At 42.4% G+C, this 71065-nt stretch overlaps 3 protein-coding genes across 11 annotated transcripts; 1 reads left to right on the top strand and 2 right to left on the bottom strand.

Moving 5' to 3' along the window:
- Window positions 1-14767: 14767 nt before the first annotated feature.
- On the bottom strand, window positions 14768-33392 carry DDX25 (DEAD-box helicase 25). 2 transcript variants are annotated; one of them, XR_003972457.1, is made up of 13 exons: window positions 33315-33392; window positions 32604-32670; window positions 32307-32348; window positions 31677-31812; window positions 29960-30052; window positions 29769-29871; window positions 28158-28272; window positions 27126-27303; window positions 19954-20191; window positions 18697-18859; window positions 16462-16650; window positions 15634-15886; window positions 14935-14998 (listed from the first exon to the last, which is right to left on the bottom strand). XR_003972457.1 is itself a non-coding variant. In XM_030333131.1 (12 exons), exons 1-12 carry the CDS (start codon window positions 33375-33377, stop codon window positions 14937-14939), a joined length of 1449 nt encoding a protein of 482 aa, XP_030188991.1. In that variant the 5' UTR covers window positions 33378-33392; the 3' UTR covers window positions 14768-14936. The 2 variants fall into 2 exon arrangements, 1 of the variants encoding a protein (XP_030188991.1); XM_030333131.1 differs by lacking the exon at window positions 15634-15886 and having other exon boundaries at window positions 14768-14998.
- A 1246-nt stretch (window positions 33393-34638) lies between these two features.
- On the top strand, window positions 34639-44105 carry PUS3 (pseudouridine synthase 3). 4 transcript variants are annotated; one of them, XM_030332407.1, is made up of 5 exons: window positions 34639-34691; window positions 41125-41551; window positions 41660-42225; window positions 43132-43322; window positions 43464-44105. In XM_030332407.1, the coding sequence occupies exons 2-5, from the start codon at window positions 41177-41179 to the stop codon at window positions 43772-43774; spliced, it is 1443 nt and encodes a 480-aa protein (XP_030188267.1). In that variant the 5' UTR covers window positions 34639-34691; window positions 41125-41176; the 3' UTR covers window positions 43775-44105. The 4 variants fall into 4 exon arrangements, with proteins under 4 accessions (XP_030188267.1, XP_030188268.1, XP_030188265.1 ...); XM_030332408.1 differs by lacking the exon at window positions 34639-34691 and adding an exon at window positions 36038-36054; XM_030332405.1 differs by lacking the exon at window positions 34639-34691 and adding an exon at window positions 37434-37520.
- Window positions 36806-48876, bottom strand: HYLS1 (HYLS1 centriolar and ciliogenesis associated). Of its 5 annotated transcripts, none has more exons than XM_030332411.1 (4): window positions 48761-48876; window positions 45384-45427; window positions 40483-40601; window positions 36806-38097 (listed from the first exon to the last, which is right to left on the bottom strand). In XM_030332411.1, exons 3-4 carry the CDS (start codon window positions 40494-40496, stop codon window positions 37176-37178), a joined length of 936 nt encoding a protein of 311 aa, XP_030188271.1. In that variant the 5' UTR covers window positions 40497-40601; window positions 45384-45427; window positions 48761-48876; the 3' UTR covers window positions 36806-37175. The 5 variants fall into 5 exon arrangements, with proteins under 5 accessions (XP_030188271.1, XP_030188269.1, XP_030188270.1 ...); XM_030332409.1 differs by having other exon boundaries at window positions 36806-38100; window positions 48761-48875; XM_030332410.1 differs by lacking the exon at window positions 48761-48876 and adding an exon at window positions 48597-48727 and having other exon boundaries at window positions 36806-38100.
- Window positions 48877-71065: the final 22189 nt, after the last annotated feature.

Below are 71065 nucleotides of genomic sequence, written 5' to 3'. Positions count from 1 at the left end.
AAACAAACATTAAAAAAAATTTTTTTAAATAGGCATCTCTTTGACCCAGTTATGGGTTATTTCATATGTCATGACATGTCATTTCTGGTCATTTATCCTACAGAAAATGAATGAAGAAAAGGAAGGAAGAAAGGAGGGAGCGAGGGAAGAAAGAAAGAAAGAAAGAAAGAAATGAAGGGAGGAAAGAAGGAAAGAAGGAAGGAAAGAAGGAAAGAAGGAAGGAAGGGAAGAAACAAGAAAGAGAAAGGCAGCAAACTCCAGCATTCAAGGATATGCATTAAAAAATTTCAAGGGGCGCCTGGGTGGCGCAGTCGGTTAAGCGTCCGACTTCAGCCAGGTCACGATCTCACGGTCCGTGAGTTCAAGCCCCGCGTCAGGCTCTGGGCTGATGGCTCGGAGCCTGGAGCCTGTTTCCAATTCTGTGTCTCCCTCTGTCTCTGCCCCTCCCCCGTTCATGCTCTGTCTCTCTCTGTCCCAAAAATAAATAAAAACGTTGAAAAAAAATTAAAAAAAAAAAATTTCAAAGCTTTTTTTTTTTTGCAGTGACAGAAGTACAGTACTGGTAATCGTTGAATGATACACATAGGTCCATATACCGTAATGTTCTGCAACTATTAAAAAGAGTAAATTACAAAAAGACAAATGCTGTATGATTCTACTTTCCATACCCCTAACGTAGTCAGACTCGGCGAAACGGAAAGAAAAGTGGTCACCAGGAGCTCGGGTGAGGGGGGAATGGGGAGTTGGTGTTTCATGGGCACAGAGTTTCAATTTTGCAAGGTGAAAAATTTGTGGAGGCTGGCTGCACGACAGTGTGAATATCCTTAGCATCAGTGAACTGTACCCTTAAAAATGATTAAGGTGGTACATTTTATATCTTTACCACAATTTAAGAAAAAGAATACATTTAGAGGGATTTTTGCGATGTTAGGTGAGAAAAGCAGCTTGCGGAGAAATCTATGTAGAATTTGTAAAATAAACGACATATTTACATAAATGTAAGTAAAGACCTCCAGGGTAATCCAGACCTGCCTGGCTATGACCTCAGTCCTCTGATTCCAGAGGGCTCTCCACGCTCCACAAAGCCTGGGATTCCAGCAGGAGCTGGCAATTGAACTAGGCTCACTGGCTTTCTCCGCCTTTGGGTGGCAAAGCACCCTTTCAACTCCCGCCCCTATGTTTCCCGATTTCAACCCTCCTCCCACAAACACCAGGCCCCCACGGGCTCTGGCACCACCAGCCAAGGCCCACAGCTGTTTCCAATATTCTGCACAAACTTTATTGAAATGAGAAGCCCTGTTTATCATCCCTCAGGCCCCAGCTCCTCCTGATTAGGTACATATGACTTGACCTGTCAGCAGGGCCTGAGCCAGCAATCAAAGAGGAGATTGTTCTGAGCCAGGAGGTAAGGGGGCAGGTGCCTGGGGAGCTGAAAAGGGCCCAGAGGAGTCTCTGACCAACCAGGGGTGGACGGGGGATATTCTCAGGCTGACAGCAGAAGGGGAGGGCAGAGCTGGGTAAATTCTTTAAGGGTCACCGGTCTGCTTGTCTTCTCTGGCCATATCTTCTCTCTCTCTCTCTCTCTCTCTCTCTCTTGCATCCAAGCCTCTTCCAAAAGACATTTCCTATAGCAAGAATATCTCCCCATCCCCAAGCTCCAAACTCAGTCCCAATTCCTCTTGCCTTTGATCTCTGAGCTGTGCCAGGAAACCCCTCCAGACATAATAAAAAAGAAAAGGCACCTCTTCACAATTCCACTCCTCCTAGAGCTGCAGAATCATTAGCACTCAAATATTGAAAATACCTTAGAGATCATCTAAGTGTCAACTCCCTCTCAATGTAGAAAAATCCCTCTACCTGGTCCTGCTCGTTGATGCTTGAACATTCTGAGCTCTGTGGTCCAATATGATAGTCCCTAGCCACATGTGGCTATTTAAAAATAAACCTCACATCTGGATACATATCCAAAGAAAGTGAAATCAGTATCTTGGCGATATATCTGCATCCTCATGTTTATTGCAGCATTATTCACAATCACTGAGATATGGGAACATCCTAAGTGTCTACCATATACGATGGAGGGGCTCCTGGGTGGCTCGGTCCATTAAGTGTCTGACTTGATTTCGGCTCAGGTCATGATCTCACAGTTCATGAACTCATTTATTCAGTTCATGAGATGGAGCCCCGCGTCGGGCTCTGCGCTGACAGCGCGGATCCTGCTTTGGATTCTCTCTCTCCCTCTCTCTGTGCCCCTCCCCCCACACACACTCTCTCCCTCAAAAATAAATAAATAAACTTCTACAAAATATATCCATTGGAATATGTCTCAACCCTAAAAAAGTAAATCCAGCCATTTATGACAACATGGATGAACCTAGAGGACATTATGCTAAATGAAATAAGCCAGAGGACGACGTATTCCATATGGCATACATGGAATCTTATATGTGGAATCTAAAAAAAGGGGAAAAAAGTCAAACTCACAGAAACATAGTAGAATGGTAGTTGCCAGGGGCTGGAAGGTGAGGGAAATGGGGAGATGTTGATCAAAGTGTTCAAACTTTTGGTTACAAGATGAATATGTTCTGAGGATCTCATGTACAACATGCTGACTATGGTTAATAATACTGTACTATGTGCTTGAAATTTGCTGAGAGTAATTCTTAAGAGTTCTAACCAAAAAAAGAAAAAAGCTAACTATGTGAGATGATGGATATGTAAATAAATTGGATTGTGGTAATCATCTCACAATGTATACTTGTATCAGATCATTACATTGTGCACTGTGAATATATACAATTTTATTTGTCAATTATACTTCACTAAAACTAGGGAAAATTTGTTTAAACTAAAAATGCAGTTTCTTAGTCATACTAGCCACATTTCAAGTGCTCAATAGCCACATGTTTTGGACAATACGTTGAGGAACGTGAAGAATCTCATATTTTCCTCTAGTTGCAAGCTAACAAATTAATCTGCTAGTTTCACGAATGCTAGCAGAAGACATGAGACTCCCGGGTCTGAGACAACGGACTTTATTATTTATAGCAATATCGGTAGCCAGAGTATCAGCATTTTCTTGCTCCAGTTTCCTGAGCTCCAATACTCAAAGAGTAACATGAGGAGGGCCAGATGATTCCTATACATGCAGTGGGTTCCAATACAAGAGAGGAAACCCCAATTTAGGGAACCTGAATCTTTTATAATGGGCAGGAAGCAGGCTGTGTTTTTTGGCTCTGGAGGAAGACATTGTCTCTGCCTTCCAAGACTATTGGCTACACAAATGTCCTTGAAAATTGTCCAGAAAAAGGTAGTCAGTGTCTCTCCTTGAAAGATGTGCATAAATGCAAAAGACCCCTGGAGGATTGTCTCCCAGCACAATGTAGATATTGAACATGTCCATCATTGCAGAAAGTTCTGTTGGACAGGGCTGCTCTAAACAATGGGGAGCTAGCTGCTTTCCTAGGTTCTCCTCATCAGTCCTGAATTCTGACTAAAGGATTCAGAGAGAAATGATCCAGCATTGGTTCTCTGCACTCTTACATGTAAGTTTCAAGGTGTCTTCCTCGGTGCAAATGTTCTTTCACATCACATTTCTTGTCTTTCTCAACTAAGCTGCGAAAGGCTGGGTGTGAATTAACATTTACATGGTACTTCACCCAGGGCTTTCATGTGCTGTGTTCATGAGGACACCGAGTCCAGGAGGGGCAGAGGAGACACAACCAGGAGGTACTCCTCAGTGGTCCGACTCTCCAGGGCAGTGGTTACCAAACTTCAGCAAGTGTGGGAATCATCTGGAAGGTTTGAGAAAAGAGCCTGTTGAGCCCCATTCCCAGAGCTTCTGATTCAGGAGGTCTATGGTAGAGCCTGAGAATTTGCATTTCTGAGGCTTTCTCAGGTGATGCTGATGCTGCCAGCCTGGGGACCACACTGTGACAGCCACTGCCCTTGTGGGATGGGAGCACTTGGGGCAACATCCAAGGTGATACACAGATGACAATTTTTATCTTATCTATATTTGTGCTTTAAGGCATGTTGAAAAAATATAACCAGTGCACATCGAACTAGTTACATTAAAAAAATTTTTTTTTCTGTCTATTTATTCTTGAGAGCAAGAGAGATAGAGTGTGAGTGGGGGTGGTGCAGAAAGAGAGGGAGAATCTGAAGCAGGCTCCAGGCTCGGAGCTGTCAGCACAGAGCCTGATGCGGGGCTCGAACTCATGAGCCACAAGATCATGGCCTGAGCTGAAGTCGGATGCTTAACCAACTGTGCTGCCCAGGCGCCCCCAAACTAGTTACATTTTAAACAAAAATAGATAGAAGGATGTATTTACATATATAAACACAATCTCTCAGCTTCCACATTTATAAAAGGGCATTAAGTTCTTACGAGAGTTTCCCAGGCCTTGTGAGGGTCTACTTCCTCCCTCCCTCTCTCCCTTCCTCCACCTCTCTACCTCTCTTCCTTTGGGAGAAGGCACAATCCCCACCCTTAGGCTGCTTACAGTCTAGGGGACACACTCTGTCACCTTTAAATGCTAAGAAATTGTCCAAAACAGTCCCAAGTCCCCCACCCTAAGACAAAAGCCACCCTTCCCTCTGGCTGAAGCCCGAGGACTCCGGAAGGAGGAACAAATCCTAGCCGAGGGTAGCGTCGTGCAGCCGCTTTCCAGATGGGTGAGCCTGGGCCCTCCAGCTCACCAGCTACCTTCTGCTCGGGACTTAGCAGTGCTATCTTTCCCTTCCGGGGCAGCTACCTTGAATTAAAAAGCATCCTGAGCCCCAACCCATGTATAGGGATGGAACTGAGGAGGCCCAGACAATCCATCCAGGACAGAATCCAAGATCCTTTCCTAGAGCAATAAGGCCTTGTCTCAATGGGCCCAGTCTTAATGGTAGGAGGGCCATAGGAATGACAAAATAGGGCTTAACGAGAAAGGGAGACAAATAGTCTTGTGACCATCAGCATGAAGAAACTTCTCTGCAGGAGCCCCTTCAAGGAGCTCAGGTCAAACCAACTGTCCGAAGGGCTGCTAACTGGTAGAGGGGCAGCCTTTTAAGTGAACCTCTAAATGCAGACTTAGGGCTGAGCCCTGTAGGCTTCAAGTGGTGTTTCCATCACACCATTCATTCCATGGGGCTTTCTGCTCCTTGCCCTCCTCGTTTTAATGATCTCAGACAGACATAAAAACGGCTGAGCTCAGCACAAGTGACTGAGACATGAACGTTGCCTCAGGGTCCCTGTGGACCCCAGCTGGGTACCATGCCGCCCTCGGTTCCATTTTGACAGGATAAAGTGAACTCATTTATTCAGTTGTTTTAAGTGAGCTCACACTAGGCGGTGCCAGAGAACGGAGACATAAATCTTTCCCAGCACACGGAGTCATTGCCAAACACCTTGGATAAAACTTTCTGCTTGTTCAAGATAGTTTTTCCTCCCCTCCAAAACCGAGGAGGGGAAAAGTGCTAAAAATTGAAGGGAATGGAGGGAGGGTGTTAGCAGATTCTGGGAAGGACAAAGTTGTCAACGCTTTGGCCTAATAAAAATTCTTCCAGTAAGAAAGGCAAACTTTTAACTCAGAGATTTTCCTTCATACTCTGGGTGGGTGCAGAGCAGAGGGCGTCCCTGGTGGTTTGGTCCGGCTGCGGGTTAACCCTAGATGAGGAGCAAGGAACTTTCTTACATCTCTAAGGGCTGCATCTGTACCAGAGGTGGGTCAGCCGGTCACACTTCACCCTTTGGGCAGTGGGTACAGCCTCGGGCGCTTCTAGACAGAGCAAACCCAAGCAGGCTGTTAGAAAACATCTTGAAAACTGTCCCAACTGGAGAGAAGGCTTACCTCGGGAGTACAGAGCCACTCAGAGAAGGGACAGTGAGTGATGTGGCCCTTTGTGGCTGCGGGATGAACCGCTTTTGTTTTTCCGGTTCATGAAGAGATTCCTTAACAGTTTTTATTCTTTGCCAACACGTGAAAGCAACAAACAGGTAGAAGAAAGTCTATAACCTTACTATCGTAACCTGAGCTGTGAACTTACTATCCCGACAAGGTATCAGATGACTTGATGTTTCTCGTCTATTCTATACATATACTTTTAAAAGGATAATGGTCATAATGGTCACAGAAGTCTAACCACCTAGCCACCCCTGCCTCCTCACTTTTTAAAACAAATTTTTTTTTACGCTTGTTTATTTTTGAGAGACAGAGAAAGACAGAGCACAAGTGGGGGAGGGGCAGAGAGAGAATGAGACACGAAATCTGAAGCAGGCTCCAGACTCCCAGCGGTCAGCGCAGAGCCTGACGCGGGGCCCGAACTCACAAACCATGAGATCATGACCTGAGCCGAAGTCGGACGCATAACCGACTGAGCCAACCAGGCGCCCCCACCCCACCCCTACCCCCACCCTTTTTTTTTCAGCCAAGAATTCCACATACATCTGTGTTCTACAACTTTGCTAGTCAAGGTGTGGTCTGCACACGAACAGCACGGGCACCACCCAGGCGTCCCCTCAGTGAGCTGCACAATCGCACTCTCCCAGGCTGATTTCTGTTTAGGTCGCAGCCTGAGACCGGGCGCGCTGAAACATGTGAGCCGGGACAAAGCTCTTGTCTACACCGGAGCTGCACACTTTCTCCCTCCGCCCCTCTTCCTGCGGGCATGGAACACCTGTGAGGGCTCGGCACCGGGCCGGGTGCTGGGACCTGGAGGACCCAGCAGAAGGGTCTCTGCCTCCCGCCCCGCCCCGCTTCGCGGTCTAGCAGAGGTGAAGCAGGGACAGCACTGCGGGGTCCTCCGCCACGTGGAGCAGAGGTGAAGAGGTTTTAGAGCTGGAAGGATCCTTGGGGGACAAGGCCATGGCAGATGAAGTGGCTTCACCCTGGCACAGAAGGGACTAACACCACTCCAGGTGGGGCTAGAACTGGGTCTCCTGACCTCTGCAGTATAACCAGTCTCCGTCATCTGGACTCCCTCTCGGGCAGACATGTGGGCACGTGGCCCAGCCCGGGTACAGCCAGCTGAGTCTCTCCAACACCCCTACCCCCAGTAATACCAGCCTCCTGGCCCACGCCAGGCCCGTTCCCTCCGTCTTTGCTCCTAGCATGTCTCCGGACACGGGGACAGAAAAGACCACCATGAAATTAAATACTGCACAAATTAATGTATGGACCGAATAATTATAACTGCCAAATGGATGCAGTCAAATAAAAATCCAGAGTTTTTTGGGAGTTGACAAAATGGATCTAAAACTAATTTCAAAGAGTAAAACTAGTAGTGATATTTTTTAAAAATGAGAGGGAATTCGGGCGCCTGGCTGGCTCAGTCGGTTAGACATCCGACTTTGGCTCAGGTCACGATCTCATCATTTGTGAGTTCTAGCCCCGCATCGGGCTCTGTGCCGACAGCTCAGAGCCTGGAGCCCGCGTCAGATTCTGTGTCTCCCTCTCTCTCGGCCCCTCCCCTGCTCATGCTCTGTCTCTCTCTCAAAAATAAATAAACATAAAAAAGATAAAAAATGAGAGGGAACTGCAATAGCCAAGAGGAGGACCAAGCCCTTAGATTAAAACAATTATGTAACAATACTTAAAACTGTGGTACTGGCACAATAAACTGGAATCAAGTAGATAGAATCCTATCATATGTGCACGGATGTGTAGAAATGTAATATGATAAAGGAGAAATCCAAAGAAAATGGAAAAAGGAAAGGATCTCTCAATAAATGGAGTTGGAATCATTAACATTTTTTTAAATGTTTAATTATTTTTGAGAGATAGAGTGCAAACAGGGGAGGGGCAGAGAGAGAGAGGAGACACAGAATCAGAAGCAGGCTCTGACCTGTCAGCACAGGGCCCGACGCAGGGTTCGAACTCACAAGTGGTGAGATCGTGACCTGAGCCAAAGTCGAACGCTTAACCAACTGAGTCACCCAGCCATCCCAGAATTATTAACATTTAAAAAAAGATTTTTTTTAAAAGTTTATTTATTTTTGAGGGACAGAGGGTGGGCAGGGGAGGAGCAGAGAGAACGAGGGAGACACAGAATCCAAAGCAGGCTCCAGGCTCTGAGCTGTCAGCACAGAGCCTGACACGGGCCTCAAACCCACGAACGTGAGATCATGACCCGAGCCGAAGTGGGACACCTAACTGACTGAGCCATCCAGGTGCCCCTTAACATTTTTTAAAAAGAGGGGTGCCTCGGTGGTTCAATTGGTTGAGCGTCCAACTCTTGATCTCGGCTCGGGTCATGATCTCAGAGTTTGTGGAATAGAGCCCCGTATTGGGCTCTGTGCTGACAGCATGGAACCTGCTTGGGATTCTCTCTCCCTTTCTCTCTGTCCCCTCCCTCACTCATGCTCTCCAGAGCTCTTTCTCTCAAAATAAACAAACTTAAAAAAAAAAAAAGAGGGGCGCCTGGGTGGCGCAGTCGGTTAAGCGTCCGACTTCAGCCAGGTCACGATCTCGCGGTCCGTGAGTTCGAGCCCCGCGTCAGGCTCTGGGCTGATGGCTCGGAGCCTGGAGCCTGTTTCCGATTCTGTGTCTCCCTCTCTCTCTGCCCCTCCCCCGTTCATGCTCTGTCTCTCTCTGTCCCAAAAATAAATAAATAAATAAAAAAAAAGAAAAAAAAATGTGATCAATTTGATATACTGCCCACCAGAATAAATTTCAGATGGATTAAAGTCAAATATCTTTATTTTTAAATGTTTTATTTTGAGAGAGAGTACAAGCAGGGGAGGGGCAGAGAGAGAGGGAGACACAGAATCCAAAGGGGACTCCAGGCTCTGAGCTGTCAGCACAGAGCCCGAGGCGGGGCTCAAACCCATGACCCATGAGATCATGACCTGAGCTGAAGTCGGATGCTTAACTGACTGGGCCACCCAGGTGCCCCTCAAATATCTTTTCTAAAGATAAAATTACAATAATAACTGAGAACGAAACTGGATATTTTCTAGAGCAGTGCTAACATTCTAGAACCAGAAAGTCAAAACTCACAAAACTATTGATATATTTTACTATAAAAATTAGACAATTTTGTATGTAAGCCATGATATAAATTAAAAAGGCAAACTGGGAAGACACGTTTTAGGAAAAATGGTTAATATCTTTATTTTATTTGGAAAAATCAGCTCACACATGTATTTCACGTAACTCGATAAGGACATTAAGATCTCATAAGTTAAATGGGCAAAGGACACCACAGATGTTTTTCAAACAATGAACCATATTTAAAAAAGTTCCAATCTCGTTTGTATTAGAAGAAATGTAAGCCAGAAAAAGTTACCAAGCAATTTGAAAATGAAAATACCCCTTGCTGGTAAGGCGGGGTGAAATCAGAGGGGCGGTATAAACGGGTGTGGTTATGGCCCTCTGGAAGCAATTTGGCACAATCTATCAAAAACCATAAAAATGCTCTTTTTTTACCTAACACTCAAACTTAAATGTCTCTCATCCCAAGAAATAACTCAAAATAATGGGCAAGAAGATTTGCTCCATTACTTATAATCCTGTAATTTTGAAAAACTGGACAGCACATAAGTGTTCAGCAAAGCTGAACTGTGAACAGCTGAATGCACTGTGTTATATTCACCTGATAGGAGAGTCCAGCCAATTATTATTTTTAGTAATTCCAAAGGCTACTCAGCACCGTGAAAAAAACACTTGAAGGTTTCAAATAAAGAGGCATCACGTATATGCACTAGGACTAACTACCAATAGTCATACCAAGAGGGAAAGGATGGCATCGAGATAATAATTGTTATGAAGTAATGGGATATTTTATAATGTTCCCCTTGCTACTTTTATTTGCTGTTTTATTGCCTTTAGAATATAAATATTAAGTGAAAAATAATCCACATTCTGCATGAGTTGATGAAGATAGGTATAAAGAGATGGTCACATGGGGAAGAAACCGGTGAATCTGAAAGTTGAGACAGGGTGTAATTAGAACTTAATCACTCCGTTTTCTTTTCCTTTGTGGAAGACAATCTTCCTCTGTGCAAAGCTTCTAGGGCTCATGTTCTTCTGTTTGTGTAGCTCTGCTGTGCGGAGTCATGGACACATGGTATCTTGGAATGGACAGTCTCCGAGATCATTGTATTCCAAACTCCCAGTTAATGCAAGAACCACAAGTACACAATATCCATTGCAAGTGACCAGAATGGATGCTTCTGATGGACTGAAGAGTCCCATGGATGGGGAGCTCACTACCTCACAAAGCAGCCTGTTCAGACTCTGCCTTCTAAATCATGCCTGAGGCTGTTATACTTGACCATGTCTCTAAACCTCACAAAAAAACGGGCTTCCTGGTCAATCATTTCCTTCCAACTGGGATTCCAAGCCACAAATCACAAACTAAGGGACTGGAGTAAAACCGCATCATTCTTCCTAACACAAGAAAAATATCAAGCTCAAAATAAGACATTATCCCCACTCATGAAAATGTATTCTAGAAATGGGAATACAGAAACCCACAACCATTCTACTGAAGAGAAGAAACTCACAGGCACAGATAAATTCCCAAAGAAGAGTGTGAGATAGTTTGCCCTCATTTCTCTCTAAAGACTAAGGACTTCAGGAGATTCTCATTTAGAAAATTCTTTCATTTTTTCTGGAATACAAGAGAGGGACAGCCATCTTTTCAGTGCTCATCTTTCTTAATATATTAGAGCTTCTGGTTGTCTCTAATCAGAGTAGAAGTTGAAGCTGATGAACTGGGGAAGGAGGGTGGGAAGTTCAACATGGGCAGTGGGTCTCCATAGCTTTTCAGGACACACTGTTACTTCTCTTAACCCAGAATCACCCCATTTCAGGTGTGTTTCCTGTATTTCATTAGAAGTTGCCTGAAAGTTGCCTGTTTGATGGTGAGGTGGAAAACCACATTATAAAACGATAATGGTGCTTCAACCCCACCCAAATTTTTAAATGATAGTTTATGGAATGTTATGGATAGTTTTAAAATAATGGGCTGCGAAGTGTTATTTGGCAGGTGGGACACAATGTTTCTTCCCTGCCCCCCCCCTCAAATTCATATGTTGAAGCCCCAACCTCAATGTGATGGTATTTGGAAGTGAGGATTTGGGAAGGTAATTAGGTCATGAGGGTGGGGCCCTCATGACGGGATTATGGGATTAGCACGAGCTAGCTCTCTCTCTCTCCCTGCCACGTGGGGATGTAGTGCGAGGGCAGAAGAGAGTCCTTTCCAGAAACTGAACACTGCTGGACCGTGATCTTGGACATTCCAGCCTCCAGAATCGTAAGAAAAGAAATTTCTGTTGTTTAAACCACCTGGTCTGTGATATTTTGTTACGGCGCCCCAGCTGACTGAGACACAAAGCAATAAGGAAAATTAAGGGAAGAGGGCAGCATCTCCAGATGATGGCTCTGACAGCCTGCCTCTGAGGGGCACCAGGCAGCACAGCGGGGGTGGGAGGGAGGGGTGGGAGAAGGTTAGAGCCTGGCTGGCCCACCCCTCCTTAGACAGCAGGCAGCACAGCAGAGCCAAGAACATGGGAAAATGCAGGACCTAGAACCAAAAACATTAGCCAGGGAACGGGGTCAGCAGACAGAAGGCTACGGGTAAAAAAAAATAAAATAAAAGGATACAAAATTCTGGGGCAAGTTCTTTTCGGATTCTTCCAAAAACAGAAAGTTGGTATTCCTTGAAGCATAGCCTGAGATATTTCACAGTGTGTGGGTTACAATGTTATGAGTGTCTTTAATACACATGATGATTCCCTACAAGTGGTGGGGGGTAGGAGCGAGGGGGTAGGATTTAAGAGGACCCAACTCTCGCGTTAGTCCTGTAGTAAAGCTAACATATGCCCAGCTGCTGGGCCCCTCGTGCCCTCTGGACCAGCATGCGCGGGTTCTCCGTTCAACAGCAGGAAAGAACAGAGCAAGGCCCTTGGGTTCAGAGGGTGAAAAAGTGCAGGCCCACAGAGAGGTCCTTGCTCTGAAGTCCCATTTCACCTTCTATCCCAACAGCTGTGTCGTCTCTGCTCGGAGCCTTTCTGTTGGGGTCCCCACTTGAATAAAAGGAAGGAGACAGAGCCTCTCAGGGGACCAAGCGCAGAAGCGAGGCTGGACACAAGCAGCCTCTCTCCCCAGGGCTGGAAAGGCACTGCCATCTCCCCCAGCCAACCATCCTCTAAGACTTTCCACCGTTGATCACAAGTGCAGAGACCGCCAGCCGCTTCTACGGGGACCAGGCTTTGCTGGGGAGGATCAACACTTGCTCATGACCAAGAGCAATAATGTCTCTTGAGAAGGGCTGTCAGACATCCTACCAGACTGTGACCAACACCTCCGCCTTTCCTATTATTCATAGTTGCCTTAGATCCAGCACCCAACATCCAGAGAGCTGTGCCCCAGGAGGGGTGTTCACTCACAACTCCCGCTGGGAATCACAGCCCTGCTCTATGTAATCGTGTATTTCAATATGCTAACAGTAGTAAGCTGGCCAAGATAAACGGAATGGAGTTGGTTTAGTATTTAATGCCAAGTAATACACAGCTGATTAATCCAGCCCACAGATGCACTGAAATCATCTGGTTATTCCTTGCTTCTCCATTGACTCCTTCCTCAGGCAGGCATCAACTGAGAGATGACCTTGGCCGGGCCACGCACGGTGTGATGTGAAAATTGCTTGCAGTTCCCAGCAAGGAGCTGCACCCTGCAAAACAGCCTTTGGATTGTTGACTCACCAAACCGGACAGCCAGCGTTAAGACAGCTGTGAGGCACACAGAACACAGGACGGCTCTGCCGCCTCCTAGGTGGCGAGACAAAAGAATGTGAGGAGAGGGGCAAAGGGGAAGGCCGAAGAATGCCACTATTTGCAGACCCTGTGGGAACAGTTGCCAAATGGAAATTCCTGAAGACATTTGTGAGGGTAGCTGGTAGATATCCCATCAGAGGTCTAACTGGAAGGGGAAATGGTGAAGTTTTATTTAGAACACCGCAATGCAGAGAGGAGTATGATGCAAAGTCCCACTCGATTCTCAAATAGTAAGAGAGAGCAGAACACCTTGACATCCTCCCTATCCTCAGTCATCCTATGCCGTATGACTGGTGTTCAAAACTAGGATGGAAAACGTCAGGGAAGAATGTTAGTGAATGAAGAAATGGCAAAGGGATATTTACTGGGCAAGTATTTACTGAGCATCTGTTATGCACCGGTCACTGTGTTGGGGGCTAGGTACGGACGGAGTGGACAGCAAGACGGACCACAAACCGATGGCAGTCCAGACAGGAAGGCAGACACAGTGCGAGGAAAACCCGAGTGGGATCAGAGGTGGGAGTTCAGCTTCCTACAAATTCTGTCACTGGAGGCTCTTCTTTGTGTCGGTCTCCTCCTGAGACGGAGCTCTTTGTTAACTGCTACTTTGCCTGTGCCTTCAGCTCCCCTCCACTGTACTTCTGGGCTCTGCCTTCCCAGGGTCTGGCTTTTTTTTCCACACGGGGCTAGTCATGGTGATGAGCAGGGCCTGGGAGGCTGCCCCAGCGGACCCGTGTTAGGAAAGCATAGGGTGGTACCAAGTACATGACGAGTGGCACCATTCAATACGTATTTCTCGTAAAAGGAGCCGCACAGTGTCTTCTCTGGGAAGCCAGCCCACATGGCGCTGGGGGTCCCTCCTCTGTGCTGCACCAACAGCCCGCACACCCCTCTGTCCTTCGGCATGGTCTGAGGCTGCTGTTATTCTGAATTCTGAGGTGACCCTAACATCTTTTCCATCTCCCTCTCGCTGGTGTTTGGTGTCAAGGACGCACAGGAAACGTCTGCCATGGGGTGAGGATGCCGGACGGTTTCCACGTATTTCTGAGCCCTGCTCATGGGGACAACACACAGGCAGGGGGCTATGCACGTGGAACACCAGAAGAGAAAGGCCAGAAACACCCTTCCAGGCCAGGCCAACGGGAGCACTAACTGCGGCTGCTGGTGGCAGTCTGGTGGGACAGAGCCGGGGCCTGGACAAGCTGCAGGCTGCAGACCGGCTCGCGCTTTCTGGGAGGGTATCGATTTCCCCTGTTTCTGCAAGCCCACTGTTTCACTGGTTAGCGGCAAATGTGAGAAATGAAAAGCATTTCAATGGGACTTACAGGAAAACGTCTGGGATTCTTAGATACACCTTTAAGTTTTTAAAAGCAAAACGTTTCGGCTCCCTTGAAATGTTACTTCTTTAATAAGGAGAGTGGGTTCCACCCCCCCCCACCCCCGACTGGCTGTTTTGAAGAAAAGCCTGTAATAAAGCCACGTTTCCAGAGCCTATTAGATAGCAAATGATCCTCTAATTTGAAGACATTAAGAAGCCAGAGAAAATATTTTCACAATGTGTATGTCACATGAAACAGTAAAAAAGCAAAATGTTCTCTTTCAAATTGTTTTACTTTTTGAAGGTTTCACCCTGAGCTCCAACCTAAGGGGTGTGTGTGCACGCGTGTGCGCGGGCACTCCCAAGCATGCCTGCACGAGGAGGGGGAGCAGATGTGTGAGGGAGAAGGACACTAGTGGCTCTAAAGGGCCGCCCAGGGAGTGAGGCCTGGAGCTGTCGGGCTTCTTCCTGGCCCGCAGCTCAGATCCCAGAACTGGTGAAGTTCTACTGCCATCTCGTGGCACCGTGACACGTTCACAAGAGGCACACTCTGCTCAGACCCTACAGACGAAGTTCCCCAAACACCCCAGTGGCCCACACAAAGATGTTTACCTGCAAAAAGGTTAGAATAAGAAATAATCTTGCTTTTTTATTCAAAAAGATCAGTGCTTCACACCAACTTGGTTTCAAAAAGACCTCATGTCTTAAGACTAAGGCTACCATGACATTTATTTTGCCATATTTAACAGTTTCACTCTGAAAAAGCCCCAATGGAAAAAATTACCTTCAAAACCCATTGGGACATTCTCACATAAACTAGGACATTTCACAAACAACACAGTTCTGTCTTCAATATTCAATCTTTTCAATCTCATCCATGTCTTCAGGGTCGAGCTGCTTGATACTGCTATCTAAGAGAAGGGAAGAGAACAGAAGCAGTCTTAGCCTGGGGCATACACAGAATTTCATTCCACTCAGCTCTGAATTTCTGAAGATAGTGACACCTTCACAAATACGTGTTCCTGTCATCCCCTGTATGGAAAGCCCTGAGAGAGAACATTCTCTAGATTAGATAAGGAAGAGATAGGATTAAAATAACCAATTAAAACTAACTAAAAGAGCATCAAATGTACCAAACAATAGAATAGCTGTGTCTAGATACGTTGGGGCAGAAAAAAAGGCCACAGTGGAGGTGAGGGGAGCCTGGGAAGGGGCGTGGCCCTACTAGGAGGAATGAATGGGCATGTGTGGGGTGGGGTGAGGGATGGCAACAGGGAGGGAAGCTAAGGTGCCTCTGCTGAGGTCACTTCCCAGGATTTGGTCATAAGGAGCTTACCATAGCAGGCGTGGATGGATGGTAAGGGTTCTTTCTGCCTGCCATCCCTCCTTGCCTCTCCTAACAGAGAGGTGCTTAATCAACTTCCCTGAAGCGTCCATGGATGTGCCACAGTCTAGACTTTCCCAAATCGTATTCCAAACTGCATAGGTGTGCCTCTATGCATTTCCCCAGGGACAGTGTCCATTGCTTCCCACAAAAGTTAAGTACCGTTTTCCCAAAAGGTGAAGATATATTCGGGGTCATTCGCGTGTACCTCTCCCCCTGCTCCCCAGTCATGTCCGTGGGCCTTGGGGCCAGGGGTAACTGAGAAGTGGATGCCTCAGGTTACCATCAGAACTTCCATCAGAGCTTCCATCAGAGTGCAAGCTGCTGGTCCAAGAGCCCAGAAGGTTACCAGAGTCTGCCTTGTTTGGATGTGGGGTGGGAAGAAGGGCAGCAGATCTCAGAATTTAGGACTATCCTAGTTGGTAGGGTGGGGCCAGAGGAAGAGAAAAATGTAAATGAGAGGGGAAGCTGGGGACAGAATATAATTTTTTTTAAGTTTATTTGAGAGAGCGTGTGGGTGTGAGTGGGGGAGGGGCAGAAAGAGAGTCCCAAGCAGGCTGACTTGGGGCTCGAACCTACAAACCATGAGATCATGACCTGAGCTGGAACCAAGAGTCGGACGCTTAACCAACTGAGCCACCAAGCACTCCAGGAACAAAATATAATCCTAAAGGACTTTATTACTTTGTTTTGGATGGTGCGTTATAGGACATGAAAAGCTGCCCCGGGTCCCATAATGGGCAATAACATAAACCTGAGCTCATATTAATTCCACTTGATTTTCAAGTTGTTCTTCAGCTACCATATATGGATGATTTACTCAACGGCCTCACATTAGGAGCTCTAGCACTCACTGTGGATTAGGAGCTTCCCACTCCCTGGCTCCTGTCCCCAAAGACCCTAAACCTCTGGGTACTAGGTCCGTGACAGACACCATCACTGTCACCATCAGCAGGATGCACAGTTCCCACTGTGACAGGTGCTACTTACTAAAGTGATCCTGGATCTTCATAAGCAGGGGTAGCTTATCCACCTCAATCATGTTGAAGGCCAGGCCTTTCTTCCCGAAGCGCCCCGTCCGCCCTATGCGGTGAAGGTAGGTCTCATAGTCTGGCTCCTCAGCTTGGTTTACAGGGAGATCAAAGTTCACAACAATTGTGACCTGCTTCACATCAATCCCTGGAAGAGGAAAGACACTGTGGGGTCCTGCGACTGTCTCCTTAGGACACAGCTATTCATGAGCCCCATCTGCCAGGGAAACTCTCTCTTAACAGCCGTCATTTACAAACAACAGCTGGTTTTATGTCACTGAAGTGGATACTTTGGTCAAGCAGTTTGCTGGCCCAGGGCACCTAGGATGCTAGATTTAAGAGTGTCAGTAGAAGCTAATTCTACAGAAGTTTCAGTGTGTACAAAGAGCGTGTGTTGTGGACAGGGCTCTCGCCAAGCCCACAGAGCCTCCTCTCCGTTCCTACTCTGCTAAGTCCCCGGCAGGACCCCCTGTCTCACGTGCCCTACCCTTCACTGGACCCCACGCCACTCCATGCCGCAGTCATGGTTCCAGCCAGGACTTTTTTTTATCCCTTGCCTCACTGTTGTAACAACCTCCAGACAAGTTCCCCCTCTTCTCTCCTCCTCCAGTCTCTCTGACCACGGTCACCATGGCAACGTCCTGGATACCTAAGTTCAGGGCTGACTGCCCAAACTGCACAGGATGAAACACAAACAATTCCAGATTTCCAAACCACCTGAAGTCTCATCTCTTCCTCTCCTGACTCAAATCCAACACTGTAGTCACACGGCCTTGCCATTTCCCAAGCAAACTGTAAATTCTTATCAAATTAGATTCTACCCTTTCTTCAAAACCTTTCACGTCTAATGTTCCCGGAAGAATTCTATGATCCCCCAGTGCCTCTGTCTCCCAGCACTAGAAAGCTGTTTCGGTCACAATCCTTCTCCTCCTTGGAGCTCCTGGTGCCCTCTTTCCTCCAAGGTCTAGAGGTGTGCCATCCAATATGGCCCTCTAACTTTAAATTAATTCAAATTACAAGTTCCTCAGTCACACTAGCCACATTTCAAGTGCCCAGCAGCCCTATATGGCCACTGGCTACCAACTGGACAGCACAGAACAGAACATTTACTTCAATGTAGAAAGTTCTACTGGATGGCACTGGTCTAGATAGTCAAGTGCCTAGACGCTGAGCTCCTGAGGGGCTGGGACCTCATCTTTTTTCAGGCTCCTCTTCCACAGTGCTGAGCTCCACCTGCATAGCAGGTCTTCATTTCTATCTGAATGAATTAGGAAACATGGTTTGAGTATGGGGTGTAGGCAAGGGTATGGGAAGAATGAATAATGTAGGAAGGCCTGTCTCCTGAAAAAAACAAAGAATTTTCCCCAAAGTAGTCAATAGTTTTAAAGTTAAAAACACCTCAGAGATGATCAATGTTAGTCATTAGGGAGCATGAGTCAAAAACACAATGAGATACCACACACATCTACTAGAATGGCTAAAATGAAAAAGAGTGGCAGTATTAATTGCTGGCAAGGATGTAGAGCAATTGGAACTCTCCTACATTGCTGGTGGGAATAAAAAATGGTACAGTCACTTTGGAAGACAGTTTCAGTTTCCTATGAAGCTAAACATACATCTACCATATGACCCCCAAATCCTACTTTATTTATCCAAGAGAAATGAAAACATGTCTACACAAGACCTACATATGAATGTTTATTACAGATTTATTCAAAATAGCTCCAAACTGTGAATAATTCAAATGTCCTTCAACTCGTGAATGAACTAATTGTGGTATATCCATTCAAGGGAATATGACTCAGCAATAAAAAGGACCTAACTACTAATATATGTCACAACACTGATGAATTCAAAAGCATTATATCAAGTAGGATAAGTCAGACACAATGGCTACCTATATATGATTTAATTTATATAGCATTCTGGAAGAGACAAAAAAGTAGACAGAAATCTGATCAGTAGTTGCCAGGGGTCAGATGATATGAAGAAGAGGCTAGCAGCAAAGGAGCACAAGGAAGTTCTGGAGGGAGAGGGAAGTGTTCTATACTTTGATTATAGTGATGACTACATGACCCTATATGCTTGTCAAAAATCTCACTGTATGCTTAAAATCCATGAGTTTTATCATACGTAAATTATATACTTCAATAAACTTGACTTTAAGTGTGTACACACACAAACACACACACACCTCGAGCACAGACATTGGTTGTTATAAGAACTTTCTCTTTCCCATCCCGAAACCTCTGAATGATGGAGGCTCGCTGATCCACGGTCAGCTCTCCGCTTAACAAAGACACTTGGTGGCCATCCTGCATCATCTCCACAGTCAACCACTTGGCATTTCGACGAGTCTACATGAAAACACAAAACCCAGCACAGCACTCCAAGTCAAAGCAGACCTGCTGTGTTTGCAATGCTCACTTACGCATGATGGGGAAGCCAGAAATGGCTGCACAGGGATTTTGCTTTACCTCTCCCTCAAGTCCTAGAGAAATCTTAGAATAGGCATGGAATTTGTCCACCCCCTGTACTTCCTAGGGTCACATCCTCTCAACCTTTAGGAGCTTTGACTTCTCAGCCATTAAGGAGAGATAAAATGCTCGCCTACCTCATGTGGTAGTGTGATGACAAAATGGGATAATGCAGTAATGACACCCTTAGTCCCTTTAAGAAGAGTGCTTCATGTCTGCCAGGAATCTCGCTCAAATCTTTACATGCATTACAGTCATTTGCTCTCACAACAACCTGATGACATAGCTACCTAAATTAAAAAAACCCAAAAACCCAAAGCTTAAAAACATGAAGTCACTTGCCCAAGGTTTCATGGCTAGTCCGTGGCAGAAGCGAGCTTTCTTTTATTCTACAAGTATGTGTTCAGTGCTGTCCCTGTGCCAGGCAGGAGCCATTCTAGTGGGCTACAAAAGTAAGACAGATGAGGTCCTGCACTCATGGAGCTTATAGTGTTCGTGGGGTAGAGAGAAAATAAAACCAATGCGTGAACATGAAACACGTCCGATGGAAAAAGTAAATATGAAAATAAAACCAGGGTAATATTAACAGTGAGAGACGGAGTGGCTACTTTGCTCATAGTAAGTTAGGAATTAGATGAGAACATTCTTAATCTGATGAAGGGTGATCTGTAAAAACCCAACAGTAAACATCAACCTAAATGGGGAACTGTTAGAAGCAATCCCCCTAAAATAATGATGCCCTCTATTTAACATCATATTGAGGTCCTATTCCATTGCTTAATATTTCTAAGTTTCACCCACAAAATACAGATTAATTTCTATCTCAAGCTGTTCTGAAGATTACACTAAATACCCTCTGGTACAAAAAGTGCTTGCGATGGCACCTGGCTCTATGGCACTTGTTAGTATTACCATCCCCTCGCCTCCACATGCAGGGAAGTCTGGGCATGACGCAGACAGATCTCAGCAGTTACCTGGCAGAAGATGATGGCCTGACCAATGGTGATGCCACCATAGATGTTGCACAGAGCTTGGTATTTGTCTTTCCTATTCTCACACAGCACGTAATACTGTCGGATGTTGTTCAGGGTCAGCTCCTCTTTTCGTAACTTGATAACATTAGGGTCAGGAATGATTCGCTCTGCAAACTGCCACACAGAGTCCTCAAAGGTTGCTGAGAAGAGGAGCATCTGGCACTCAGAAGGTAAAGCTCTGTAAGAGAGAAGGGGAAGACGGCCGGGCCGTCAGCCGCTGCCATCCCTGGTGCTCTCCTTGGAGGCATCTTCAAGCACATCACACCCACTGCCATGAGGGCTCAGTGGGTGAAGTGCTGCCCATAAGCTCCACCTCTGTGCAAAGGGCCACGTGTCCTGCCTTTTCTTGCCAACCAGAATTTGGAAAAACACAGGAACTGAATGTAGAACTCAAGGGCAAAATTTAGATATGTATTTTGGAGGGTATGGGGTGTCACTTGACAACTGTCTTCTTTTACTTTATTAAAAAAATTTTTTTAACATTTATTTATTCTTGAGAAAAGAAAGACAGAGCATGAGTGGGGGAGGAGAAAGAAAGAGGGAGACACAGAATCTGAAACAGGCTCCAGGCTCTGAGCTGTCAGCACAGAGCCCGACGTGGGGCTCGAACTACAGACGGCGAGATCATGACCTGAGCCGAAGTCGGATGCTCAACCGACTGAGCCACCTAGGCGCCCTGACAATTGTCTTCTTAAAAGAGGCAAAATCATGGAGACAAGAGTGTGGTCTAGATAGTCTTCATGGTACCATTTCACACAAAGTTAAATGTGGGGAAGGAAACAGGCTAGTCATCCAATGGCAGGTGTTATAGTTCTTGGGAGGAAAAGAACAGCAGCCACAGCTAACTTTATTTGGAGTGGGAAGAACCTGGATATACACAAAAGGGGAACAAAAGATAAAAATGCTACTGCATGCAAAATATGAGCTGAACCCCTAATGAATAGAGGGCCAAATTACATAAAGTTCAACAATGAGTAAAATGAATCTATGGAACTAGCAGTCAAAACAGAGGTTAATCCTGAAGAAAGGGGGCTAGCGATTCAGGGACCCCTGGAGAGTTGGGGTTCTATTTCTTGGTCTGGGCCATTGTTACATGAACACGGCCTCTTTGTGATAATTCACTCAATCGTACACTTGTGATTCATGTATTTCTCTGAACACATTTTATACATCAATAAATTTTAAGTTAATCTGATTTCACTGGAGAGAAATCATTGCTTTTGAGGGGAAGACAGAGCACCTAGAAGATAAGGCATTAGTGCTACAAGAGAGCAGGAAAGATCATGGAGTCCAGCGAGTCCCAAGTACTCTGTCAAGTCTGGGGTCTGAATCATCTGGGCAGCTTTCCAAAGTAACGATCTGATAGACTTCTTGGCAACTGTGGTAGACTGCCTACATGCGTACCTCCTTAGCTTCCCACATACCACTAGTATGATCAAGAAGAGATAAAAAGATATGAATCTACAACAACATGGAGACAGAAAAGGAGACACTGGTGGATGAGAAATTTCAATACGTTTCTGGAAGATGGGAAACTCTGGTTAACAAGAAAACATGAGCGCTACAGATGGAAATGGTGATGACAAGGGTGGTTGAGCTGCAAAGGCAGTGGCTCTCTCAGAACCCCTGAGAGCTCTCAGAGCTGTGGGCACCAGAGGCCAGAGTAAGTGGGGGCGGTGTGCCAGAAGATATGAAGGATACTGTGCATTAACTTGCTTGGGGGGGTCAGTGGGGTCAGTGGGGGAGACTCTTGGCCATCTGCTACATCACAGTTCTCCATCTGGAGAAAGATGGTACCGGGACTTGCACCCCAAGGCCTGTGCCATCTCATTCCAATGAATGATTCATTCCATGTACATTCATGATGTTCATTCCATGTACACAGACTACACAAGGAAAGGAAACACGGGCTGTTCTGCAATCCACCCTGGATTTTGAAGACTTTGTAGGAGAAACAGAATTTCAACTATTTCATTAATAATTTTCATATTGATTAAATTGACTCCTTGTTGATATGCTACTTTTGATTCTGATATATATAAAATATAACATGAACTTCACCAGTTTTTTCTTATGTGGCTATTAGAAAATTTAAAGTTACACATGTGGTTTGCATTATCTTTCTATTGGACAATACTGCGATTTAATCTTTTTTAAGCAAAAGGAAGAAAATCAACAATGGAAGGGTGAACAACCAACATAAACATTCTAATTATTACTTAATATTCTCTTGAGTAGGCAGCCCTTTTCAGCTACCGAACCTTTCGTTCTCAGTTATATATAAACACACCAACTTAGCGTAAAGGATGGCCAAAAGGGAGTCTCCCTTGATCTTTGGCCAAAATTATTTTAAATAGGAAGGCTGGCTGAAAATGTGTGTGAGGAGCAACTGGACCCCACCTCATTTCAGGCAGCTGAACATGTGCAAGTAGAAGTCTACTGTCTGTGCAGAAATCCCAGACTTGGGGATACCAGCCTCAGTAGAAGGTAAGGGTAAAGCGGAGAGCTGAAAATAAGGAACGAGGGGAAATATGCACATGAGAAAACACAGCCCACTCCCTGGCCCTCCCAGAAGGCCAGCAACCAAGTGCATGTCTCCTGGGGAGCTGTCAATAAGCTTCTTGGTTCCTACTTTTAGATTTTGAAAGGCTGGCCATTGTGCCACCAGATTCGAGGGGGGAAAGGTCTACCACAAAAGACACAGACTGTAGCAAAAAACAAAACAAAACAAAACAAGAAACTTAGGTAATTCAGAGCCAATGTTGAGAATAGAAAAAAAAATTTAAATACTATAATTAACATCCTCAGAGAGACAACAGCAGCATATTGCATCCATGACAAGAAAAGGAAGTTATGGAAAAGAAACAGGGAATGCCAGGACGATCCAGATAAGACAGAAAAAGGCAGCTAAGTGACTGTGTTATTTTAATGACAGATGGAAAGACACATTCAACTGGGTTAAAGAGGTAAATACCAAAAACAAAGCAACTGCACCACATGAAGGGAAGAACAGGGGGAAAGCATGGTGGAGAAGGAGATGTGAAAAGCATATATGGAGACCAAGCATCACAAGTTCAGGATGAGATGGGCACCATTTCTAAATTCAAAGCTGTTTTGCCTTTTTAAAACACACCAGTGCTCAGCTGGAAACAGTGGATGCTGAATTAGTTTGGCCGTACCATACAAATGGATATGCATTATTGTATCCCTCCCTTGATATCTCTCTGAAACTGAGGAAATTTACATTTCCTGTTTAGAGGTTGCAAGTAAAATGTCCTGTGGGTGAACAAATGGAGAACATTTTGACCACAGATGTCTTACCACTTTCAGTGTACAGCTAATTCTATAAGATTTTACCAATGATCATCCTGTCTACACTATACCAGATGATATATCAAATCACAGCAACAATAAATATATTCCTCCTCTTAGATACTTTGACTTGAAAAATGGGAGTTCAAAACATCTCCTTGACTTCTATAAAGTTTTAATAAATCACGGAAAATCTAAAACTGAAGACTGTTGATATCCTATCCAAATACAAACTAGCTTTTGTTCAACCGTCTGCATATGCTGCAGACAATGCAAATATAAATTCTGACAGATTCCATTCAGTCTATAAACTTATCAAAGAAAACAAAAGGATCTTGCTAGCTAAATATCCTGCATACTTTGTAGACCACACTTATAAAAGGCATATAATTTGCTTAACTGTGATGTTGAGCTTCCATTACCAAAGTTTTTGGTGACTTTTTAGTTTCCTTAAAAATTGCAGAAGCATCTAGTACATTTTTTACTGTATGTTAATGGAAGAAGAGAGTCACCTTTGACATATGCCTGTAAGATGCCTATCATTGCTGCTGGCCATGAAAAAGAGTTAAAATGTTAGTCATAAAATCATATCTTCCAAGTGTGAGACAAAAAGAACATCTTTCTCCAACTTGAAAATGTGCTGAATATAGGAATGGAAAAAAGAATTACGGTAAAACAGAAATGATATGCTGTGTGATGCCCTGAAGCAAAAAAAAGAAAAAAAATACTCATTTTAAAGGAAGTAAGACTTCTGCAGAACTCAAGACTATCAGCAGAAAAGGGGAGTTAAGTTGAACAAGACTTTCTTGTTCCTTTGCTAAAAACTGTAACTTACTCGGAATCCATCTTGGATTTCACAGACTTAAATCCCCTCGGTGCTTCACAACCATTTCCCTGAGAATTACAATGCTATCTAATGGACTTCAGAGTGTTTAAAAATGATGGACATTTTAGACCCGGGTAACCTAAGTGGTGGATTTTATAGGTGTGAAGGATCTGAATGACAAATAGCTTGTCTACAAAACAAGCCTGCAGACATAGTAGATGTGGATGTTTCTAGAAAGCTAGACATGAATTCTTGCGTGTTTAAAAAACTACTGTTGCTAGACAGTAAACTCTTAAATAGTTCATGTTTAAACATTTTATTATTAATGTTTCTATTTATTTTTGAAAGAGAGAGCACAAGCAGGGGAGGGGCGAGAGAGAGGGAGATACAGAATCAGAAGCAGGCTCCAGGCTCTTAGCTGTCAGTACAGAGCCTGACGCAGGGCTTGAACTCATGGATCATGAGATCATGACCTGAGTTGAAGTCGGATGCTTAACCGACTAAGCCACCCAGGCGCCCCCCTTAAACACTTTTGTTAAGAGGACATCACACTGGACTAATACCAAGAATTGGTGTAAGCTTGATAAGAGCAAAGCTTCAAGTCAAAATGAATTTTACATTTGACTGTATTCAGTTTTACCACCACATACAAGGGAAGAAGGCTGCAGGCAGTTCAGAGAAGTATTACTGGAGGAGGAAAGAGAAGGAGTAGAAACAGCCTACTGCACTAGGAGACAAAAAGAAATAGGTCATTGCTGATTTTGTCCTTAAACACAGGTAACAGCTGTTTAATTAGTCCTATTGTGTTGACATTCTCCTTGTAAAAAGTCTTCTATTTAAGTATCTTAAGAACATACAACAGCACAGCTGACAACATTTAAGCATGCAATAAAGAATTTAAAAAAATTAAATTATGTCAAAAATGACATAAACTACTGTTATATCTTTCTCATACATACTATTCATTTAATTAGTTCTATTGATAATTATGACTAATAGCCACTTAACTAGTTCTACTGTTGTTTTGCTTAAATTGTAGGATTTATGTAACAGAAAATATAGAATATACAATTTTAAAGAAATATACCATTTATCACATTTTTATGTTAACACACATGTATGACTATTTCTTCTACATTATATTCATTCATATATATATATATATATATATATATATATATACACATATATATATGTATACATATATATACTTTTTTTTTTTTTTTTTGGTCTGGCATGGCTGTGTCCTGCTCCCTAGAAAGTTAGTCACTGCAGGGAAAAAAATAACCTAAGAAATTTTCCCAGATCTGGCAGGCACAAGTTTTAAAAATGAACAGGGTGAGTGTACTATGTGTCTAGAACAATGAATGAGGGAAAAAGAACCCAAACAAACACATATCACTGTCAAGTTTCAGAATACTATGGAGAAAGAAGATTCTAAAAGCTTCTACAGAGAAAAAACAGGTCACGTACAAAAGTTTGGCTATCAGAACGACTTTAAATGTCAGCAACCACACTGGAACTGAGGGAATTATAGTATTTAAAAAATTTTTGTTTTCAACATTGACTCTGAATTTATAGGGAGAATTCTTTTCAACTTGGACTCCACATCCAAGCAAGCTATCAATCAAAAGACCAGATTTACAGGTACAATAAAGATATTTTCAGACATGTGGGAGATGGAAAGTAAACTTCCTGACATTGTTTTTTAGGAAGCCATTAGAGAATATACTCCAGCGTACTGAGTAAATTGACAGTAAACCAAGAAAAGGGACCCAGAAAACAGGAGATTCCAAACTGTAAATGAGGGCCAGGAAGACCTAGAGAGACAGCTATACAATGAAGTCCAGACTAAAACCGTAGAGAGTGTGCTCGGGAGAGTTTCAGGGAAAAAAAGACATTGATGGAATTTTTAAGTGTATTTGCCTTTCTGGAGATAGCATTTTCGTATGACACATGATGAAATAGGCAGAGAAAACTTAAAGATCCCCACACAGTGATACTAACCAAAGGAAGGAAAACAGACAGTTATTAAATTCTGGGGGTAGCAGTTGTACAAGAAAATACATAATTATAGTAATACCCTGTGCAACAGCAAACAGTTATCTGTATGTCCTAATGATATCACTATTAACGTAACCAACTCTTACGATGTAACTAACCACAGAGAGGGGACAGAGGGGACAGGAGGATGGGGGAGGGTAGTGGTACAAAAGAGCAGAATTCCCACCTCCTCTACAAGGTAGTCAGCAGATGACGACACATTAAGAAAAAGGCACATGAGCATATTATTTAAATATATGAAGGTTAATACCAGAACCCAGATGTATTCTCTACAGGATAGGGCAGGAGGTCACTGTTTTTCATGATGGGTCTTTCAGTACCATTTGAGTTTAATACTGAGTGCATAAATGCTTTCTTTAAAAACAAGTGATATAGATTCCTAAAGCCCACTCCCAGAAATTCTGAACCAGTGAGTCGCAGGTTAGGCCTGGTGATCTGTGATTTTAGGGCCCTTGGGTTATCCTGAGAGAAAGGCCTAGGAAAACAACAGGACAAATGAGAGGCAAAGTCAGGACTAGACCACGTGGTTCCCAATTCCAGATTACTGTGTTCTCTACCCCCCGGCGGTTATCCTCACCACAGCCTTATCAAGTTTTAACAAATTCTCTTTGGACTTTTGCTCTAATAGAGAACTTAGGGACACAATTTGGTGCCAACTCACCACATGGGTTCCACATGTAGGCCAGTGGAGAAAACAAGAGCAGTCAGGCAAGATTACAAACTGAAGAAACCAGCAAATGACAGCAGTCTAAAGGCCTGCTGAACTGGTGAAAATATTGAACCCCAAATTTGTCTCAAAAGCAAAAGAAGTAAGGAATTAAGTAGTGAAGGCAACTAGGAGCAGCAGACAAATCAAACTCCCCCTCCAGACAGAAGATTCAGGAAGAACAAGGATGGATGTGAAACTTACCTCTGAATACGAATGCTTTGGTCTGAGAATCCTTGTGTGTCAATCATCACGTCTGCTTCATCCAGGACAAATACACGGATCTTAGTCAGATCAATTAATTTTCGCTTGAAACACCAATCTAGGACAGTCCCAGGAGTGCCGATTATAATCTGTTTGGTGACATCGGTTCCTCTGGGAACTAGGGAGAAAGGGATTGAAGGACTCCTTCAGATGCGACGCAAATGACCCTAAGAATCCACACATCAGGGTGATGCGACACAGGACTCTTCAAAGTACATTTGGTGATGATTTTGCAAATGCAAACCCTGAGGGCCTTCTCAGATTTTGATTTTGCAGAGCTTTAGGACAGATTCCTCAGTTCCTAGGATTTAGTAATAACAGTCTTGACTATTTGATTCTGTCCACGATCGGTTAAGAAGCCACCCTGCAGCAATAGCACTGGCACAGTGGTGGAAACCCTACAAACTGTCCCCAGACAGTGTCCCCATGTTAAGTTCGTAGACACTAAGAAAATAGTGCTCCCATTTTCACACTCTACAAAAACAAATACATACATGTACATCCATATGTTAATGAACTGAAAAAGAAAGCAAACAACAGAGGTCGGTGAACAAAACTAGTTATCCTTGGAAATAGGTCTTTGGAGGACAAGAAAGAGAAACTTTCACTTTTACCTTCTGACCTGTGTTTTAAAGATCTTTTTCTGCCATGCACATGAAATACTCTAATGAAAAAGTTAAACGCCACAAGCTGTCTGCACAAAATGCCTGAGCCTCAAAAAAAGAAATATATGTAAGCACCATCTTGCAGGATGTGGAAATGAAGTAGCTAACATTTACTGGGTCCTTCTTATGCTCCAGGCTTGCACACGGAGCGTCATCTGCACCGCTTCATTTAATTCTAGTAACAACCCTTTGGTACAGGTGCTGTCATAGCCCCCGCTTTAGAGACAAAAAAGCCAAGAAGGGATGTAACATGCTTGCCGGAGTGAGGATTTAAAAGGTCAGCCAGGACCGGCTTTCTGGTACATACTGTGATTCCCTCGAATGGCGTACATCACTTGAACATCCACACAGAATTTTCCCATCCGTTCGACCACACGACCAGTCTGCAGAGCCAGTTCGTAAGTAGGAGCTAGACAGAGGCACTGTGAGAGAGAAAGGGTAAGTTGAAAGGCTCATGCAAGCCATCGTGCAAATCTGACATACAATTAAAGTCTGTTCAGGAAGAGGCACACATGCAAAACTGGAGATTTTGGTTGACTAAAATATCTTCAATTGAACACAATTTAGCAGCTGACAGATCTGAGGTGAACACTGAATATGGGTGGGGGAGAGAAGGGGCTGAAGGTGGAGAAACACCTTTTACATATTCCTCTCTAAAGAGTTATAGAGAGCCACAGGTTATGCTTTTTTTGTGGGGGACAGTGAGGTGTAGGGAGGCTGGGAATCCAGAAGAAAGATAATGCAAGACAAATCACAGCTTGAGCATGACCCTCATAACTTCTTGCCTGCTATTAAGTTTGCCTACTTCCAGAACACTCCCTGCTTGATCCACCGTATACAATGCTGGCAGAATATTCCCTAAAATTTTCCTGCTACTTCCACCCCTCTATACCTGGTTGATGAATGAAGAAGCTGATGCAAGAAACTGGTGATGTTTAATGCATTTAAGATCAGTTAAGAATCTGAGATACAGAGAAGAGGAAAACATAGCTACAGTGCTAAAAATTGTTTCCACACACATTTCTCAATGTGTGTTCATGCAGTCTTTCCTGAAGAGTTTTTATTCATCATATCAAACCCTCCCTGAATATTTATTTCAGTGAACTTTTCTAAAAAAGCACAAAATTTCAAATGCTGGGCATTAGTCATCCATCTCCACAGCTTATCCTGCTGATCAAACTGTAAACTTACCAAAAGAAGCCTTGTTTTCCCCACGGCATAGAGTGCACTCAGTACTCAGGTACTCAGCTTGTCAAACGAGTTGATGAGTACAGGTTAGAGAAACAGGGAAAGAATACCACTTTCCATGAGTGGAAGCCAGACTGAGCACATGGCAAGATCCATTCCTGTCCCTGCTCAGTCACTCTTGACATCTGTGACCTTATGTGAGACACTTCCCTCCCCAAGCCCCAGTTTCCTCCTCTGCTAAAGGGGGAGGTGGACCAGGTGATCCTCTAGTCCTACAGTCATCACCAGTGAATGCTCACTTTAGGCCTAGCACAGCGCTAAAGAGGTACATTACTTAATCTGCACGACAATCCTATGAGGCATTCATTCATTCATGAATTCATACATTCATGCATGCATTCAATGCTTAATGAGCGGTTTCTACACTGTGCTCAGAGTCAGGAATGATCCACGCCTTTATAGATGTTATCTTTACAGACACGGAAACAAACATGGAAAGATCTACTAACTCACCTAAGACATTCTACTAGTAAGCAGAGAGGCTGGGATTGGAACCAAACAATGAAGACTGTGTTCCCAATCACTGTCCCCTACTGCTGCCCAATGCTCTGTGATTTTATGAAAGAATGTCTATTCTAAATGCCAGCACATCATTGAAGTAATATGACCCATTACTACAATATCATTGGCATCTTCAAGCATTCCCATCTCTCCCTCAGCCTTTCCTTACCTGTGGGAACAATTCCAAGGTATTAACTCGGCTTAGCATTGCCAACACAAAAGCAGCTGTTTTTCCTGTTCCAGATTGGCTCTGGGCTATGAGGTTCTGAGGTCTGGAGAAAAGAGGAGATGCCTGGGTATAAACTGCATACAGGAGACTAAAAATAATGAAGTTGGGATAGCACTGCCCTGGAAACTCACGGGTGTGCCAGCATCATAGGGAGAGCCATCTCTTGGATTTTGGATGGTCTATTAAAGCCCATTGCGTAGATCCCTTTTAATAACTCTTCCTTCCTGTCAAAAGAAAAAAAAAAAAAGCAAACAAAGCCTATGACTGGTCAGCAGCCTCTGAAATACAAACTCCAAAGGTGCATTTTTAAATTAAGCCACTTTGCAACTGAGATTCAAAAGTAGTATTTAGAAATATACAATTTATACCTCGAATTCCAAACATATACAATCATGCTTGTACAGTTTTACCATTAAAATAATAAGCTACGCTACAAGCCCAGGCTGAGGACAGTAATAAGAGCCTAACAATGAACTTTCAGTTGAACCCAGCAAAAAAGGAAAAACCTGTCTGATAAAAGTGTATTAACTTGCCAGGAGAGTCTTATTTTCCACACAAGCAGAAAACAGATTTACTGTTTAATTCTTTTCTTTCCTTTTGTTTTTTTTGTTTTTTGTTTTTAAGTAGGCTCCACATCCAACATGGAGACCAACATGGAGCTTAAACACACAATCCTGAGATCAAGACCTGAGCTGAGATCAAGAATCTAACACTTAACCAACTGAGCCACCCAGGCACCCCTCTGTTTAATTCTTTTTAATGAATGACAAACTTTGATGCTTTAACAGCAATTTTCAGAGAAGACAAAATTATGTCGAGGTGATCCTTACATCAATTCTGTCTAGGAGTGGAAGACACAATATTATCTCATCCTTCTGAGCTAGCATTTAAAGAAATTTTTTTAATGTTTATTTATTTTTGAGAGAGAGAGAGAGAGAGAGAGAGAGAGAGAGAGAGAGAGAGACACCGCAAGCAGAGGAGGGGCAGAAAGAGAGGGAAACACAGAGTCCAAAGCAGGCTCCAGGCTCTCAGCTACCAGCACAGAGCCTGACACGGGGCTGGAACTCACGAGCCATGAGATCATGACCTGAGCTGAAGTCAGACGCTTAACCAACTGAGCCACCCAGGCACCCCAGAGCTAGCATTTTTAAATGCATCCTTCCTGAGGTCTCCTGATAGATGTTAGAAAGAAGATAAAAAGAAATAGGTTGGAACACGTCCACCTTCAATAACAGGCACATTTTGCTTGCGGTTAAATTGGCAGGTTATTGGCAGCCAGCTGTTAATCATAAGTAGGCTTCTCCTTCCATTTAGAAAATGTCTGAGCATTGGGATTTTGGATTTTTTTCCCCCTTAAACGGGTCCCTATCAGTAACTCTTCTGATTAAAACACACTTCCTTAATGAGAGTTAACAGATCCCTAGCAAATGCAAACCCATTTGGGAAACTTATTCATTTTAATGCCATCTAAAACAAAATAGAATTAGGAAGGTAACAGCTTATAACTTATCTAAAGGAGGTGAGAGAGAATATTTGGGTCATCAACGTCCCTATATCTGTATCATGGTATGGCAAATAGTAATATGGCTGTGTTGAGCTTAGTTATCTCCCTTAGCATGTCAAGGTTAAAATATTTTACCATCAAAATTTTCTCAATTTGCCGCACAACTCAGGTATTGTAGTGCTCCTTTTTCAGCTATACTTTACTTGCACGCAAAATGTACACATCTCATTTTAATACTGAATATTAGAACAAGAAGGGTATTCTGAGAGTTTTTATTATTAGCAGATTACTTTGTTCTGTACCACTCTGGCATTTTCCCACACAAAATGAATAAAAATACTTACAGCCGCAGCTCTTCAAATGTTTTCACTGAGTAGAGTGGAGAGCTGGGGTCCTTCTGTAAGACTTCAACTCGGTGACTGGATTCTACTAATGACTGCCGGATTAATTTGTTTAAGAGTGAATTGGCTGCCAAATCCACTAGAAAAGCAAAAATAAAAAAGGAAATATTGCACGAGTAAATCCAGCTTCCTAAATGACACCTAATAAATTGCTCCTTTCCATTCAGTGGTTGTATATCAAGCAACTGCTCCTACTCTTATCTTCCTTCTAAAAGAAGGTTGTAGAAAGAATGACTTAACACTGAGAGTTCCTTTTTACATGAAGATCCAGTTTCTTATGCTCTGCTGTTACACCAACCTCTGGCCTTAAGCAAGCCTACATCCATCACCACCAGACCTAATTTTGCCTTGCCAGCTGAAAATTCTCGACTCATTCCCGCATATTGCATTTCAACTCCCCCTAAAGAAATACAGCCTACTCCTAATTTAGTATTTCTTCTGAAATTCACGATTTATAAAGAAAATAGAGAAAAAGTCCTTTTTCACTTAAGATTATATTATTCACTCACATTGTGAAAGTCATAATTAATTGATACAGAATGCTAGGTTACATGCAAATGAATTTACTCCTACCTACATCGTCTTCATCATCATCTTCCGTGTTATTAGAACCATCTAAAAGGATGGAAAAGAAACAATAAATACCAAACAGAAATGTTTGTATGATCCCAATATCTCTCACCAACTCCACAGTGTGCACTGACATGAAGGGTCATCCAGTGGAGGAGTGGGTAAAAAGACAGGGAAGGTAGTGGAGGACCCTGAGTATTAAATTAATGGAAGTATATTGTATTTCAGTTGCCAGGGGCCTGAGGAAAGCAATGCTTTTTAATTAATTGAGACCAATTTGCTTTATCTAACAGCACTCACCTACGTTTGGGACTGTAGTACTCCTAATACCCCGAAGGTTCTTCCGGGGGTGGATGAGGTTTGAAAACTATTGAAAGACACAAATTGCAATCAATATTAGGAAGCAAGCCACCAAGCAGCCCAGTGCTCCCCACTAGCTGGGAGAGACCACCCGAATATTGTTTCCTTTGCAGTTTCGGGTATTAATGGATTCTTTTCAGGAACAGGTCACCTGTATGAATTATGCTAAAATGAAGGAGACTTTCTGCTGCCCCTGTACCTTAAATTCCTCTCTATAGTCCTCTAATCTAAATGTGGCAGTCCTTGGGGCGGGGCGGGGGGGGGGGCCGGTGTCACAGAACCAGTAAGGAATGGTAGATAGAAAAACGCGGTGGTCGGTAAGATGGAAGCTAGCCGAGGCTAAATGGTCAAATTGGGAGAACAAAAAACTCCGAGGTCTAGTTGGGACTATCAGCTGCTTTCTCTCCCAGGACTTCTAGGGGGTCTTCGTTCTGCCCTTCAAACCAAAGGTCTTGCGTCTCTCGGGGTCTCCTTCCTCTGGCCCTCCCCCAAATCCTTACCACATCACCCCTCCACCATTTGACACCCCACGCCACACGCTAGCGAGGCTTCCCCTCACCCCCCCCCGCCACATCCCCCCCAGCAGATTTCCCTCTCAGAGTGAGGTTCTGGCTCCCGCCCACTTCCCCTCCCCGCCTCAGCGGCGGTTACATGACTGTTCAGCCGCTCGCTCTCCGCCGCCCCGGCGTCGCCTCCCCAAAGTAACGACGCCATAGCCGAGATCGCAGCTCCCGCCCCCAGCACGTGCGCCCTCCCGTGGCACGAGGCAGTGCCCGGCCCCAGCCAGCGGCCAATGGGCTTCCCCTGGGGGCGGGCTTACGCGCCCGCGAGCATCCGCCGCGCGGCGCGCAGGCGCACGAGCGCCAGGGAGGTGGGGGGGGGGGGCGGGGGCAGGGGGAGTTGTGGCCGCCGGAGCCAGAGAAGTGTGATCCTGGGGCAGGTTTCTATTCCACCAGCAACCCCATCCGTGCCAGGTGTTAGAAACGGGCGACGGGGCGCTATTGTCGTGAACATTCGTGTTCCCCTAACTTCTGCTAACCCAACAAAAGCTTGAGACTCTAAGCCGCCCCAATTTTCGCACTGATTCGCGAGTTCCACTTTCTTTAAGCACCACTCACTACAGACAATTCAGCTCACCCATTCCCGGTTTCAAGCACTCGTGCCCACGTTTCCTCCCAAATATCCGCTTCTGTATTAAAAGATGTCAGAAAGGCCAGAGAATTGCATAGGATAGTAAAGGGGCAGAATGAATGAGTTTCATTTGACAAATTAATTCAAATGCAAAGATGAGAAGGGGGAGTGAAGTTACCCAAGTTCTAAACTTCTGCCCCTGTTCTAATACCTGTGATGTTTCCACATACCTGCTTGTTTTAATTTTAATCTTGATATGCGCCCTTTGCTAAAACAATCATGAGAAAACTGTTTTCCTTGCGGTAAAACCTCCACCTCTTATCCGCATCTGCATTATCAGTTTTCTAACTGGAGTCTTTAGATTTGGATCAGCGTCTCTGCAGAAACTCACAAACCAAAAACCTAGTTATGATCTCTCCGTGGTGCTGAAGCACGACTCCCCAGCTCTGTTCGGTCACTCTCGGGCACCTCAATCGTTTGTTTTGAGGTTATCAAATTCCTTTTCAGCCTTTACATGTGGATTATAATAGCAAATGTTTTTGTCTTACAATGGTAACTTTTTACTCATGTAAGTAGATATAAAGTCGGACCAGGTTCTTCAATGTTAGTTTTCGTATACAGATAGCAGAGACTTGAAAAACTGCTTTTCCGTTATTTTATAGCACTAGATTTATCCTATATTTTATTCTTGTGTTAGCATAGGTCCCAGGTTCTGCTTTGTCTGAGGGGAAATGGTGGTCAGACTAGAAAATATTAGGCAGATTTTGGCGTCTCTCTTGGAACTACATTTCCCACAAGGGTGGACTACATCTCCCATGAGACCCTGGGCGCGCGCGCAGAAGACGCAAAGTGACAGCTTCCTGTCTCGGGAAAAGCTGCGTGGTCGACAACCGGAAGGTAAGTAAGGGGATTTGGGGATGAATTATCTTCTGGGTTCTCCAAAGAGAAACGCTAAATGTATAGACAGCTGGATGTTTCTCTTTTCCAGTCCCCCTTTTACATACCTTGTTCTTGAAAGCGCTGGTGGGTGAATATGGGATCTCGCTTAGGACCCTGTTTTTGTATCTGGTGCTTCTTGATGCTCCTGGCAGAAAGTCGCAGCAGTAAGAACTCCTTGTAATTCGGTTTACTTAGAGGGCCCTTGGACTGTGGAGTTAAGTCTCTGCTGCCTCAGAATTGTTTGGTCACAAAACTAAATACTAATAGAGGTCAGGATTCCAATAGTCTGTGGAGAGGGAGGCGTGGCGACTTTTTAAAAAATTGTTCAGGAGATTGCTTTCCACGCGATTGCTTTTCACTGTTAGTGATCATAGTGTCTCCTGATCCTTTGTCTATTCCTCCTTCCCTCGTTGGTTTAAAATAAAGTTTATCACGGAGAACGCTTTCTACTACCCTATTGGTTACTAATATTTTGAGATTTGAATCTTTTCAACTTCAAAAAACGTATTGAAACTCTAGCGATAGCTGATTATATTTACAGTCTTTGGTCGGCGCACACACGATTCCCTCGTTGTGGTAATGTGGCAGCCCCCTTCCAGGCGTTGGGCGTGCTGCGGTGTGCTGGAGGAAGCAATGCACGTTGTCAGGAGTCTTGGACCCAAGTCTTTTTGCCACAAATCTTACTACCTGCTTAAGCCCTTTGGACTAGTTCTCTGGTTAAAGGGTTAAACTAGGTCACTAAAAACTATGTGTTGATAGTGGGCGTTGAGATAATATAAAGTCATTGGTGTAATTTGCATATAAAAATGCCATGTGGCTTTCAAGGTTTTTAAAGAGGTATAAAAACTACCTTTAATCTCATTACCCAGTAAGGTTTTGATTTTTCCTTGTGCTTTGCATGTGTAGATGACTGTGATCATACTGTATAGTTTACAACTGGTTTCACTTAATTTGCACTTTGTTAATAGCTTCCCATTATTTTCAGTGGACGATATTCCTAATCATTTCACTGTTGGATAGTTTGCAATTTTTACTTTACAGTGAGCATATCCCACATCTATCTTTGAGTCACTGATTCTTTCCCTGATAAATGCCTTCCAGTGGAACTGGATGAATGTGGCCCAAACATTATGGAGCAAGTATATTTTAGCAGATAGTAATGGTCAAAGTTGTTCATTTTTATGTTGCACAGCTGTTTTCCCTTGAACAAGCAAACTGTTTCTGCTGTCCCTCTGATGGCTTCAAATGCTACAAATGACAGTCTCCAGATTCTAGATGTTCCTCGTTGGATTAGAGGCATCAAGAATAGAACCAATTTAAGGTGAACAGAATTAGCATTTTGGTCTGTACCCAAATAGGCCAGATTCACTTGGATATTTGTGTCTGCATCTAGTTACAGATAGTATTCGTAGTGAAGAAGTTCTGTTTAATAGTGGGAATAGCCTTCAAGCAACAAGCATAATTTCCAAGAAAATCTCAGTGGCAAATTATAAAAAGCATGGTATTCTAGAAGTGACAATTGGAGGGCAATGCATTATTGAAGTAATTCTGGAATTAAACTTGGGTTAGAATTCTGTATGTCATGTAGTACTGTTACTGAGCATCTATTGAAAATCACTTGGGGCTCTTGGGTGGCTCAGTCGGTTAAGGGTCCGACTTTAGCTCAAGTCATGATCTTACAGTTTGTGAGTTCAAGCCCCACGCCGGGCTCTGTGCTGACAGTTCAGAGCCTGCAACCTGCTTCAGATTCTGTCTCCCTCTTTCTCTCTCTGCCCCTCCCCCACTCATGCACACGTGCTTGCACACTCTCAAAAAAAAACATTAAGTTTTAAAAAGATCACTTAAGTTTTCTGGATTTACTATGTTCCTTTAGTGATGGAGGATCATCTGTGTTGCTACTTTCCTTCCTTCCTTTAAGGAGTGTGTGCGTAAATGACAGTTTTTTGTTCCTTTCCTCTGGTGCTCATTATTTAAGTGGTGAGAGTATGAAGGGAAGTAATGATTGGAAGGAGAATCATAACCCAGTTTTGAGATCATCTTACTTAGGAAGTAGAAGTAAAAAAAAGATCAAGTTCACAAAATCCAAAAATTCTTTAATGAGTAAGCTTAACAACCAGCAACTTTAAAGACAGCAACTCACACATTGGCCAAAGGTTAAAAACAGTATAGAACAGAAATAGTGCTCTCTGACAAAGTGAAAGACCAGATCTGTTTTTCTTTCTCTGGCATTTGTCTTGCAATTACCGGATTTGAGAGTGGTCATTAGGAAGTGAAGTAGTATTTAATACCAATGAGATATAGACTTAGGAAAGACCAATGGTAGGTGAAGTCTTTATAATGTTCCATGGGCTTTTCAGTTAGTTGTTTCTACTTAAATAAAAGGAAAGAGAGAAAGAACCAGGTTACCCCCAAACAATCCCATAAAAGAGGTTAAAAAAACACTTAAGAAGGAAAAAGAGGGAAGGGAAGCTTCCTGGGCATGACACCATTTGCGAGGTCACAACGAACACCCCAGCGAAGGGCAGATCTTTTCTTCTCAGTTGGCACTAGGTAATTGTTTGGAACATATATGTGCTGAGGCTTGGACTGGGGTTCTGTTCGAGAAAGCATCTGCTCTCGGACACCCCAGCGTAATTCCTTTCTATTATCTTCACCAGGTAACCTTATTGAGTCCCAGTCTCGTTTGTACTCAAAGTATCGGGCTACGCGGTCTACCTTGCCCCGGTTTCGGCTCAACTGGTCCAGCCTTGGGAGAATAAAGGACTTTGGTCGACTGGCAACAATCAGGTCTTGTTCATAAGCTGGAGGGGCCGTTCCTTCTCTTCGTAGATAGCAAATGAGCTCATCTTGAGAAATTCCTTGGTATTCATGTGGTAAATTAAATTTTTGTGAAATGTCAGCTGGAGATTCCCTGTCTTCCTGGAACTGCAGACTCATCAGCTTTTGTCTTAAGTCCCAGAGATCCATATCACTTTCTGTACCAGACTCCGATTCACTGATAATTGACTCATCTGTCACTAAGACTTCCCCTCCTGGCTTCTTCCGCAACACCTTTCTCTTCATCACTGGCTTTCGGAGTCTTTGAGAGGCCTCTGAGACTGTTTCTGAAGTGGCATTACTTTCTACGTGTGGGTACTGCAGTTGCACAGGGAGAGGCTGCTTTCCTGGAATTATTGAGGCTTTACTGTAGGGATCATATTGCATAGACTGGGCATCTCTCCTGACATCTCCCTCACCCTGCCTTGCACAGATATGGGTAAAAGCTGTAGTGGCTGCCAACATTCTTTCTTCTGGATCCATATTGGCCCATTTTTGTCCACTGGGTCCCATGAGTTCCTCCATTGCTTCCCCTCCACTGTAGGACCTTCTGGAAGAAAAAATACTGATCAGTTTTCTGATAATTCCCAGCTCATTAACTGTTCATTCCCTTCTTGTGTATTATTTTATTGTAGTCAAATGGAGAAAGAATGGCTAAGGCAATCATAAATGTAATAGTTCTGTAATAAAATACAGATTTTAGAACAGGGTAGTATGGTGGCGGTTTGGAGGGGCATTAACTCAGCTCCAGAAAATCTACCAGCTGCTTTCATTTCCACTCTCTTGTTTGCTCTCACTTTCTAATGCCTGGTAGTTCTGCTACCTGTAGTAGCTCCTAGGACAGTACAGGTGAGGCAGAAAAAGAGCTTGAGACATAATGCTTAACATATATTATGCAACTTACACTGAGGAGCACTTTGTGTATCTAGCATTGTTCTATGTGCTTAACATTTACTAATTCATGGAATCCTGTGAGCTAACTGGTACTCTTATTACCGGTTTTCCACAGATGAATAACATGAGGCATAAAGAACTAGTCCAAGGTTACACAGCTTGTAAGTGATGGAGTTGGAAGTCTAACTCAGGCAGTCTGGCTTCAGTCCTTGCTTTTACCGATGAGAGTGATTTAATCCAAAACCATCACAAAGCAGTGATATGCACATAAACACTTGTATGCTTAAGTGATTTTAATGTGTCATTAGTTGCCAAGCTAAATCTGTTCATCTCAGTACCCTGTCACTGAACTAACTTTTAAACCCCAATCAACCAGCCAAATGCCCAATGCTAGTTTCTGGACTGGATCTAGGACAGGTAGCTACTGCCCACACTATTTCCTGTATCCCTACAATTTTTCTTTCTTTCTAATAAGGACTTTTATGCCCTACAATTTTTCTTTTTAAATTAAATTGAAAAACTAGTACATGCACGTGGGAATTTTTTTTAATTAAAATACAGTTGGCATACAATATTCATTAGCTTCAGTTGTACATTTGACAAGTTTATAGGTTATGCTAAGCTCACTACAAGTATAGCTACTGTCTGTCACCATGACATGTTATTACAATACTATATATACAATAATGACTAGATTTCCTATGCTGTACTGCACATGGTCATTTTAAATAAGGATTCCCCACTTCCCCCACCAAGTCTCACTCTCAAAAGGTAGTTTCTTACACTTTCTCTAGTAATCTTCCATATTCATATGTACATTTTTATACCATAAAGGAGCATATTATACAACTCTTCTGAATCTCTTTTTTTTTTTTTTTTTAACACTTATTTATTTTTGAGACAGAATGAGACAGAGCATGAGGGGGGAGGTGCAAAGAGAGGGAGGACACAGAATCCGAAGCAGGCTCCAGGCTCTGAGCTGTCAGCACAGAGCCTGATGCGGGGCTTGAACCCAAGAATCATGAGATCATGACCTGAGCCAAAGTCAGACGCTTAACCAGCTGAGCCACCCAGGCATCCCGCAACTCCCCTGAATCTTAAAGATGGTCTTGGTGATCCAGCGAGATCAGCACACATGGACTTCATTTTGTTTAAAGTTGTACAGAATTCTGACATATGGATGTGCCCTAATTTATTCGTTTCAGCCCCTGATTTAATTTAGGTTACAGTCTTGTTAAAAATGAATGTTCCAAGTATCTTTCAAGTTTTTACATACTTGTGCAAGCCCACGTGTATGTAAAATTTCTAGAAATGGAGTAGGTGGGTCAAAAGATATGTGTGTGCTCAATTTGATGGATGTTGTCAACTGCCCTGTGAAGAGGCTGTACTGACAGCATCTTCCAGAGCTTGCTTCTCCATTCCCTCTCCAAAGTGGTGTACTGTCAAACCTCCTCTGCAGTCAGCTGGATGAAAAATAGTTCTCCTGTAAATGGTATTTACATTGAGTAGAACTGAACAACTTTTCATACACTTTTATCAGCTGTTTTTCTCTTTTTGTATGAAATGCTTTTCCTTTCCCATTTATCTCTCTGGTTGTTGGACTTTCTCTTATTGATCCTTAAATTAAAACAGATGTATATATTTTCTGGGCTTCTATAGTATCTTACATAGAAATGCCTTTCACATTCCAAGACTATAAAAGAAAAGTTTTCTTCTAGTATTTGTTATAGTTTCATTTTTTTTGTATTTAAACTTTTAACATATCATAGATACAGAAACTCTCAAAGGCCAGAAACTAAATGAGCTACCCAGATAACATAGCCTTAGAACACATTTGGTGACAATCCATATAAAGTGACCACCAGTCATGGACTGTCTAGCACTGTCCCAATTTTAAGGATGTAGTATATTCAACGCTAGAATTTTGAAATATGTCAGGAATTTCAACATGTTAATTACATTTTCCAGATTGACTCTTCAATAGCTAGAGGTATAGAACAGAAATTCAACTTAAAAAAAGATCATGATGCTTAATTACCTTCTCTCTGCCATCAAAACCACTTAAGAGTGGGAAACCCTTGACTTCAGGCTCTCCTTGCAATATGAAGTACAATCATTGACAAGTTTCGTCAGTCAGGCTAGCTTCTGCCGTACCACCTTTAAGACAGAACTGAGTGTTAGAGGACAGAATATACAAGCCACTCGTTTTATATGAAATACTGGAAAGCAGTGGAAACTGAGTAGACATATATATTCCATATGAACAGATTTTAAGATTAGAAAGATTAGACAAGTGTAATGAGAAGTCAAAAGGAAATGTTTTAAGGAAAAAATATCAAAAACACGATCATCATCAAAAAAATCATCACAGCTAATGAAGCAGAGAGAAATGGGATCTACAAATATTTTCCCTAAATTCTGACTAAACTTTAACAATGCCATTTCTTGATGCTCCTTTCCTTTTCCCCTGTGAACTGGCCAGACAGGATAGAAAAGAACAGTATCTATGGATGATCAACCCAGAACAATTAAGCTAATGCTTGCCTCCCTGGGCAGAAGCAAAATATATCCTTTAGGCATTAAATTAAATCTTAGGTACTATTTGCAGATGATGGAATGATATGGACATCACCAAAGTAATCCGCATTGAAACTGTTGTATCCTTTTACTCTTTTTTCAGGTAGAGTGGACCTATATGATTTGTTTATCCCTGGGGTTGGTTGTCTTTTATCATGGCTGAAAGTGACATAGACAGAACCCAAACTGTCAAACTCCTAAAAAGAGTACAGGAACTGGAGCAGGAGGTACAGAGACTTAAAAAAGAACAGACCAACAACAAAGACTCAACCGTGAGAGAAAATTCTTTAGGAGCTGGAAAAGCTAAGCGTGCATTTGATTTCAGTGCTCATGGTCAAAGACATGTAGCTCTAAAGATAGCCTATTTGGGCTGGGGATACCAAGGCTTTGCCAGTCAGGAAAACACAAACAATACAATTGAAGAGAAACTGTTTGAGGCTCTAACCAAGACTCGACTAGTAGAAAGCAGACAGACATCCAACTATCACCGCTGTGGGCGAACAGACAAAGGAGTCAGTGCCTTTGGACAGGTAAGGGCCACCATACTGTTTCTTAAAGCAAGTGATACCCATGTATTCTAGGTGCACATAGAATTCAGATTGTGTCTTTAAAACAACCATCTTCCTTTAATTCCATAGGTGATTTCTCTTGACCTTCGTTCTCACTTTCCAAAGGACAGGACTTCAGAGGATTGTAATTTAAAAGATGAAGTCAGTGATGCTGCTAAAGAGATCCGCTATACCCACATTCTCAATCGGGTACTCCCTCCAGACATCCGTGTACTGGCCTGGGCCCCTGTGGAACCTAGCTTCAGTGCTAGGTTCAGCTGTCTTGAGCGGACTTACCGCTATTTTTTCCCTCGTGCTGATTTAGACATTGTGGCCATGAACGATGCAGCTCAGAAGTATGTTGGCACACATGATTTTAGGAACTTATGTAAAATGGATGTAGCCAACGGAGTGATCAATTTTCAGAGGACTATTCTGTCTGCTCAAGTACAGCTAGTGGGCCAGAGTCTGGATAAGGAGAGCTGGCAAGAACCTTTCCAGTTATGTCAGTTTGAAGTGATTGGCCAGGCATTCCTTTATCATCAAGTCCGCTGTATGATGGCTATCCTTTTTCTGATTGGCCAAGGAATGGAGAAGCCAGAGATTATTGATGAGCTGCTGAACATAGAGAAAAACCCCCAGAAACCTCAGTACAGGTACGTTAAAAACAAAAGACAATTGTTGCTGTTAGAATATTTTTAAATATATTAAAATTTTTAAATAATTAAAGGTTAACATATCTTCTCCCAACAACTGTCTAATTAACTAGGTCACTTATTTTGTCTTCTTGAAGCTTTGAATCTAACTTTGAGAATGTCATGAATATGCAGGAGGGCTATCTTTTTCTTCTCTTGTTGTTCTATCCCATTAGTAAGGAATAGGTATTTGGACCAGTCCCCTTAAATAAAATAACATTCATTCCTAAATGTTTTTTCCCCTGAATTTATTTTAAGGGTATTATTATTAGGTTCTGGTGAAGTTTAAAAGTGAGCATTCAAACTATTCATATAAATCTTCCTTGCTTTATATTATTGGGCAGTCATACTACTGTACTTTTGAATTTTTCCTTATTTTCAGTGTCTGAAATGGCAAGAAAGGTAGGAAGAATAGTTAGACTTTTGAGACTAGGCTGAGGCCAGACAGACTAACAGTTCATTTCTAAAGCAGTGAAATCTAGTTTTTTACTTCATACTATGCAAAATTACCAGTTCATAAAAATGTTTTCAATTAGCAATAATCACACCTTGGATAAACCTCACTGGCTACGATACTGCAAAATCAACAAGTTGGGAAAAAATGTAAAAAATAATGTTATAGCATTATGGTTGAGGCCTAACCAGTTGATTCATGGTTTGCTGTGTTGTGTTTTTGTTTTTGTCTTTCAAATATAAAGTTGTTCAAGGTTAGGGATGGTGTTTTTTGCTTTCTTATCTGTTACTCAGTACTGACGAAGATTTTCCCCTCCTTTTAATCCAACTACCTCCCCCCGCCACTTGTATTTGAAAACTGTTGGATGGCTGCTGTGTATTTTCATACTGTTTCTTGTCTCTTTTTCCCTCTAGTATGGCTGTAGAATTTCCTCTAGTCTTGTATGACTGTAAGTTTGAAAATGTCAAGTGGATTTATGACCGAGAGGTTCAGGAGTTCAATGTTACCCACCTACAACAACTATGGGCTAATCATGCTGTGAAAACTCACATGTTGTATAGCATGCTACAAGGACTGGACTGTGTTGCAGTACCCTGTGGGACAGGTATGACAGGGGTAATCCTAAGAGACGATTATTTACCAGAACCAAAGTTATGTGGGGTTATGGGAGCAGATTTATGTAAAGTTTGGAGGTGATTCTACTGTGGTAAAGTATCCATGTAACATATGACTGTATGTATTATAGGACCAGAGATGGATGGAATGATAGAATGGAGAAATGTTAAGCCCTCTGTCATAAAGCAGACCAGTGCCTTTGTAGAAGGAGTGAAAATGCGCACATATAAACCACTAATGGATCGTCCTAAATGCCAAGGATTAGAATCCCGGATCCAGCATTTTGTACGTAGGGGACGTATCGAGCACCCACATTCATTCCTTGAGGAAGAAACAAAAGCCAAAAGGGACTGTCATGATATAATGGAGGAAGAAAATACTCTTTTGGAGAAACCAACAAAGAGAGTCTGTGTTGATACAGAAATTAAAAGCATCAGTTAACCATAAGAGAATCTTGGAGGCAACAAGCAGCTAGTGGTAGGTGGAGAGAAAGAAATACAAGAAAATATGTACTACAAGAAGACCTAAAAATTCAGATTATCAGCTCTTTGAAAAAATAAAACAAGAACCCCCCCCCAAAAACCCCCAAACCAAAAGAACATTAAGCCCTGTGAAGGAAGCTCCTACTTGAGTAAGAGAATTCAAACATTCTCATTCCTGTCCAAAAGGATTAAGAGATGGAAGAAGCAAAAAGCAATTGTGAAATGGGGTTTACATACATGTGGAAACCTGTGCCTCAAATTCATTAAAGCCTGATCCTACAAGTGTCTAACTTGTTATGCTGTTTATTTAATTTTGAGAGAGAGAGGAGAGAGAATCTTAAGCAGGCTCCACGCTCAGCACTGGGCCCAAAGTGAGGCTTGATCTTACGACCCTGGGATCATACCTGAGGCAAAATCAAGAGTAGGATGCTCAACTGACTGAGCTACCCAGGCACCCCTGTTATTTTTGTCTTTTTAAAAAGCAAATGGGGGCGCCTGGGTGGCTCAGTTGGTTAAGCGTCCGACTTCGGCTCAGGTCATGATCTCGCGGTCCGTGAGTTCGAGCCCCGCGTCGGGCTCTGTGCTGACAGCTCAGAGCCTGGAGCCTGTTTCAGATTCTGTGTCTCCCTCTCTCTCTGACCTTCCCCATTCATGCTCTGTCTCTGTCTCAAAAATGAATAAACGTTAAAAAAAAAAAAATTTAAAAAAAAAAGCAAATGAATGGAGCGCCTGGGTGGCTCAGTTGGTTAAGCATCCAACTTTGACTCAGGTCATGATCTTGTACTCTTGTGAATTTGAGCCCTGCATCAGGCCGTGTGCTGACAGCTCAGAGCCTGGAGGCAGCTTCGGATTCTGTGTCTCCTTCTCTCTCTGCCCCTCCCCCACTCATGCTCTTTCTCTGTCTCTCTCTCTCTCTCTCAAAAATAAACAAACATTAAAAAAATTAAAAGAAAAAAGCAAATGAAATATTCACTACTCTGAATTCTCATAAAGAGCTTTGCCTGAGTGTCTTATTTTTTAAAAGAGAAATTAAAAGTAAGAAATTTAGTCCGTTAAATATTTGATACATTGGTTTATACCAGGCACAATACTACCTGAAAATGGCCTAACTCAATAAAGCACAGCATCTCTTAGAAAGTTTATCAGTCTAGTGCTGTGTGAGCCACAAATGGTCTCAGTTGCATAGTCATCATCTTCTTCACCACCTTTTACATAAGTTGCAAACATTCTTGGGGCGCCTGGGTGACTCAGTCACTTAAGCCTCCAACTCTTGGTTTTAGCTCAAGTCATGACCTCATGGTTCAGCAGTTTGAGCCCCACATCTCCACTCTGCACTGACAGCATGGAGCCTGCTTTGGATTCTCCCTCTCCCTCTCTGACCCACCCCTGCTAAAAAAAATATATCTATCTATCTATCTAGATAGAGATAGAGATATATAGATAGCCTTCCTCTTTAATTTTGATGTCAGGATCCTTTTGTTTTTAATGTAATCATTGAGTATAGTAGAATATCCTCACTTAAACATGGAAGGACAAACCAAAGCATTTTATTTTTTTCAATTTCCTACCTTATTTCAATGTACCTCCACTGCCATTAGTTTTCGAGAAAAACCTGGAAAAGAAGAGTTTAAGAAATCACTATTTTAAAAATTCAACTTTAAAATTTTTTTTTTTTTCAACGTTTATTTATTTTTTGGGACAGAGAGAGACAGAGCATGAACGGGGGAGGGGCAGAGAGAGAGGGAGACACAGAATCGGAAACAGGCTCCAGGCTCCGAGCCATCAGCCCAGAGCCTGACGCGGGGCTCGAACTCACGGACCGCGAGATCGTGACCTGGCTGAAGTCGGACGCTTAACCGACTGCGCCACCCAGGCGCCCCTAAAAATTCAACTTTAAAGAAACAATACATGGGACAAAAAACACTAAAACGCAATGCTTGGAAGATTCCTTAGAAGCAAAGGAGTTAGAGGAACAGGGTCTTAGATCTTAAAATTCTTTCAAGATTAATTAAACTATACTATCAAATCTAGAAGAATAAGCATTTAGTGACATTTTAAAAAAAAAATTTTTTTTAACGTGTATTTATTTTTGAGACAGAGAGAGACAGAGCATGAGTGGGGGAGGGTCAGACAGAGAGGGAGACACAGAATCTGAAACAGGCTCCAGGCTCTGAGCTGTCAGCACAGAGCCCGACGCGGGGCTTGAACTCACGGACCGTGACATCATGACCTGAGCCGAAGTCGGACGCTTAACCGACTGAGCCATCCAGGCGCCCCTAGTGACATTATTTTTTTGGTAGTTACCATAGATACAATCAGGACAATCATCACAGATGAAGCAATGATGCATCCTAAAATGTAACTTTGCAAAATTACTTACGTTATCTGAGGTAATATTTATTATAAATTTCAGTTTCTGACTCACGGTATGGAGTCAGAAGTAGGCCTTAGATCTTATTTTCTTCATTGGAAAAATGGAAGGAATTAAATGAGATTATATACATTATATATGAAGATATAACACATAATATGTATTATATGTAACATACACATATATGGTATGTATACAAATAAAATGGTGCTTTGTGAGAGGTATTACACCATTTATTCCAATGTTCATGCAATACAAAACTACCTACTAAAAAGATAAAACAGAATAAAGCAGGGACAGAAATGGAATAGGACTCTGGGCTAGGAAGATCTCCAATACTAAAGCCCAAAGAGATTTTTTTTAATGTCATATCTACTATACTATACAGTGATTAACATGTTATTTTGTTTGCATTTAAATTATGGCACACTCCTTTTTCTTCAATGTATGAAGAAGGGTGTTTGCAAATAGTAAAACATAAACTGTAGTAAAGCTCATAGGTAACTGTAAGTTCTTTCTTTTTAATAAAGACCTGATAATCCTTTCCCTTTACTTAGGAGGAACCTGTCACATAGAAGCTAGAGCAGCTTATATTTTGTAGACACTGATAATATTGACCAAAATACCCAGTAGTGCCTTCTCTTCAAAAATCCTAAGCAACTTGGTATCCCAGGTTTAGTAGTTCCAAGTGCAAGGATTTCAAGGGTGAAAGGGGAGGATTTTAAACTGGGATACTAGTTAGATTCTAACCATTACAGGGAGGCTACTGTAGAGTTACAACAAATTTCTCTACCTCTGGGGAGAAGTAAGCAAGTAGCTGAAAGGACCACAACTTTGGAACAAAGCAAGCAGCTTAAAGAACCACAACATTGGAGCAAAACAAGAGAAAACAAAACACCCAGCAAAAGTCAACCATAATCCAAGGGATAACTGGGGAAAATATATGTGCAACAGGTTCAAAATCACTAATTCAAATTCCTCTTAGAAAGCTAGTAAAAGGTAAATGCACCAGAATAGGGGACCAGATAAAGGAAAGACAGAAAATTTCCCAAAGAAATAATGACTAATACACACAGAAAATGTTTAATCTCATTAATAACGGAAATAAAGACATTAAGATGTCTTTTCAGATTGGTAAGATTTTCTCATACCCAGTGTCAGTCGGAGTGTGGAGAAATAAGCACCCTACACACTGTGTGTGTGTAGATGGGGGGGATATCAATTTTTCTAGAGGGCAGCTTGGCATTATGAATCACAATTTAAACTGCACCACAATGTCTAAGCCATAATCCACTTCCAAGAATTATTCTAAGGAGATAAATTGAACAAGAATGCAAACATGTATACGTACATGTAACCACCACCATGCTATTTTATGATGAAGAAACTGGAAAAACAAGTGTCCATCGTGAGGGGACTGGTTAAATAATATATTGTACAGTAGTGCCATTGTAAGAAGTACCATGCATCCATTAAAAATGATAATGCTTGGGGCGCCTGGGTGGCGCAGTCGGTTAAGCGTCCGACTTCAGCCAGGTCACGATCTCGCGGTCCGTGAGTTCGAGCCCCGCGTCGGGCTCTGGGCTGATGGCTCAGAGCCTGGAGCCTGTTTCCGATTCTGTGTCTCCCTCTCTCTCTGCCCCTCCCCCGTTCATGCTCTGTCTCTCTCTGTCCCAAAAATAAATAAACGTTGAAAAAAAAAATGATAATGCTTTATCTATATTTGACAGTCACGTGCTCCTAAAATATTACTAAGGCATAATCTGCTTTTTAAATGACTATGCTTTATCATATTTAAAACAATTACATAAAACCAAATATATTTTATGAGTATAATTAGGTATATATACTCAAAACGCATATATCTGAAGGGAACCCAAATATGAAGTGGGTTTTTTTGATGGTTATCTGTGGCCCAGTGGAATATCTAGAATTTTCTTCCTTTTTTCCTTTATACGTTCGTTCTTCTTGGATTTATTTCTAAAATCAACGGGACGGTATAACTTTACAATCAGAAAAAAGGTTTATTTTCATCTGGGGTAGGGCTACAGGGTTCGTTTTTCCACCCTATCCTAACTCACTAGCGAGAGAGCTGCTCGCACGGTTACACCCAGAAGTTCACAAAGGGCGCAACTACCGGCTGGGAAGACTGGTCGCTGCCCAACAACAAAGGCCACCTGGTGCCCACCTGGCCTCGGGCGCGGTCGTCGCCTCGGATGCTGGCGGCCTCCGGGGAACCCGGCTCCCGCGGCTACACCACCCCCTTCCCCTGCAGCCCTCTGGGCTACGGAGGTGCCAGCCAGGGCAGCCATCGGGCTGGCAGTGGACGTCGGGCGCGCCACGGGAGCCCACTGTGACTTCAAGGGGCTCAGGCACGCCAAGGGCACAGCACGACACAGCTTACACCAACCTTGGGAAGCAGTAAACCCGGGTTTGGAAGGTATGTCGGACGTGAGACGGCGCACCAGTGAGGGTACTCCCATTCCGTGCTATCCAGACCTCGACCTCTCCGCACGGCGGGCGATCGGCCCCCGTGGGCCCGTGCGCCCCCTATTCCAGTCTCTACCCGCTTACCGGCCCCGCCGAGGTCCGCTCGCCGCACCGACTCCCGCTGCCGGCCTAGCGAAGCTCCGCAGGATTCCGTTAGCGTCCAGCAGCTCGCGCAGGCGCACGGCACACCCAACCTCCAAGCTACAGTTAACGCCTGGCCGCCGCGGTTTAAACTAGAAGAGCGAACTTGCATCCTCGGCCCCGCCCTCCAGTTCTCCTATTGGTTCTGACCATGAACGTCTTCCATGTCTACATTCTGATTGGTGCCCATTTTCTCTTGCCTTCCTCCACTGGCGGAAGGAAGCCCGGGATTTGAGGCGTGGATTCGGAACTGTGCGAACCTCCCCTTGCTCTGGCGCGTAACCCGGAACTGTCTCTGCGGCGCCTTCAGGCCTACGGGTAGAGAAGGAGGGGACTCCCTAACCTCGGTTAACGGCAAGTTAGCTGAGTTTTGGGAGGGACGGCCTTAACGTTCCGTTCATCTCAGTGGAACGAATGTCCGCCCTTCCCAATTTGGGGCGGCCCCGGGGGGTGGGTGGTGTTGGAACTGAAGGTCCTCAGAGCTCAGCTGGAGCATCTCCAGCCTCCAGCTTTTTCAGACAGACCCCTTGGGGTCTGACATACGCAGGTTCTGTGCACGCTCTTTGAATCCTTTCCGTGGCTTCTGATTTGACGGGTTGCTGTGTCTCCCGTGCGTACCAATGTTACTCTGCACTTGTGCTCCAGCCATGCTGACTTCTTGCTAGGATTGGCACTCACTTGGGGTTTTCCTTCGGAGTGCTCCCGTCTGCTCCCTTGACATAGCCATACTCCTTAAAAAAAACGTGTGTGTGTTTGTGTATGTACCCGCTTTGGGAATTGCTGAGGATGAGATCTAGAAAAGAAAATGAGTAGAGGTCCCCACGACTCAGCATTTTCTAGTCATTGCCCTGCAACATAACTAAACAATTTGTCCTGCCAAGTCCTGAGCGTTCTGGATCCCAATTTACACAAATAGGCGCTGGATGACAAATTTGTATTATTTCTTAAATCCAGGATTCAATGAGAGAGAGAAGATCATATTTAATCCATTTCACATTGCCTCTTATTCTTCCCTCTTAGTCTCGGGGCCTTTGCACTAGCTCTAAGTCACTTTGGATTTGTTGGGGGAAAGAAAAAGGACTAAACAAGATGGCAGAAAGTAGGTTGTAAAGATTTGAATGACCCTACGCCCTAGATTTCAATCTCAGTCAATACCACTTTAGTGCCACACATTCTTTTCTTTCCTCATGGGCAAATATCCCTTGTTCTAGTTTGGTTGTCTTACACCTGCATGACCTTTTCTTTGACATCAAATCTCCTCAATGTGTTTTAGAAACAAGAGTAGAGTCATTTTTCTTACCTACTGCTTTGATCATTTAACATGTTCCTTACCTCCGCCCCCAATTATTTTCTTGTTATCCTTTATGTTAAAGTTTGATTTTTAAAAACCTTTAATTGATAACAACTTAAAGGATCTATCTCCTGTCATATTTCAAGTGGTATCTTGTGTTCAACTCAGTCCTTGTTTTTTGGTGGATCACTATACTCCAACTTTGCCTAGATCTGATTTAATAATCTTCATGATTCTCTGAAATACATTACACCCAGGTCAAGAAACCTTAACTAAGGCCGTCTAAAATACAGCATATAAAAGAAAATCCTATTCTTGAAAACCAAATTGTATCCTTAAAAATTTTTATTAAGGAAAGTTACAAACACATAAAAAAATTGTATGTAATGAAGCCCCATGAACTCAATGCCCAGTTCCAATAATTATTAACTCATGACCAATCTTGTTGATTCTATATCACTATCCATGTACCTACTTTTATATTGTTTTGAAGAGAATATCAGGCATCTGAAATCTATTATTACATATGATATTTTTACAAAAGACTTTTAAAAAGCATAACCACAATACTATTACCACACCTAAAATATCTAATATATTTCATTAATAGCATCAAATAACCAGTGTTTGATTTTCTACTTGTCTCATTTTTTTTTCCCCTTGTTTGTTTGAACCAGGATCCAATCAAGTCCACACATTGTGACTGGTTGTTTCATTTACATTTCTTTTATAAATTCCTCCTCCATTTTCTTCTTGTGCAGTTTGTTGAGGGAAGCACATTGTTGGTCCTATGGAGTTTCCCATAATCTGGATTTTGCTGATTACATTTAATTTATGCAATTTAATATGGTTTCCTTACCTCTCACTTATAACAGAGGTCTCTTTTAGATGCTTTCCCTACTTAGGTTTATTAACCCATCAGCATCTTTTTCTGTGCTTGAAATATTACTTTCAGTTGGTTATATTGTCATGCTTAAGGTAATCCCTCCTTTATGATATGTTTGCTCACCTCACCCCTTTGTTGACATTTTCAAACTTCTTCAACTGTAGCCCTCTCTTACCTGACTCATTATCTCCTGACTCTAACATTTGCAATTCTTCCTTCTTTAGTCTTGGAAATACAGAGAAAAACAATGGCATAAAGAAAAGCAAAATGAGGGGTTGCCCTGGTGGCTCAGTCAGGTTACGCATCTGACTTGATTTCGGCTCAGGTCATGATCTCACCATTCATGAGTTCAAACCCTGCAACTAGCTCTGTGCTGACGATGTGGAGTCTGCTTGGGATTCTCTCTCTTTCCCTCTCTCTCTCTGTTCCTCCCCTGCTTGTGCTTGCTTGCCCTTTCAAAATAAATAAACAAATTTAAAAAAATTTAAAAAAAGAAAAGCAAAGCAAAATGAAAACAGCTCTCTCTACCCTGCTGCCGCCTCCTATCAGCCTACTTGTCCAATTTCTCCTCTCTATTCCCATTGCTCAGTTGTTTCTTAAGTCCCTGCATTCTGGATTCTATGCTCATCAGTGTATTCAAAGTGTACTCTCAAATGTAACTAGTGATCTTCTTAACCGTCATCTCTAGTTGTTTTCCTCAGTTCCCGTTCTCTCTCTCTTCCTCTCTCTTTTTTTTTTTTTTGAGACTGTTTGATAATTTATTCAGCAAATATTTGTTGAGCACTTAACCTTAAAAATAAAACTGTCAGTTGTTTTACCAGCAAAAATTGGTTTATTTGGGAATAGCAGGGGATTGTTACCTGGGACTGTAACCTGGGACATGCAAGGTTTAGCAAAATGATGGGCAAATACAGAGAACAAAGGAGAGACATTCTTTTGTAGAGGAAAGGAGGAAGTTAGGAGGGGCTGTTGTAAGCAAAAAGTACTTTGGAGTAAACTGGGAATTTGAAGTATTCTAGGGTTTTCATTGGCTGAGTTGTGACAGTCTCTCATTGGTTGGGCTGTTGTCAGGCAAGTAGAAAAAGCCTCCTTCTTCTTTCTGGGGTAGTCGAGTATAGGCTTCTTCCTTTTGGAAATGCAAGGCACATCGCTTTTTATTGGGGAATCTATAATTGACAATGAACTGTAGGGCATGAAACCTCCCCTTTCTGACCTCTCAGCTCCATTTTAAATGAGGTAGCCTTTACTTGGTTTCACAATACCTATGTTAGGTACTGTGCCATGTCTTAGTGATTTGATGATGAATAAAAAGACATGATCCTTGCCCTTATAAAGCTTCCAGTTGGGTAGGAGAAAATAACATTTATCAAACAATCACAAATTATTGTAAAATTACAATTCTGTCCAGTGCTAAAGAGAGGCAAATGTTCTCATAAGAACATCTAATAATGGGGAGATTTGACATAGTGCCACTGAACAAAGAGCTAAAGGATAGTAGGGAAAATGTGGAAGGGTGAGATGGGGGTGAAAGGAGATTTCTAGGCAGAAGGAAAAGCATATGCAAAGGCCTATTGGGGGTGGAAGATTGGAAGATTCAAGAAATTGAAAGAAGACCAGCAAAGAGAGGGTAGAGGTGAGACGGAAGAGGTAGGCAAGGGCCAGGTTATGTAGGTCATGTAGGCCAAGACAAAGAATTTGATTTTTTCCTAAGAACTGTGGAAACTCACTAAAGTGAAGATTGGGATGTGTTATGTGACACATTCATATGTGCATTTGAAATTTTGTCTTGGATGCATTGAGGAGAACGCATCTGAGGGGGCAAGATTATGTGAAGTACAAATGAGAAGCAGTTGCAGTATTTTAGGCAGAACATGGTGGTGGCTTAGGTGAGGATGCGAACAGCCAGAAATAGCAAGAAGAGAGAAGACAGATAGCTATTTAGTGGATAAAACTCATAATGACTTGACCTTGAATTGACTGGGGTTGATGTATGGAAGATAGGTCATGGATTATTTGTACGTTTCTGGTTTTTGCAGCTGGATGCCACTTTCTGAGATGGAGAATTCTGGAAGACCATATTTTGACAGGCAGAGTTAGATTTTGGGCATGGTGAATTTGAGATGCCCTTGAGACATCCAGGTGGAGGTAAAATTAGGCAGTTGGAAATCTGAGTGTGGAGGTCAGATGCAAAGTATGGCCTTGTAGTATTTGCATGTGGGTGGATAGTTGTTTAAGTAATGGGTGTGAATGAGGTCTTCCAGGAAAGAGTATAGAATGAAAAGAAAGCAGCCTAGTCTCTTCTTGAAACTCATCTGGTGAACTCTCTGAGGTTACCCTGTCCTGGCTCTCCTCTCACCTCTCCTCTTCTGCCTCTCAACTGTTGCTGGTTTCCAGAGTATAGTCTTTTCTCCCCCTTGGAGAGCTGAATAGTTTTATCGCTTCCACAACTCATTTTATGTGAGATAAGTTCAAAATATTTCCAATTCTTATTCTTCCCTGGTTTCTAAAATTTATCTTTGCTGTGTACTAAGATTTCTACATGAATACCTTTTTTTGTCTTCCCAAATACAACATATCTAAAATACTATTTATTGTTTCCCTCTGGATTCACCCTTATGATATCCATATTCCTTTCAGTGATCTTATCATTTCCCTGGGCTTTCATCACTGAAGGAATGATCATTTTTTACTCTTTCTTATCCCCATATATCTTATAATTATTTTTTTTTCAATATATGAAATTTATTGTCAAATTGGTTTCCATACAACACCCAGTGCTCATCCCAAAAGGTGCCCTCCTCAATACCCATCACCCCCCCTCCCCCCCCCCCCCCCCCCATCAACCCTCAGTTTGTTCTCAGTTTTTAAGAGTCTCTTATGCTTTGGCTCTCTCCCACTCTAACCTCTTTTTTTTTTTTCCTTCCCCTCCCCCATGGGTTTCTGTTAAGTTTCTCAGGATACACATAAGAGTGAAAACATATGGTATCTGTCTTTCTCTGTATGGCTTATTTCACTTAGCATCACACTCTCCAGTTCCATCCACTTTGCTACAAAGGGCCATATTTCGTTCTTTCTCATTGCCACGTAGTACTCCATTGTGTATATAAACTACAATTTCTTTATCCATTCATCAGTTGATGGACATTTAGGCTCTTTCCATAATTTGACTATTGTTGAGAGTGCTGCTATAAACATTGGGGTACAAGTGCCCCTATGCATCAGTAGTCCTGTATCCCTTGGGTAAATTCCTAGCAGTGCTATTGCTGGGTCATAGGGTAGGTCTATTTTTAATTTTCTGAGGAACCTCCACACTGTTTTCCAGAGTGGCTGCACCAATTTGCATTCAAGAGAGTTCCCGTTTCTCCACATCCTCTGCAGCGTCTATAGTCTCCTGATGTGTTCATTTTGGCCACTCTGACTGGCGTGAGGTGATATCTGAGTGTGGTTTTGATTTGTATTTCCCTGATAAGGAGCAACGTTGAGCATCTTTTCATGTGCCTGTTGGCCATCCAGATGTCTTCTTTAGAGAAGTGTCTATTCATGTTTTCTGCCCATTTCTTCACTATATATCTTATAATTATTAAGTTCTTGCATTTATTTCCTTTTAAAGTCTCCTCTCACTTCCATTTCCTTTTTACTATTAATCTCTAGTTCAGCCCTAATTATTTCACTTTCAGATTCTTTCAGTAACACATTTAATAATATGGAAGGATATGACATAGTAATTAAGACTGTATGCTCGGGGCGCCTGGGTGGCGCAGTCGGCTAGGCGTCCGACTTCAGCCAGGTCACGATCTCGTGGTCCGTGAGTTCGAGCCCCGCGTCGGGCTCTGGGCTGATGGCTCAGAGCCTGGAGCCTGTTTCCGATTCTGTGTCTCCCTCTCTCTCTGCCCCTCCCCCGTTCATGCTCTGTCTCTCTCTGTCCCAAAAATAAATAAACGTTAAAAAAAAAAAAAAAAAAAAAAAAAAAAAAAAAAAAAACTGTATGCTCTGAGCTCATATTATCTGGGCTCAAAATCTAACTCCTCCACTCCCTAGTTTTATGACTTCGGCAAGTTATATGGCATCTCTTTGATTCGATTTTCTTACTTTTAAAATGAAGATGATAATCTGACTTTCATAGGGTTGTTGTGAAAGTTAAATGAGAAAATGCACATTAGCACAGTGTCTACCAAATAATAATAACTTGCCGCATTATAGATCTTATATAGTATAGTTGACCCTTAAACAACACAGATTTAAACTGTGCAGGCTGACTGATAATGTAGTTTTTTAAAATAAATATAATAATAGTACTGTAAATATATTTTTCTTCCTTATGATTTTCTTAATATTTTCTTTTTTCTACCTTTATTATAAGACTACAGTGTATAATATATATAACATTCAAAATATGTATTAACCAACTATCTTATCAGTAAGGCTTCTGGTGAACAGAGGCTATTAGTAGTAGTTAAGGTTTTGGGGAGTCAAAAGTTACATGCAGATTTGCAACTTCACTAGAATTTACCAGTGGAGTCATCTGGGCCATGGGTTTCCTTTGTGGAAAGTTTTTTGATTATTAATTTAATATTTTAAATAGTTATGGAACTAATCAAATTATTCAGTATTGGGTAAATTGCAATAGTCTGTAATGTTTGAGGAATTGGTCCATTTTGTCTAAGTTGTCAAATTTATTTATATAGAGTCGTTCATAGTATTACCTTATTATCTTTTTGAGGTCATCAAGGTCTGTAGTGACATCCCATGCTTCATTCCTGATGTTGGAAATAATATTTCTTCTCTATTTTGTCAGTCTTACTAGAGGTTTCTAAATTTTTTAGATCTTTTCAAAGAATCAGCTCTTTTATTTTTTTCAATTGTTTTTCTGTTTTCATTTTCGTTGATTTCTCCTATTATTTCCTTCCTTCTGTGTAGGGTTTAATTCGCTCTTGTTTTCTTAGGTTCTTGAGATGGGAGCTTAGAATATTGATATGTGACTTTTCCTCTGTTCAGATGTATGCATTTCTTGCTATAAAAGGAGCTATAAAAAGAGCACTGCGTTAGCTCCTTTCTACAAGTTTTGACATATTTTAATTTTTATTCAGTTCAATGCATTTAAAACAATTTTCCCTTGAAACTTCCTCTTTGATCCATGGGGTACCTAAAAGTGTGTTGTTTAGTTTTCAAGTGTGTGTAGATTTTCTTATTATCTTTTTGTTATGAATTTCTGGTTTGATTCCATTGTTGTTGGAGGATGCACTTTGTGTGAGTTTAAGTCTTTTAAGTTTATTTAAGTTTGTTTATGGCCCAGATGTGGCAGACCTTGGTACATGTTCTGTGGGCACCTAAAACAGTGTTTATTCTTTTGTTATTGGGTAAAAGGTTTAGCAAATGTCAGATCCTTTGGTTGATTATGGTACTGAGTTCACCCATGTACTTGCTAAATTTATGTCTAGTTGTCTTATCAATTGTTGAGAGAAAAATGTGGACATCTCCAGCTATGATTGTGGATTTGTCTATTCCTTCAGTTCTATCAGTTTTTGCTTTACATATTTTATAGCTCTGTTGTTGGATGTTTGCTTATTTAGAATTGCTCTGCCTTCTTGATGGATTGGCCCTTTTATGTAATGTTCCTCTCTGTCTCTGGTAATTTTCTTTGCCCCAAAGTCTACTTTATCTATGGTTAATAACTCCTGCTGTCTTTTGATTATTTGTATGCTGTATCTTTTTCATCCTTTTATTTTCAATATTATATTTAGAGTGAGTTTCTTATAGATAACATAAAGTTGTATCATGTTTGCTAATCCACTCTGCCAATCTGTGTCTTGATGTATTTAGAACATTTACAGGTAGGATAATAATTGATATTTTGGACTTTAAGTCAGTCATTTAATTAGTTTTGTTTTTGTTTTTCATGTCTTTTAGTTTTTCCTGCCTTCATATAGAGTACAGGAATAATTTTTAGAATTCCATTTTTATTTATCTGTTTGCATTTTCTCTCACTTTATTCTTGGTGAGTCTAACTGAAAGTTCGTTTTATCTTATTCTTTTCAAAAAAGCAGCTCTTAGTTTTATTGATCTTTTCTATTGCCTTTTAAGTCTCTACTTCACTTATTTCCACTCTTATCCTTGTTATTTCCTTCCTTCTGTTACTTTTGAACTTCATTTGTTCTTCTTTTTCTAGTTCCTTGAGGTGTCAGGTTAGGTTGTGTATTTAAGGTCTTTCTTGTTTCTTAACGTAGACGTTCATCTCTGTGAACTTCCCTCTTAGAACTGCTTTTGCCCCCCCTCAGTTTTGGTGTGTTGAATTTCCATTTTCATTTGGCTTGAGGTATTTTTTGATTTATGATTTGATTTCTTCTTTGACTCATTGGCTGTTCAGTAGCATGTTGTTTAATCTCTATATATTTATGAATTTTCCAGTTTTCTTTTTGTAATTGATTTCTAGTTTCAAACCATTGTAATTGAAAAAGATGCCTGATATGACTTCATTCTCTTTAAATGTATTAAGACTTGTTTTGTGGCCTAATTTATGATCTGTCCAGGAGAATGTGTTTGCTTAAGCCATGTGTGCTTAAGAAAGGTATGCATTCTGCTGCTTTTGGATGAAATGTTCTGTATATGTCTTTTAAGTTCATCTGGTCTAATGTGTCATTTAAGGCCAATGTTTACTTATTGATTTTCTGTCTGGATGATCTGTCCTTTGGTGAAAACAGAGTATTAAAGTCCCCTGATATTACCAACTTAGAGGTGCCTGGGTGGCTCAGTTAAATGAGCATCTATCTGACTCTTGGTTTCGGCTCAGGTCGTGGTCTCACAGTCATGAGATCGAGCCCCTGTGTCAGGATCCATGGTGGGCATGGAAGCTGCGTAAGATTCTCCCTCTCCCTATGCCTCTCCCAACTCGCTTGCACACTCTCTCTCAAAATATTTTTTTCTCATGTTTTATCTTGTTCTTTCATTTGGAACATATTCCTCTATTTCTTCATTTTCATTGTGTTAATGTACACACATTAGATAAAATAGCCTCCTCTCCCAGTCTTAAAGGAATGGCATTGTGCAGCAGATGAGCTTTATTATTCAACCTTGCCCTATCTCTTGGTTGCCTTTCAAACCTTTGTGATCGTGAAAACAGCCTGTTTTAACGCTAGTGACTCTGAGTAGTTGAGGGTGTGCTAGATCCGTCAGTGTCCTGGATGGGATGATCCCAGTCAGCACCTAGATTCAGGCTGATGAAAGCCAGATCCTCAGGCAGTAGCTTGTAGAGTATGCAAATATACCTCTTTCAGAGGAAGACTGGGAGATAAGAGTTTCTGTCTGTTCCCTTTGTGCTGATGGCCAGTTAAGAGTTGTTTCTTTCTTTGCTACTGTATCACTGAACCCATGAACATAAGCCCCACTGGCCATCAGACTTAGGCTATCAAACGATGTGTCCTCTGGGCAGCCAGGGCGTTAGATGTGTACATAAGCACCTTTCTTGGAGATGCAAACAACTTGGGGCAGGGCAGAGGGAGAGCACAGAAATGACGCCACTACCCTCCCTGGTCCCTGGAGAAGTTGGCCCCTAGATGTAGTTTAATTAGAAGCCTGCCCCTCAGGCCACAGCTATGAAGATAATTCAATAGGCCTCTTTCATAAATACCAGCAACCCTGACTGAGATAGAGAGATAGTGCTAAAATGGTACCCACTGGCCCTCATCCCTAGATGGTACCTAAGTGGGCCTCGAGATGTGTGTTAAACCAGCAGTTTACCCCTCAGGCCAAAGCTCCAAGAGGAGCAAATAAGCCTCTTTCACAGAGAAACCAGCGTGTGTTTTGGTCACTGTCTCTGCTGTGCCCTGAGATCGGTAGCTGCCAAGTCTTGTCTCTTCATTTGTTACATTCCCATGGGACCGTGAACACAAGAGCCACTGGCCACCAGAGCGAGGCAACTAGAGGTGTTCCCAGGAGGGGATACCAGTCGTATGGACTAACTCCCCTCCAGGGCACACCAATGATCTGTGGTACAGCACAAGGAGAATAGGAAGAAAGTGCCCTCCCCCCAAGGTCTCTGGAGAGGATTAGAGTTGGCCCTTAGATGTGTGTTTATTTTATTTTTTTTTTAATTTTACTTACTTTATTTATTTTTTATTTAAACTTTAGTTAACATACAGTGCAATATTAGTTTCAGGGGTGGAATTCAGTGATTCATCAAAACACTTGATTATATAAAACACCCAGTGCTCATCACAACAAGTTCCCTCCTTAGTACCCATCTAGCCCATCTTCCACTCACCTCCCTCTGTCAACCCATAGTTTGTTCTCTATCATTCAGAATCTTCTTGTGGTTTGCTTCCCTTTCTTCTCTCCCCGCTCCCATAAGTTCATCTATTTTGTTTCTTAAATTCCACATATTGAGTGAAATCATATGGTATTTGTCTTTCTCTGATTGACTTGTTTTGCTTAGCATAATACACTCTACCTCCATCCACGTCATTTCAAATGGCAAGATTTCATTCTTTTTGATGGCTGAGTAATATTCCATTGCATATGTATACCACATCTTCTTTACCCATTAATCATTCTGTGGACATTTGGGCTCTCTCTATAGTTTGGCTATTGTTTATAATGCTGCTATAACTATTTGAAGGGGTGCATGTACCCCTTCAAATCTGTATTTTTGTATCCTTTGGGTAAATACCTAATAGTGCAATTGCTGGATTTTAGGGTAGTTCTATTTTTAGTTTCTTTTTTTTTTTTAATTTTTTAACGTTTATTTATTATTGAGAGATAGAGAGACACAGAGCATGAGCAGGGGAGGGGCAGAGAGAGGGGGAGACATAGAATCCGAAGTAGGTTCCAGGCTCTGAGCTGTCAGCACAGAGCCTGACACGGGGCTCAAACTCACAAACTGCGACATCATGACCTGAGCCAAAGTCGGTCGCTTAACCAACTGAGCCACCCAGGCACCCCTCTATTTTTAGTTTCTTGAAGAACCTCTATACTGTTCTCCAGAGTGGCTGCAACAGTTTGCATTCCCACCAGTAGTTCAAGAGGGTTCCCCTTTCTCTGCATCCTTGCCAACATCTGTTGTTTCTTGTGTTGTTCATTTTAGTCATTCTGACAGTTGTGAGGTGGTATCTCATTGCGGTTTTGATTTATATCTCCCTGATGATGAGTAATACTGAGCATCTTTTGATGTGTCTGTTAGCCACCTGTTCATGTCTTCTGCCCATTTCTTAACTAGGTTGTTCATTTTTTGGGTGTTGAGTTTGATAAGTTCTTTATAGATTTTGAATACTAACCCTTTATCCAATATGCTGTTTGCAAATATCTTCTCCCATTCTGTAGGCTGCCTTTAAGTTTTGCTGCTTGCTTCCTATATGTGTGTTTAATAAGCCTGTTCCTCAGGCCGTAGCTATGAACATAAGCTAATAAGTCTCTTTCATAGGAAGACTGGGCACCTCAGTCTGTTGTCTCTCTGCTGTGCCCTGGGAGGTAGTTAAGGTGTCTTTTTCCATTGTCTATAATCCTGTGGGACCCACAAGTGTAAGCCTCACTGACCACCAGGCGACCTAGAGGTGGGCAGCAGGCACAAATATCAGAGCACCAGAGGAGAGTATAAGTTCCTTTCCAGGAGATACCAGTGGCCTGGAGCAAGGCAGAGGGTGAGCACAAAGAAGATGCCTGTAGGCCTCTGTTTTTGGAGAGTGTTTCATTAGGCCTGTAGATGAGTGTTAAATTAGATGCTTTCCCCTCTGGCGGATGCTTTAAGATAAATAGATAAGCTTCTTTCACCCAAAGTCTTGGTACTTTTTCCACTGGCTGCCTTTGTACTGGGCTCTGGAGTGGGTGAGTCTGCACAAGCCCTTTAAGAACTGTTTCTTAGTTGAAACAGCCTTGTGGGTCTCATGGACACAAGCCTTATTGGTTTTCAAAACCAGATGTTTTGGGGACTGTCTTTCAGGTGCAGGTCTTTAAAGTTGGGGTACCAGGTGTGTGGTTCAAACCCTTCACTCTTCAAGGAGAAACTTGGGTTTGTGAGTTCTCTCCTGATCATAAGTTGCTGTGTGTTGTGGGAGAAGGGGACATTTATGACATGTCTCAGTTTCTCCTCCCCTTCATGTTATGTTATGTTTTTTTTGTTTTTTTTTATCCAACATGTAGGAGCTGCTTAGCTAGTTTTGGGTTTCTCTCAGAGGATCTTTCTCCATATATAGATTTTGTATGTCTGTGGGAAGGGGTTGAGTGCAGGATCCTACTACATCACTGTTGAACTGAAACCTACATTTTAATTTATCTATAATGTTTTTGAGTGACTCTCTTTGTATAGGTCCTTTAGTGGTTGCTCGAGGTGTTATATATGCATAACTTATTGTGGGGAAATATGTTCTACTTACATAAATGGGTTAGAAAAAAGCTTAGGACAGAAAGCTGCCACCACGGGGCAAAAGCACCCAAGGTTAGCTAGTGAGATATTGTAATGGGATCATGAGTAACTTGTTATATCACCTGCAGGAAATTACTTTTCATCTGATACCAATATACTATTGTACATTGATCACAAACCCCACTTGCCCCCCAAGACTCTTTGCTTCTTACAACACACAAGTTAATGATTACTGTCTGATTGTTTTCTCCACATTCACGTGTGTAAGATCTTGTTTTCTTCACATTCACCATGTGGGTCCATAATTACGGAGACAAAACTCCTGTTTGGGGCTCTTGTCTCCTGGACATTAGCCACTCTCATATTCAATTCTGTGTCTTCTCTCTTGCTGGATAAGAAAGAACTCCAGACTCATAGTCTGCGACAACTTATCACTGTCTATAGGTGTTGCCATTTTACCAGTTGGAATGCAGTATAGGATCCCTTTGTCCTTTTATGTCCCTTTATAATATAATCCTCCATTTTTAATTGTTTTAAATATTTCTTTTTCATACATCAAGAACTACATCAGACAATATTATAATTTTTGCTTTCTCTGTCAAATGTAATTTTGAAAACTCAAATGAGGAAGGAAAGTCTGTTGTGTTTATCCATTCTCTTATGATGTTTTATCTTTGTTCTTGATGTCCCAAGAGCAGCATATTCTAAGTACTTCCTTTAGCCATTCTTTTAGGGTCAGTCTACTGGCAACATATTCTCCTAGTTTTCTTCATCTTAGAATGTCTTGTGTCTCCCTTTCATTCCTGAAGTATATTTTTGCTGAATATAGGATCTACCCATTCTTTTCTTTCAATAGGAAAATGTACTTCCTTATAGCCTCCGCGGTTTCTGATGAGAAATATTACCATTGAATTGTTTCCCCTTGTGGATAAAATGTCATTTCTTTCTTGCTGCTTTCAAGACTTTTCTCTTTGTCTGCAGTTTTTAAAAGGTCGGCTGTGATGTGTCTTGGTGTGGATTTCTTTGCGTTTGACTGTGAGATTTTTCACTCTGCCCTAGGGAATAAGCACTGTGCTTTTTATCGTGCTTTTTCCTGCTTTGTGTAGTTTGTTCACACATGTGCCAATCAGTACTCAGTTGAATACTTGAGAGAGATCCTCTCCAGATCTGTGTTCTCTCTGTACTCTTTTCTCCAGTTCCCTTCTCTGTGAGCTCTAGCCATCTTGGTCTCTCCAGACCGTCAATTTTGCCTCTTCAATTAGGCACACGTCCTTAGCCTGCGAATTCTCCAGGTGTAAGATGGTACAGTCATAGTCATATGGCTCACCTCGCTTAATTTTCCATGCTTCAGGAATCACTGACCTACGTTACCTTGAAAACTATGTACAATATTCTATTCATTTTTTGAGTTTCTCTAGGCAGGAGGATAAATCTGGTCCTTATTAGACCATCTTGACTAAGATGATTTTTAATGGGACTAAAAATCAGCAGGTGGATCAGATAATACCCAGTTCATGCTGGGCAGCTCAGGTTTCATGGTAACTTGGTATCCCATGGTCCAGTGTTTAGGTGAGTTGAATGGGAATGTGGTGGGAATCACTGCCCCTGCATCCCTTATATCCTGGATGGTGGCACTAAGCTCTGAAATCCCTCCTAAGAATTGCTTTAGGTTTACCGTTTTCCTAGGTAGAGGCATTTCTAATGGTTTCTATTTGACCTTTCTTGCCATAATAGCTCTCGTTCCATAGTCAGGGAAGCAATAAGGAATTCTGCCAGCTAAGTATGTCTATTCCAAGTATGCATTCTGAAATTGGAAAAGTAAACACAGGAAGGTTCAGGGACCCATTGGACCCACTGTGAAATTGACCTGAGCTCAAACTCCATCGATCACCTGACCTTCCTGAACCCCTGCTCTGACTGGTTTTGGGTCTCCTGGAATTAGTGTCAATTCAGAGCCAGTTTCTAGTAATCCCTGAAAGGTCTGAATATTTCCTGTTCCCCACTTCACAGTTACCCTGGTAAAAGGCCGTAGGTCCCTTTGAGCAAGGCTGGGAGCAATAATGACAGTATACATTTTCAGTAATGTACTTCAAGAAGAAGGAGACACCCCCTTCATTCAAAGGATTCTGAGTCTGTAAACTTGCTCAAGTCAATGAACGATTGAGGAGTCCCTGATCCTGTTTTTATGATTCAAGTTAGACTTTTGTTCACCGATGTAGAACTTTCCTGCTTGTATAGAACAAGTAAGAATTTATTAAATTTTCTATCTATTTCACTTGTAGGAACACTATAATTAACTAGCCAAAGCTATAAGTCTGTGTAAGTCAAACTATCAGATTGCTGCTTTGGCTCTCTTGTCCCTTGCAGTAACCAGGCCCACCTTGCTGATGGTGTTGGGGTGTCACCACTTGGCTTCTGCCACCCTGGGGTCCAATTTGTCCCAATGCATTTAGGTTTTCCAGTTGTGACTGCAGTTTCTACTGTAAGTTCTGTCCTATAAGAGAAGGGTGATCATAGAGCTCCTCAAGGATGCTGGGGCTCCCCTCACAAATTTATTTGTCAAAGTAGCGGTGAGAAGACGTACGTCTGAGCACCCCCCATCTCCCCCCCCTCGCCCCCCACCAAACCCTGTGGGTAAGTAAGTCTTAAATCACAATGCACTCTGACATTCCAATCTCCCTAAGCCTTTGAATCCCTTCCTCTAACTGCCTTTCTAACTCCCAAACTGCAAAATTAAATGCACAATCTCTGTTTAGTGTGCCCATATCAATAACTTCAGCCTGATCCAACTTTATTTTCCTTCCATCATTATCCCATACTCTTAGTATCCATTTCCACACATGTGCCCCAGATTTCTGCTTGTATGGATTATAAAAATCAAATACTTCTTTCTTTTGGAGTATAGCACATGGGTCACCTCACCTTAAGTGGCCTGCTAGGACTTGATTCTAGTTCTAGGTCTAGAAGCAAAGGGGTGTGTTGGGGTGGATCCTGAGGAGAATCTGTATTATCTTGTAAGGCAGCTGCCTCAGGGGTGGCCATTATAGTTTCCTCAGTCAATGCAGGGTTAATCCCCTCAGATGGGGGTGGAACAGCTGACACTACTGGACATGAGGATACTGCTGCCACTGGGTCTGGGGAGGCCAGTGCCACTGCAGTTGGGTGAAACACTTCAGCTGAGGGTGGGGAAGTCAGTTCCCCTGGGGACAGGGAGGAGTCTTCCACCAGCAGAGAAGACTCTTCAAAATTTAGCAGTTCGATGTCCCCACCTCCATCATTCTAACTTATTCTTTCTCAATTAATGACCTCTTTGTAACAGTAGAGCCTTTGAAAGACCAGGAGTTCAAGTTACATCGTAATGCAGCCACTTGTAGGATGAGGGTCTGCATTTAATTTTCAGCAATTTCAGCCCTGCAGCTAGAGGAGATGAAAGGTCTCCTTCAGGGCACACATGAAGTTCTCAGTCATTTCTGTGGCCCAGGACCTGGACATTCAAATCTCTGAACTCATCCTTTTCTTTCCCCACGTTGTCTAGTGATCTTGGGAGCAACTAGCCAATCTTATCCTATTTGTTAGTTTTCTGAAAATGTTTGAAAGTACACATAGCCATTTTAGTCTTGTTTCTTATGAGTAATTAATGAGTGCCCAGTGGAGATATTTTGCTTATCTTTATTGCCAGATTATACAATCAACTATCTTTGCACTCTTTACTACTGGAAATAGAGTCCTTAGTGTCTTTAAATCTAATCAGATTAGAGGGGCACCTGGGTGACTCAGTTGGTTAAGCGTCTGACTTTGGCTCAGGTCATGATCTCACAGTTCATGGGTTCGAGCCCCGCATCGGGCTCTGTGCAGACAGCTTGGAGCCTGGAGCCTGCTCAGATCCTGTCTCCTTCTCTCTCTGCCTCTACCCTGTTTGTGCTCTCTCTCTCTCTCTCAAAAATAAATAAACATTAAAAACATTTTTTTTTTAAATCTCATCGGATTAGAGAGCCAATTTCAGAAACCCCAGAACTAATTCAGAATACTCATCTTTACAGTTCTGCTCCTTTAGAATCACCGTCAGTACCAAAATCTTTTTTTTTACTAAAAAAATTTTTAATGTTTATTTTTGAGACAGAGAGAAACAGAGTGCAAGTGGGAGAGGGACAGAGAAAGAGGGAGACACAGAATCCGAAGCAGGCTCCAGGCTCCAAGCTGTCAGCACAGAGCCCAACATGGGGCTTGAACCCACGAACCGTGAGATCATGACCTGAGCCAAAGTCGGATGCTTAATCGACCAAGCCACCCAGGTACCCCAGTACCAAAATCTTTATTAGTCAGAGAAGCAGATCTAGTAAGGAGATTAATACAGATGTGTATGTATATGTTATATTTATATAGAAGCCATATTTATAACTTTAAAAATATATAATTATTTATTTATTATAGGAATTGGTTCATGTGATCATGGAGGCCAAGAAGTCCCACAATTAGTCATCTGCAAGCTGGAGAACCCGGCCAGTGGTGCAATTCAATCTGAGTCCAAAGGCCTGAGAACCAGGATCTTCGATGGCTGTACTGGCTTAAGCCAGGAGAGCAAATTTGCCCATCTGCATTTTTGTTCTATCCAGGCCTTCAATGGATTGGATGGTGTCTACCCTCATTTGTGAAGGTGATCTTCTTTATGCCGTCTACTGATTCAAATGCTACTTTCTTCTGGAAACATCCTCACAGATGCACCCAGACAGAATGCTTTACCAGCTATCTGGGTACCCCTTAGCCCAGCCTAGCTGACACTAAAATTAACCATCACACCTACCGCCTTCTCCCATATCCTGCCATCTTAATTTTACATCCCAGTCTTCTCTCCTGAGCTACATGATCACATAGCTACTGTCTACTTGCCATTTTTACTTGAATGTCTCACTTTACTTTCAGATATAATATGTACAAAGTTGAATTACCTCCCTTCTTCATGCCACAATGACAGAATTCCTCAGCGAGGGGATTTCTCCCTGTGAGTGATGACACTTACACTCAGTTGCACATACCGGATACCTGAGAGTCATTGATATCCACCCTTTTCTCCATTCTAGTAGATCACCTACAATCTACCCAAAGTATAGCTCAGACGCTTCCATTTTCCCCTATTTATTTTTGAGAGAGAGAGAGAGAGAGAGAATGAGCGGGGGAGGGGCAGGGAGAGAGGGGGCAGGGGATCCCAAGCAGGCTCTGCACTGACAGCTGTGAGCCCGACGCGGGGCTCAAACCCATGAACCGCCAGATCATGACCTGAGCCGAAGTTGAAAGCTCAGTTGACTGACCCACCCAAGTGCCACCATCCTTCTCTCTCTTAATGTTGCCGTCCCCAGAGCTCATCTGTGACCACCTGTGATTTTTGTATTTATGTTCTAGTATTCTCTTTGGTTTGTTCATAGCACGTAAACACACTTCATAATTATTCTTTTACTTACTTGCATATTCATTTCTTGAGAGTGGGAACCATGACTATCATATTTGTCATTGTTTTCCCAGCTCATAGGACAGTGCCTGGTACTCAGAGGTAGGATTAGTAGATATTTGCTGCATGAATGAGAGCATTGAGGCAGAGCCTCTGCTTCTCTGTCGAAAGGAACCAGCAAGAGCAGCCTCATTCTGTGGCAATCACAACATTACCCAGCAGGGGGAGGGGGGGTGCATACCAGACAGAGTGTGTCAGAGGGACCATGTCTACTGGAGTCTCCATTGGGCTGGTGGAGGAGGCTCCCTGTTCTGGTTGTCATCTTAGGACTGTAACTCCAACTACTGTAATCACACAAACTGGTAACTGTAAACTGATTACCTTGAAAATATGTGGTTTGAGGGAGCTTTGGAGGATGGCAAGATCATCAACTTCTTTTTATATTCCTGTATTTTCTTTAAAACTTTATTTAAAGAGAGAGAGTGTGCATGTGCACGAGCAGGGGGAGGGGTAGAGAGCAAGAGGGATAGAGAGAATTCCAAGCTCTATGATGTGGTGCTCGATCTCATGAACCATGAGATCCTGACCTGAGTGGAAATCAAGAGTCAGATGCTTAGCCAACTGAGCCACCTAGGCACCCCTTTACATTCCTGTATTATTTAAAATTTTATAGCAGGCATATGTTACATTATGATTTAAAATTTTTATAGAAGTTTAAATAAATGTGTTTAAAAATAACGCACTTGGTTAAAAACTAAAACGTATTTGGTTGAGAAATGATGCTGCACGATTAATTTCTGAATGTGCTTTTCAGTGGTTCCAAGAGATTTGGCTTCGAAGACAGAATATTCTTTTGAGCAGAGTAAGACTGAGTCAGACTTCTTTCTTCATTTGCTCTTTTCTTCTTAATCTTCTATTCTGTGATTTTTCTATGCCATGATAGCTTCATTTGCTTTTGGTTTTGATTTGTCTTATTCTAATTTGTGATGGAATACAGGTTATCTCCTTGTAAAAGGAAAATTACTGATACTCTGGATGTGACTGCTAGGTGAGATTAGATACAATCAGAGTCACCTGTATGTACATAGGTAGGTAGTGACCAGGTTTGTAAGGCCCTAAGCCTCTGTCAGAAAGGGTTAGAGAAGAGGGGAATATGAAGATAGCTTATAAACTCACAACTCAGACATGTAGTATTTTGTTAAAGGATGTAGATTCTCATCTAGAAACAGAAAGAAGGTCTATAGCACTTAGGTTTGGGTTCTGTCTTAGATCTAGAACACCAGCTGTTATAGCAGACTTTCCTGGGACCTCAGCTAAAATCCTGAGACAGGCAGCAGGGCAGAGCGTCTGCCTTTGATCCTTGCCACAAAATACTGAAAATTTCATGTTTCCAGGGGTACAGGGCCAATGCCTGAGAAGGAGGATTTGAACTTTGGCTAGGCACCATTACCAAGGAATTTCGAGTGACAGGGAAAGAGAAGGCGAGTAACCAAATGTGTTCAGATGATGCAGATATGAGTATGGAAATGATGTCATTAAGAACAGCTAACATCTGTGGAGAAATTCTGACGTACCAGTCGCTGTAGCAAGCTCTTTAGGGGTATATTATCTTGTGTAACTATTACCACAGTCCTAAGATAGTATTATCCTGTTTATAGATGAAGAAATAGGGGCACAGAAGCCACACATCTACTAAATGAGGAGTGGAGTTTGAAGTTAGGAATTCTGCCTCAAAAACTCACTCTTGTACCTTCCACTCTCACTATACTCCTTTCTGCTATACATGTCTGATGTCATCTCTTAGGGCAGACCCAAGCTCAAATGCCAACAAATAATGTAAATTAGATTTAATTAGTTGTATCTGGGAGAAAATATAGAGTAGTGGAGGCTGTAAGAAACCGGGTGACCCTAGTTGGAAAGGACAGCAGGTATTGAGTTCAGGTGGATTGTAGCCATGGGGTATTTCGGGTTCAGTATTGAAAAATCCTTGATGCTTAAAAATACCACGTGTGGGGGCGCCTGGGTGGCGCAGTCGGTTAAGCATCCGACTTCAGCCAGGTCACGATCTCGCAGTCTGTGAGTTCGAGCCCCGCGTCGGGCTCTGGGCTGATGGCTCAGAGCCTGGAGCCTGTTTCCGATTCTGTGTCTCCTTCTCTCTCTGTCCCTCCCCCGTTCATGCTCTGTCTCTCTCTGTCCCAAAAATAAATAAACGTTGAAAAAAAAAAAAAATTAAAAAAAAAAAAATACCACGTGTGCTGTAAAATATCTAGAAATCTGGATATTTTTGTGAATTCTTCTTGTATTTCTTATTTAAAAAATTTTGTTATTATAAAACTGTCCCATGCAAATCTAACAAAGCACATCTGGTAGCAAAATGTGAAAGCTGGAAAAGGGAGGCCATTTATTTTTACTTCCTCTAAATCACACATACCCTTCTATGACAGAGTAGACCTGGACATCACAGCCTTATAGGACAGTCATTCTGTACCATGAAGGAATTTTCGCTGAGTTCTCCAATTTTAGTTGTTGGATTGTTAAAGGAGGAGCCAAAGAGAATTTACAAATCCCTTTTCTTTTCCTTTCTTCCCAGAACAATTGTCTGGCTTCTAAAACTGTTGTCTTCTACATAATCTCATTTTGAATGTCAATCTTTGAGTATTATCTCCTGACTTTGTTCTGCTCTCCTTGTGAAACAAATACCAATTCACCCATGGGCAATAAAGTTGGCTATTGCAGGAGCCAAAAGTAAAATAAATTTTATTCTTTTTTGTTCTTTCTCCCAGGCTCAGAAGCCTCAGGACCTGTGTGCAGGACCTCAGTGCCTAGGCGATGTCTATCTACCTTAGCTCCTGTCAAGAAAGCTAAGCTTAAGAGGTTGGCTGGGAAAATGGCAGGGTAGAAGGACCATAAGCTTGCTTTGTCCCACAGATACAACTAGATAACACTCTCATCAGCATAAATCACTCAGAAAAATGATCCGAAGACTGGCAGAACAAACTCCAAAACTAAAATTAGGCCACATCAAAGAAGGTAAGAAGGGCAAAGATGCAGTCTGGGAGTGAAATGGATCATGACCATACACGGTGGGGAGGGAGCTGGTGGCACAGAGAAGGGCAAAAGACAGACGTTCACACTGAAGAGCCCATGAGCAGGGAGGACATTTGCCTTTGAAAGCAAGAGGGGCTGAATTTCATGAGTTTTTATAACCAGCAGGACTTAAAGCTTGGAATCTTAAAAATTGGTGGGCTTGGCTCTGGGAGATCCCAGAGGGTTTTAGGAAATGGAATCCCTATCCTTAAAGAGACAGCATGACAAACAGCCTGTGCAGATACGCTGTAGGACCAGGACTTGGGAAAATGCTGGGAGAAGACGAGAGGGAGAGTGTTTGCTCATCTCAGAGCATGACCTGGAGAGACCCCTCCAGGAACAAAGGAGCTAGCAGCACCATTTCCCTCCCCTGCTGCTCAGCACAAACACACAGCCACCCGCAGGAACCAGCAGGGCTGGGACACTCACTACCTAACTTGCTTACGTCAAGCAGTGCTTGCTTCAGCAGATCTGCCCTTCCCAGTCATGCCTGCCTCAGTCTTGGTGCTGTGGGCCCTTCTCATGCAAACCCTGCCAGTACCACATCTAACCTGTGTGTATTGCGGGACCTTAATTCTGGCAGCGGCAGGGGCAGGTCTCATTTTGTAAGCAGACCACCACACACCTTGCTAAAATGCACCCCACCCCTGCTGGGGACCAATAGACAAAGAGAGCCTCTGTAGACAATGGTACTGAAGGAAAAAGAGGCAAAACTCAAAAGCAGAGCACATGCAACACACATAGGAGACACTCCCTGAAGCGCCAGGCCCTGAGGAACATGGGACACTGCATTGCAGGGCACTACAGGACTTCTTTATAAGGCTGTTATTGTTAAGAGCAAGAGAAGTGGCTGACTTTCCTAACACAGAAACAGACACAGAAAGTTAGACAAAATGAGACAGAGAAATATGTCCCAAATGAAACAATAGGAGCAAACCACAGCGAGAGACCTAAGCGAAATGGACATAAGTAATATGCCTGATAAGAGAATTTAAAATAATGGTTATAAAGATACTCGACTGGAGAAGAGTGGAAGACATCTGTGAGACCCTTAACACAGATATAAAAAAGAACCAATCAGAGATCAAGAACACAATAAATGAAATTTAAAATACGCTTGAGGCTCTCTCTCTCTCTCTCTCTCTCTCTCTCTCTCTCTCTCTCTCAACATAAATAAATAAACTTAACAA

This window comes from Lynx canadensis, chromosome D1, assembly GCF_007474595.2.
Source record: "Lynx canadensis isolate LIC74 chromosome D1, mLynCan4.pri.v2, whole genome shotgun sequence".
In the NCBI taxonomy this organism is placed as follows: domain Eukaryota; kingdom Metazoa; phylum Chordata; class Mammalia; order Carnivora; family Felidae; genus Lynx; species Lynx canadensis.
This window is presented reverse-complemented; position numbering and strand designations above follow the sequence as displayed.

Coding starts and splice junctions, on each gene's coding strand:
- DDX25 (XM_030333131.1), bottom strand. CDS start 33,377: ATGGCGTCGTTACTTTGGGGAGGCGACGCCGGGGCGGCGGAGAGCGAG. Junction 27,304..28,157: donor CGCCATTCGAGGGAATCACA/GTATGTACCAGA, acceptor CTTTCTCCCTAG/TTCCCAGAGGAACCGATGTC. Junction 18,860..19,953: donor AGGCCATCATCTTCTGCCAG/GTAACTGCTGAG, acceptor GTTTTCATGTAG/ACTCGTCGAAATGCCAAGTG.
- PUS3 (XM_030332407.1), top strand. CDS start 41,177: ATGGCTGAAAGTGACATAGACAGAACCCAAACTGTCAAACTCCTAAAA. Junction 41,552..41,659: donor GAGTCAGTGCCTTTGGACAG/GTAAGGGCCACC, acceptor TTAATTCCATAG/GTGATTTCTCTTGACCTTCG. Junction 42,226..43,131: donor CCCCAGAAACCTCAGTACAG/GTACGTTAAAAA, acceptor TTTTCCCTCTAG/TATGGCTGTAGAATTTCCTC.